Source organism: Carcharhinus amblyrhynchos, unplaced genomic scaffold, assembly GCF_965287045.1.
Source record: "Carcharhinus amblyrhynchos unplaced genomic scaffold, sCarAmb.v2.hapA scaffold_62, whole genome shotgun sequence".
NCBI classification, from domain to species: Eukaryota; Metazoa; Chordata; class Chondrichthyes; order Carcharhiniformes; family Carcharhinidae; genus Carcharhinus; species Carcharhinus amblyrhynchos.
In genome coordinates, this window is record NW_027649802.1 from 679,158 (window position 1) to 751,246 (window position 72,089).

The window sequence follows — 72,089 nt, forward strand, 5'->3', positions numbered from 1 at the left end:
AAGAATCAAACTCCTCCTCCTCCACTTTACCTTTCATGGTGAAGGGCACTGTCCAGTACTTGAAAAAGTGAGGAGGATAATCTGTGGATCAACAAACAACTTCACTATGGTGCCACGCAATGTACCCAGTTCACCTGAATATTTCTGACTGGAATCCTCTGTCACCTTTGTGTGCTTTATTTCATCCCAGTTCTACAGAACTTCACTGAGCAGCCGTGTCCTATAGATAAGGCTCCTTCCCTTTTACCACAAGGATATGTGTCCTCCCTTTGTGTACAATGCCCATTTCTAACACTGGAAGCAATGGTCTGGGCTTTCTGGTGTACATCTGAAGTTTGATCCCTGTCTGAGGAAGGGCTGGTGCCTGGTTAGAGTCCCAGGTTATCTTGCTGGTCCTTTCACTGATTACAGAGGCAGAGGCTCCCGTGTCCACCACCACCTTGGTTTGTTTTCCACCGACCTTCACTGTTTCATAGATAGGTTTCACACACCCTGACTCACATTAAACATGTTGTAAGAGTGCTCCTAGAGCAAAGAAAAGTACAACACAAGAACACACCCTTCAGCCCTCCAAACCCTCAAGTAACTGAAATAAAAAGCCCTTCTGCCCTTACTCGGCCTGTATCCCTCTATTCCTTCCTTTTCCATCTACCCATCCAGATGCCATCTAGGGGTAACACAGTGGTTAGCATTGCTGCTTCACAGCTCCAGGGACCTGGGTTTGATTCCCAGCTCGGGTCACTGTCTGTGTGGAGTTTGCACATTCTCCTCGTGTCTGCGTGGGTTTCCTCCGGGTGCTCCAGTTTCCTCCCACAGATGTGCAGTTTAGTTGATTGGCCATGCTAAAATTGCCCCTTAGTGTTCTGAGATGTGTAGGTTAGAGGGATTAGTGGGTAAATATGAAGGGTTGTGAGGATAGGGAATGGGTGGGATTGTGGTCGGTGCAGACTCAATGGGCCAAATGGCCTCATTCTGCACTATAGGGTTTCTATGATTCTATGATGGCCTTAAATGTTGCGAATGTGCCTGTGTCAACCACCTCCTCTGGCAGCATGTTCCAGGCTCCAACCATTCTCTGCGTGAAAAACATCCCCTGCACATCTGTCTCAAACTTGCCCCCTCTTTCACCTTGAACCCTTTTACTGACACTTACACCCTGGGGAAAAAGCTTCTGAATCTGCACCATGTCTGTGCATCTCATAAGTTTCTAAACCTCTATCAGGTCTCCACTCAGCCTCTGGCTGTTCAGTGAAAACAATCCTTGTTTATTCAACCTCTCACCATAGCCAACACCCTTCAGACCAGGCAACATCCTGGTGAATCTTATTTGTGTTCTGCAAAGCTTCCACACTCTTCTGGTAGTGTGGTGACCAGAACTGCATGCAATACTCCAAATGTGGCCGAACCAAGGTTATATATAGGTGCAGCATGATTTGCCAAAGCTTGTGCTCAATACCCTGGCCATATGTCGTCTTAATAACTATGGCCACCTATGTTGCCATGTTTAGGGAACTGTGGACCTGCACACCCAGATCCCTCTGCACCTTAATGTTCCAAAGCCTTCTGCCGTTTACTGTACAATTCACACATAAACTTGATCCTCCAAAATGCAGCACCTCACATTTATCCAGATTACATTTCATTTGTCATTTCTGTGCCCAAGTTTCCAATCTATCTATACCCTGTTGTAAACTGAACACTATTGCCCTCTCCACCAATCTTCGTGTCACCCGTAAACTTACTAATCAGCCCATCCAGTTTTCTCCAAATGAAATAGGTCCCAGCACTAATTCCTGCAGAACATTACTAACTATAGATCACCATTCTGAAAAAAAACCCTTGCCCTGCTGCTTTAAGAACATAAGAACATAGGAAATAGGAGCAGGAGTAGGCCATCTAGCCCTTCGAGCCTGCCCCGCCATTCAATAAGATCATGGCTGATCTGTCGTGGCTCAGTTCCACATTCCCGCCCTCTCCCCATAACCCTTAATCCCCTCTCTTATCAAAAACCCATCAACCCGCTTCTTAAAAATATTTAGCGAGGCAGCCTCCACCACTTCAATGGGCAGAGAATTCCAGAGATTCATCACCCTTTGAGTGAAGAAGTTCCTCCTCAACTCTGTTCTAAACCGCCCCCCCTTTTATCTTGAGGCTGTGCCCCCTAGTCCTACTGTCCTTTCTGAGCGGGAAGAACCTCTCCACCTCTATCCTATCCATCCCATTCATCATCTTATACGTCTCAATGAGATCTCCCCTCATTCTTCTAAACTCTAACGAGTACAAGCCTAGTTTATTCAGCCTCTCCTCATAGCTCAACCCCCTCAACTCCGGTATCAGCCTAGTAAACCTCCTCTGCACTCCCTCCAAGGCCAAAATATCTTTGCGCAGGTGCGGCGCCCAAAACTGCACACAGTACTCCAGCTGGGCGAATTTTCCTCTTCTGCCCACCATGGGAATCGGAAAGCAGAGGTAAGGTTTGTTGACCTCGGGTTGGCTTTTACGGTTTTGGGACGAGCACAGCCGTAACATCCTGCCCTCTGTCTTCTATCACCAAGCCAGTTCTGTTTCCGTCTAGCCAGCCCACCCAATTCCTTGTAATTTCAGTTGTTGTACAAGTCTGCCATGTGGCATCCTGTCAAACGCCTTAGTACAGTCCATATAAACTACACCCACAGCCCTTCCCTCATCAGATATCTTTATCACCTCTTCGAAAACCTCAATCAAGTTGGTGAGACATGATTTTCCCTTATAAAAACCACGCTGCCTGACACAAGCTAGTCAATGTCTTCCAAATGTGCACATATCCTCACCAGAAGCTTCTCCACCACAGACGTTAGGCTCAGTAACCCTTGATTTCCTGGATTATGCCTGCTTTCTTTCTGAAACAAGGGATCGCCAATGGCTATTCTCCAGTCATCTGGAATCTCGCCTGTGGTTAAAGAGGATGTGAAGATATCTTTTTTACTCCCCTATTTCTTTCCTCCCACAGTAAACTGGGGTCAATCCCATCTGGCCCCAAGGACTTGTCTACCTTAATTTAATTTAGACACCTCTCACTTTCTCCTTCGATGTATTGACATTCTCTCGAGTGTTCACACACCTATCCTTGGCCTCAACATCCTTCACACCCATCTCCTTGGCCTCAACATCCTTCACACCCATCTCCTTGATGAATACAGATACAAACAACTCATTAAGGATCTCACCACCTTCCTGTGACTCCACACGTAACTTCCCTCCATTGGCCATGAGTGGGCCTATTCTTTCTTGGGCTACCCTCTTGCTCAGTATACAGGCATAAAAGACCTGGGATTCTCCTTCGCCCTGTTTGCTGAAAACATTTCAGCCTTCACAATTTGACGATTAAATTCCTTCCTATTTTCTCCATACTCCTCAGGGGCTTTGTCAGTTTTTTAGTTGCCGAGACCTATTTTATGTTTCCTTTTTGACTAAGCTTACAATTTTCCTGGTCATCCATGGTTCCCGAATTCTGGTATTTCTATCCTTCATTTTTCCGGGTCAGGCATTTCCTGCATTTCAACCAATTGGCCTTTAAAAGCTTCCCACATGCCAGGCATGGATCTGTCCTCAAAGAGCCGCTCCCAATCCACATTCCCCTGTTCCTGTCTAATTTGGATGTATTTGGCCCTTGTCCAATTGAACCGCAAGTCACTCTTGTCCTTATCCATTACTATCCAAAGTCTTTTGGAATGATATGGATTCCTTTGCTCCTGTATCTGCTCTGAGCTTTCCAGATGATGTGTAGCTGACTGATACTTTTTCAGATTTGAATTCCCTTGCTCCACCATAGAATCGTGGAACTATAGAACATTACAGCACAGAAACAGGCCTTTTGGCCCTTCTTGGCTTTGCTGATCCATTGTTCGGCCTAGTCCCACTCACCTGCACTTGGACCATATCACTCCACTCCCATCTCATCTATGTACCTGAAGAAGGTTTTCTTAAATGTTGAAAGTGAGCCCCCTCTCACCACTTCATCTGGCAGCTCATTCCACACTCCCACCACTCAATATTTTCCTGAACTTCTTCACTCAAAGGGTGGCGAATCTCTGGAATTCTCTGCCCGTTGAAGTGGTGGAGGCTGCCTCGCTAAGTATTTTTAAGAAGCGGGTTGATGGGTTCTTGATAAGAGAGGGGATTAAGGGTTATGGGGAGAGGGCGGGAATGTGGAACTGAGACACGACAGATCAGCCATGATCTTATTGAATGGCGGGGCAGGCTCGAGGGGCTAGTTGGCCTACTCCTGCTCCTATTTCTTATGTTCTTATGGTAACCTCCTCGAAAAACTTTAACAGGTTGCTTAAACATGATGTACCACGCACATAGCCATGTTGACTCTCTCTAATAAGCCCCTGTCCATCCAAGTATTTGGAGATCCTATCCCTTAGTACTCCTTCCAGTAACTTACCTACTACTCTATTCCCTTTAAACTTTTCCCCCTTCAGAGTCGGATAGGATAGTATTTGTGATTTTTAACAGCAGTGACAGGGCACAAACTTGACTGTATGGAGCTTCTGCAAAAATGGTCCTGGATCTGGGAGGTAACAACATGTTCAGTGACTTTGGAGAGGGAAGTGGAAACTGGGAATGGGACAGAGGATCGCAAGGGTGAAGGGTGGATTTTTCAGGGGACCTGATGAGGGTGACTGGTATTTTGTGAAACAGCTGCCACTAATATCGCGGTAACATGTGTAATTGTAATATTCTGAAATATATCTTACATCACAGTGAAGATCTTAATGCTCTGCTTCTGATTTTCATATTTACATCTGACCCTGACCCTGATATTATCTTTATTACAGAGTCTCAGAATCAGGGAACGTCTGTCAATATCATGGCTGAAGGTTCAAACAGGGGAGAATGTTCAACATCTCCAAAAAGAATGAGATTGGACACAGGTAGGATCACAAAAAAATACAGATCTAATTTCTGTCTTGTCTGCTGCTCTCACAGGAAGAGGGAACAGGACAGGGACTGAGTAGAAATTGGGAGTGAGGCACCATCTAGAGCAGGTTTATCCAAAGTTCAGCCCAGGGGCCGGGTGTGATTTGTGAATCTCCTCTGTGTCCCCGGAGGCAGTTTTCAAATTGTTGTCAAACAGCTGAGTTCACATTCAAATTTGGGCATTGTAAGGTTAACAAAGGGTGACTCAAGCAGAGTGTTCCTGAGTAACAGTGAGAGACGTGGGCCACAGAAATAGGAGTGATAGTGGCTGGAGATTCTGTTGTCAGGGGAATAGACAGATTCTTCTACAGCCCTGGCACATCACACATGGTAAGTTACCCCCTCGTACCAGAGGAAAGAATATCCTGGAACTGGTGGGATCGTCTTTGAGAAGGAGGAAAGACCAAAAAGATCCATGTTTTGAAGTAGTGACACAGATGGAAAGATGTTCATAGAGGAGCTGTTAAAACTGAAGCACTGGAATGAAAAACAAAGCATGAGTTAGTGATATCGGGATCATTCTGTGCTGGGTCAGGTCAGGAGGGAAATAAGAGGCTGGGTCAATGTGAAACTGCAAGGCTGGAACAGGAGTGGGGTTTCTCATTCTCGGTTTCAGAAGGAAGGGCCCCAGCGTCTGGACCATGAACCCATCAAGGACAATGGAAAGATAAGTGGAAAAGGGAGAACAAACAATTCATACGAACATCTGAAATAGGAGCAGAAGGAGGCCATTCGGCCCCTTCATCACTTCTGCTGTTCAATGGGATCATCGCTGATCTGTTTGTGTTTCAAAATCAACAGCCTCTGAAAGAAAAAAACTCACCATCTCTGACCTAAAAAGACAACTTTGTTTTAAATAGTGTCCTGGACGTACCCACAAGGGGAAACATCCTTTCCATGTCCTCAGTGTCAATGCTGGATTTTAGAGGCTTCAATCAAGTCACTGCTCACTTTTCTGGACTCTGAAAGAAACAAGCCCAGTCTGTCTCGTGTTTCCTCATAAGATAACCCGCTTCTTCTGGGTATCAATCCAGTTAACTTCCTTTCAGTAGAATCTAATGCACGAATTGTTAAATAATGAGCTCGTTAACTAGACATAATATTCATAAAGTCATTTAGTCAGAGGTTTACAGCAGGGAAACAGGCCCTTCAGCCCAGCTTGTCCATGCCAGCCTTTTTTTAAACCAGTAAGCTGGTCCCAATTGCCTGCATTTGGTCCATATCCCAATACCCATCTTACCCATGTAACTTCTAAATGCTTTTTAAAAGAAAACATTGTATCTGACTCTATTAACACCTCTGGCAGCTTGTTCCAGACACTCACCACCCCCTGTGGAAAATACTGCCCCTCTGGTCTGTTTTGTGTACCCCCCCTCTCCCCTTAAACCTGTTCTGTCTAGTTTGAGACCCTTCTACATTTGGGAAAAGTTGTTGACTGTCTACCTTACTTATTCCCCTCATTAATTTACAGACCACTATAAGATGACCCCTAAACATCCGACGCTCTGGGGAAAAAAGTCCCAGTCTCACCTTTTCATTCAAACTATCAAGTCCCGGTAACATCCTTGTAAATATTTTCTGCACTCTTTCTAGTTTAATGATATCCATTATGTCACCCTATAATAATAGGGTGACCAGAACTGTACCCAGTATTCCAAGTATGGCCTCACAGATGTCTTGTACAACTCCTATTCAATGTTCTGACCAATGAAACCAAACAGGTGGTGAAAGAGGAGGAGTAGCATTGCTAATCAAGGATAGTTTAACGGCTGAAGAAAGGCAGTTCGAAGGGGATCTGCCTCCTGAGGTAATATGGGCTGAAGTTAGAAATAGGAAAGGAGTGGTCACGTTGTTAGGAGTTTTCTATAGGCCCCCAAATAGTAATAAAGATGTGGAGGAAGAAATTGCAAAGCAGATTATGGATAGGTGTGAAGGTCACAGGATAGTTGTCGTGGGTGACTTTAACTTTCTGAATATTGATCGGAATCTTTATAGGTCAAATAGTTCGGATGGGGCAGTGTTTGTACAGTGTGTTCAGGAGGGTTTCCTGACACAATATGTGGATCAGCTGACAAGAGGTGGGGCTACATCGAATTTGGTACTGGGTAATGAACTGGGCCAAGGGAGATCCTGAATGAATACTTTGCATCAGTATTCACAAAGGAGAGGCGTTTGGTGTCTTGTAATGTCTTGGAGGGAGCTGTAGATCATTTGAAAGAAATATCCATTACGAGGGAGGAAGTGTTAGGGTTTTTAGGTATCATAAAAACGGATAAAGCTCCAGGGCCTGATGGTATTTATCCCAGGCTGCTTAGGGAGGTGAAAGATGAAATTGCTGGGCCTCTGACGCAAATCTGTGTCTCTTCTTTAGACACAGGTGAAGTCCCAGAGGACTGGAGGGTAGCAAATGTGGTACCTCTGTTTAAAAAGGGCAGTAGGGATAACCCTGGTAATTATAGACCAGTGAGTTTGACATCGGTAGTAGGAAAATTGTTGGAAAAAACTCTTAGGATGTATACGCATTTGGAGCATTGCGATCTGATTAGGGATACGCAGCATGGCTTTGTTCGGGGGAGGTCTTGCCTTACGAATCTGGTAGAATTTTTTGAGGAGGTGACAAAAACGATTGACGATGGACGAGCCGTTGATGTCATCTATATGGATTTCAGTAAGGTGTTTGACAAAGTCCCTCATGGTAGGCTGGTAGAAAAAGTTAAGGCACATGGGATACAAGGACAGGTAGCTAGATGGATTGAAAACTGGCTAGGCAACAGGAGACAGAGAGTAGTAGTGGAAGAGTCCTTTTCTGGCTGGAGGTCTGTCACCAGTGGTGTGGCGCAGGGCTCAGTACTGGGACCTCTTCTATTCGTAATATACATAAATGACTTGGAAGAGGGCGTACGTGGTGTGATCAGCAAGTTTTCAGATGACACAAAGATGGCTGGATTGGCGGATAGTGAGGACTGTCAGGTGACACAGCAGGATATAGATAGGCTGGTATATTGGGCAGGTAGATGGCAGATGGAATTTAATCCTGATAAATGCGAGGTGATGCATTTTGGAAGGAATAATGTAGAGGGGAGTTACATGATAAAGGGTAGACCTATTAAGAGTATAGAAATGCAGAAGGACCTGGGAGTGCAAGTGCATAAGTCTCTGAAGGTGGCAACACAAGTGGAGAAGGTTGTGAAGAAAGCCTATGGTATGCTAGCCTTTATAGGAAGGGGTATAGAGTACAAGAGCTGGCGTCTATTGCTACAGTTGTACAGAACGTTGGTTAGACCGCATTTGGAGTACTGCGTCCAGTTCTGGTCACCTTTACTACCAGAAGGACGTGGAGACCCTGGACAGAGTGCAGAGGAGGTTTACCAGGATGCTGCCTGGTATGGAAGGACTGGGTTATGAAGAAAGATTGGGACAACTGGGGCTCTTCTCCTTAGAAAGACGGAGATTAAGGGGGGATCTGATAGAGGTGTATAAAATAAAGAAGGGAATAGATAAACAGTGGCAGGCTTTTCCCTAGATTGGAGACAACTATCACGAGAGGTCACGTCTAAGGGTGAGGGGGGAGAAGTATAATTTAGATACTAGAGGGAGGTTTTTCACACAGAGGGTCGTGAGGGTATGGAACGCACTGCCAAGTAAGGTGGTGGAGGCAGGCACGCTGGAGTTGTTTAAGGTTTACTTAGATAGGCACATGAGCGAAACAGGGATGGAGGCTTATAGAAGACGGTTTTAAAAAGGGTCAGAGCCTCGGGACGATACTGGAAATAGTACGTTAATCCATAGGTGTTGCTCCACCTTGTTGTCTACCGAGAGGCATGCACATGGTGGGTCATGCGTGGGCTGCTCTTGGATGTTTCGAGAATGGCCTAGTACTTCACGTCGTTTGTGTGTGCTTCAACCTGGACCAGCAGATGGGCACCACAACAGCTCAGTGACTATCACTGCTAGCTGTGCAGATACATGGATTTGGGCCGGTGTCTGTGGGAGTTTGTGCATTCTCCCTGTGGTTGCGTGGGTTTCCTCCGGGTGCTCCGGTTTCCTCCCACACCCCAAAGATGTGCTGTTAGGCTGATTGGTGTAACAAATTGTCCCTACACTATTCTCCCCTGAATCTGGCTACAAAGGGGTACCATTCACATACACACGGGGCAAGGTAGGTGTAGGAAAATGCTTTGTTAAAATGGCAGCGCGGGCTCGTTGGGTCGAAGGGCCTGTTTCCCGTGCTGGGTTGTTCTTTGTTCTTTTGTTAAGTGTTAGATTTGTTTGTGAGAGAGCACTTTGGAGATGGTGTCTTTCACTATTGTAATGGAGAGGGATAGGGTAACACGGCAGGGCAAGGTTTATAATTGGGGGAGAGGTAATTATGATGCAATTAGGCAAGAATTAGGGAGCATAAAATGGGAATAGAAACTGTCAGGGAAAGGCACAAATGAAAAGTGGAGCTTGTCCAAGGAACAAATTCTGCGTGTCCTTGATAGGTACGTCCCTGTCAGACAGGGAGTAATTGGCCAAGCGAGGGAACCATGGTTCACAAAGGAGGTTGAATGTTTTGTCAAGAGGAGAAAGGAAGCATAGGTAAGGATGAGATAACAAGGTTCAGATGGGTCGCTTGAGGGTTACAAGGCAGCAAGGAATGAACTAAAGAAAGGGCTTAGGGGAGCTTGGAGGGGGCATGAGAGGTCCTTGGTGGGTTGGATCAAGGAAAACCCCAAGGCTTTTTACTCTTATGTGAGAAATAAAAGAATGACCAGGGTTAGGTTAGGACCAGTCAAGGACAGTGTTGGGAACTTGTGCATGGAGTCAGAAGGGATAGGAGGGGTGATGAATGAATCTTTTCTTCAGTGTTCACCAAGGAGAGGGGCCATGTTTTTAAGGATGAGATTGTGATACAGGCTGATAGGCTGGAGGAGGTCAGTGTTCTGAGGGAAGATGTATGAGCAATTTTGGAAAACCTGCCCTCCAAACCAGGCAGCATCCTGGTAAATCTCCTTTGCACTCTTTCCAATGCTTCCACATCCTTCTTATAGTGAGGTGACCAGAACTGCACACAATGTTTCAAATTTCGTCTCACCAAGGTCCTGTACAGTTGCAGCATAACCCCATGGCTCTTAAATTCAAACCCCCGTTACTAAATGCCTTCTTCAGTCCCCTAGGCAGATGGGATATATCCTGGGATTCTTTGGGAGGCAAGGGAGGAGATTGCAGAGTCTTGGCTTTGATCTTTGGGTCCTCATTGTGGACGGGGATAGTGCCAGAAGACTGGAGAGTGGCGAATGTTGCTCCTCTGTTCAAGAAAGGAAATAGGAATGGCTGTGGTAATTATAGGCTGGTCAGTCTTACTTCAATGGTCGGTAAGTTAATGGAAAAAGTCCTTAGGAATAGAATTTATGACCATTTGGAAAGATGCAGCTTAATCTGAGATAGTCAACACGGATTCGTGAGGGATAAGTCTTGCCTCACAAATTTGATTGAATTCTTTGAGGTGGTAACTAAGTGTGTAGATGAAGGTAGAGCAGTTGATGTTGTATACATGGATTTTAGTAAGGTGTTTGATAAGGTTCCCCATGAAGAAAGTAAGGAGGTGTGGGATAGAGGAAAATTTGGCCAATTGAATAAGTAACAGACTATCTCATAGAAACAAAGGGTGGTGGTGAATGGAAAATTTTCAGACTGGAGACCAGTTACCAGCAGTGCACTACAGGGATCAGTGCTGGGTCCTCTGCTATTAGTGATTTTTATCATTGACTTGGAGGAGGGGGCTGAAGGGTGGGTTAGTAAACTTGCTGTTGACTGCAAGTTGGTGGAGTAGTGGATGAGGTGGAGGGCCTGTTGTAGGCTGCAAAGAGACATTGATAGGATGCAGAGCTGGGCTGAAAAATGGCAGATGGAGTTTAATCCCGATAAGAGCGAGGTGATTCATTTTGGTAGGACAAACTTGAATGCAGATTACAGGGTCAATGGCAGGGTTCTGAGGAATGTGGAGGAACGGAGAGATCTTGGGGTTCATATCCACAGATCTCTGAAGGCTGCCACTCAAGTGGATAGAGCCGTGAAGAAGGCTTATAGTGTGTTAACATTGATGAACAGGGGGTTTGAGTTTAAGAGCTGTGGGGTAATGCTGCAACTATACGGGACGTTGGTGAGACCACATTTGGAATATTGTGTTCAGTTCTGGTCACCTCACTATAAGAAGGATGTGGAAGCATTGGAGAGAGTGCAGAGGAGATTTACCAGGATGCTGCCTGGTTTGGAGGGTTGGTCTTATGAGGAAAGGTTGAGGGAGCTGGTGCTTTTCTCTTTAAAAGCGGAGGAGAATGAGAGGCGACTTAATAGAGGTTTATAAGATGATGAGGGGCATTGATAGAGTGGATGTTAAGAGACTATTTCCTTGGGTGGATGTAGTGGTTACTAGGGGGACATAAGTATAAGGTCAATGGTGGGAGATATAGGAGGGATGTCCGAGGTAGGTTCTTTACTCAGACTGGTTGGGGTGTGGAATGCACTGCCTGCTGTGATAGTGGAGTCGGACACTTTAGGAACTTTCAAGCAGTTATCAGATAGGCACATGGAGCACACCAGAATGATAGGGAGTGGGATGGCTTGATCTTGGTTTCGGACAAAGCTCAGCACAACATTGAGGGCCGAAGGGCCTGTTCTGTTCTATGTTGATGCTAAATGCCTTCTTCACCATTCTGTCTACCTGTGACTCCACTTTCAAGGAGCTATGAACCTATAACCCCAGATCTCTTTGTTCTGTAACTCTCTCCAACACCCTACCATTAACTGAATGAGTCCTGCCCTGGTTCAATCTACCAAAATGCATCACTTCGCATTTATCTAAATTAAACTCCATCTGTGTTCATCAGCCACTTGAGATGTAGAACATAGGACATTACAGCGCAGAACAGGCCTTTCGGCCCACGATGTTGCGCCGACCAGTTAAAAAACAATGACCCTCTAACCTAAACCAATCCCTTTTCATCCATAAAATGTGGTCTTCCCAATTCCCTGTAAAACTGAAGCATAATATCCTTTTATGTTCAAGTCCCCTCAAAATAAAGGACGATATTCCATTAACCTGTACCTGTAAATTATTATTTTCTGACTCATGCACTAGAACACCCAAATCCAAATGCATCAGGATTCTGCAGCCATTCTCCTGTTTTGTAATTCTGCTTATTTTATTCTCCCTGCCAAAGCAAACAGATTCACATTCTCCCACAGAATACTCCATCTGTCAGTTTTACTCACCCATGCACAACCTCTTTATATCCCCTTCACAAGAACCTTTTTTACCGATGTTTATATCAGCTGTAAATTTAACCTCTGCCATCGCTTCTCTCAACTATTTCATTCGTAAAAGTGGTATCAGGTTGATTCCGCAGCATAAATGCTCGCAGCATTCCGCTCGTCCCAGCCTGAAGATCAGATAAAGCACCAATTTGTAAATACTCTGTTTTCTACCAGTCAGCCAATCTTCTATCAGTACTATTATGTTACTCCCTATAATCATGATCTTTCATTTTCCAACAAATTTTAATGTGACATCCCATCAAATGGCCTCTGGAATCCAATTGCAGCATGTCTCCAGGCTCCTCTTTATCCACAGTGTCACTGATCCTTCGAACAGTAAGAAGTCTCACAAAACCAGGTTAAAGTCCAACAGATTTATTTGGTAGCAAAAGCCACTAACTTTCGGAGCACCGCTCCCTCATCAGGCAACTGGGATTTCAGTTCACAAACAGGGCATCTAAAGACACAAACTCAGTTTACAAAATAATGGCTGGAATGTGAGTCCCCACAGGCAATCAAGTCTCAAAGGTACAGACAGTGTGAGTGGAGAGAGGGTTAAGCACGGATTAAAGAGAAGTGTATTGTCTCCAGCCAGGACAGTTAGTGAGATTTTGCAAGCCCAGGCAAGTTGTGGGGGTTACAGATAGTGTGACATGAACCCAAGATCCAGGTTGAGACCGTCCTCATGTGTGCGGAACTTGGCTATCAGTCTCTGCTCAGCGACTCTGCGCTGTCGTGTGTTGTGAAGGCCGCCTTGGAGAATGCTTACCCGAAGATCAGAGGCCGAATGCCTGTGACCACTGAAGTGTTCGCCAACAGGAAGGGAACAGTCTTACCTGGTGATTGTCGAGCGGTGTTCATTCATCTGTTGTCTGCATGGTCTCCCCAGTGTACCATGCCTCGGGACATCCTTTCCTGCAGAGTATCAGGTAGACAATGTTGGCAGAGTTGCAGGTGTATGTACCGTGTACCGGGTGGATGGTGTTCTCACGTGAGATGATCCGGCTTGTCTTGCAGAGGTTGCTGTGGCAGGGTTGTGTGGTGTTGTAGTCACTGTTCTCCTGAAGGCTGGGTAGTTTGCTGAGGACAATGGTCTGCTTGAGGTTCTGCGGTTGTTTGAAGGCAAGGAAGTGGGGGTGTGGCTACCTTCAAAGAACACCATTAAATTAGTTAGGCACGATTTCCCTTTCCATGCTGACTCTTCCAGATTTCCTTGAATTTCTGAGTGTCCAGGTATGACCTTCTTAATAATTGATTTGAGTGCTAGATCTCTGACAGAAGTTAAAGTAACTGACCTAGTGTATCTTTTTTTAACCTCCATCCCTCATTGAATACATGGGTTAAATTTATCAGGTTTTCAGCCTGATGGAACCGTTTCACAAACTAGGGAATTTTAGAAAATTAACACCAATGTATCCAGTACCTCATTACCCATCTCTTTGTGATCCCAGGATGAATGCCATCTCGATCTGGAGATCTGTCGGCCTCAGCTCTAGCAGTTTGCTCAGTACCGATCCTCCTTCATCAAGTTCCTCTCCTAATCGCTGTCCTACAGCTATTACTGAATGTTTCTGTATCCTCTAGAGTGTAGATAGCAACAAATTGTGTTCACTTCATCTGCTAGTTCATTATTATCTGCTAGTCTCTCCCCATTGTCACTCTCCACAGGGCCAGCACCAACTGTACCGACTCTCTTCCTGTTTGAATACTTGTAAAAACTCCTACTATCAACTTTCACCATTTTTACCGGCTACCTGTTTATTTAAGTGGACAACACAAGTCTTAGACCCACTCTTCAGCCTCAACCTGGTTCTTGTCAGGCAACATTTTTTGCACTCTTGCTGTTTACTGCAGTGAACAGTGTCATTCCCCCTCACTAAATTCTGTTGGAACAAAGTGTCCGGCTATTTCTCTCTCTGCCTGATATTACACAGTGTCTTCAGTTCAGCTTCCAGATCAGTAATCCTGATACAAATTTCCTCCAGCTGCTTATACTTTTCCTGACAAATACATTAGCAAATCGCCTTCTAATCCAAAAGCTCCCACATTTCCACAGCTGCAATGTAGCACCAGTGGTGCCTTTGCTACTTACGTTATTTACTTAAATAGATTGCTCATTTAATTAACTTAGAATAATTCCTATGTATACCACACCTCTCTCCCATGCACTGAAGTCCCACTTGAAGCTAATTTGCTGCTCTCGGTCACCGTCTTACTCCATCATATTTATGTATCCCTTACACCCCTTTTACACAATACAAAATTAATATAGATACTGTTACCTGGAAAGAACAGCAACAAGTGAAACAAACATATTTTGAGAGCATGAAATGAAACTTGCAGTGATATTAAATCCACACAGTTATTTTTTTGGTTACATTTGGGAACAGACGGTGGTCAGTAATAATGTAGACCCTGTGAAAACTGATAATAGTGATATTGTCGGTGAAAATATGGAAATGGGGATATGTCAAATTTGCATGAGAATTTACAGTAAATTAGGGAACGACATGCCAGACATCTCCGGGAATCTAATGTTGAATCAGAGATAAGGTTCGTTCCAGCATTTTAAACAAAGTCGGTGAGGCATTTTTCTCAGATTCATTAGAGGTTTGTTGGTAAAACCAGTATTTATTACCCATCATATTTTCCCTTGAAAGGTGGTGATGAGCTGCTGCCGACTTGAACCTCTGCAGTCCATGTGGTGCAGTTACACTCAGTATATTAGGAAGGGAGTCCTGGGATTTTGATGAAAGAAGTGGGACATAATTCTAAGTCAGGATAGGGAGGAGGAGAACTTTGATGTGGTCCTGTTCCCATACATATGCTGCCCTGCTGGTGGATAGAGGTCATGGGCTTGGAAGGTGTTTTTGTGGTTGCCAATCGAACATGTTATTTTGTCATTGGTGTTGAGCTTATTGCATGTGAATGGAGCTGGTTTCTTCTGGGCACGAGATGAATATTCCATCACTTTACTGACTTGTGCGTTTTAAACAGTGAACGGGCTTTAGGGAATTGGGAAATGAGAAATATCTGCTGTAGAATTCCCAGCCTCTTACCTGCCCTTATAGCCACAGAATTTATATTGCTTGTCAAGTTCAGTTTTGTCTCAATGGTAACCCAGGGAATATGGTCAGTGGAAGATTCAGTGATGGTAATTTTGTTGAATGCCATGGGGAGATGATTAGATTCTCTGCTGTTGGCAATGCTCATTGTGTGGCAGTTGTCTGGTGTTAATGTTACCTGCTATTTATCTGCCCATGCCTGGATACAGTCTGGTTCATGTTGTATAGGAACATGGACTGCTTCAGTATTTAAACAGTCATGAATGGAACTGAACATCGTGCAATCATCAGCCCAAATCCTCCCTTCTGACCTTATGATGGAAAGGAGATCATTGATGAAGCAAATGAAGATGATTGGGCCTAGCCCCTATCTACAGAACTCTGGCAAAGACTTGGAGTAAAGATGATTCCCCTCCAACCTTCACAACAACCTTCCTATTTGTTCGGTTTGACTCCAGCCAATGGAAAGATTTCACCAGTGCAATGATTCTCATTAGTTTGAATTCTATCAGGACATCCGAATGCCACAAGCAGTCAAATATTCCCTTGATGTCAAAGGCAACTACCCTGTCCCCTCCCTTACAGCTCTCATCATTTACAGATGAGAGTCCTTGTGTACAAAGCTTTCTTCTGATTTCACTCCTGAAAGGTGGAATTCTGAATTTTTAATTAAGCCACCTCATCCTAGAGGTGATGCAGTGGCCCACAGTCCCCCACTCAGGCTGAAAATTTACGTGTCTAATTTCACGTGACAAGGAATGTTCTGAACAAAATAAGGGCCATAGGCACATTCCACAAGGAGGTGTGCAACCGCCTCATCAGCCCCACAGCCGCTTCGAGGGCAGCGTGTTGTGATGCTGAGACTTCGAGCGTGCACAAAGGATCTGATGGGGAATGCCCTTCTCACCACCAGCCAAGCCAGATCTTGAGTTCTGGTGATGAGGCGTTCTGCCAGATGATACTGACGGTCTGCTGAGGGAACCATCCGACAGGATCCGCCATCTCCTTTTCTCTCAGGGCCCCAAGGACGTTACGTGCTGACCACTGCTTAATCGCCATGTGGTCAAAGGTGTGTTTGCGGAGAAATTCCTCCACGAAGGACAGGTGCTGCGGGACGGTCCAACTACTCGGAGCGTTCCGCGGCAGTGTGGCCAGACCCATCCTTCGCAACACTGGGGACAGGTAGAACCTCAAAAAGTAGTGGCACTTGCTGTTGGTGTACCGAGGATCTACGCACAGCTTGATGCAGCCGCACACAAAGGTGGCCATCAGGATGAGGGCGGTGTTGGGAATGTCTTTCCCTCCGTTCTCTGGAGATTTGTACATCGCTTCCCTCCGGACGCGATCCATCTTTGATCTCCAGATAAACTTGAAGATGGCCCGTGTCACTGCTGCAGCGCAGGATTTGGGGATGGGCCACACCTGCGCCACGTACAATAACCCGGACAGCATCTCGCACCGGATCACCAGGTTTTTCCCTATCATGGAGAGTGAGCGTTGCTCCCACAAGCCCAGTTTCTGCCTGGCTTTGGTGATGCGCTCCTCCCAGTTTTTGATGCAAGCCCCTGCCACTCCGAACCATATCCCCAGCACCTTCAGGTAATCTGCTTGTGGAATGTGCCTTTGCAAAGAAGGTCTGGAGTGAGATGCAGTGGTATTTGTCGAGGTTCGTCCCGAGCAGCTCGGTGACACAGGGTTAGAACAAAGAACAACACAGCACGGGAAACAGGCCCTTCGGCCCAACGAGCCCGCGCTGCCATCCCATTGTCTCAGTGACCTATTCATGATTTTAGTCTACGCCTAATGTGCAAGGATCAGGGAGGTCCAATTTAGGGACAATTTATTACCCAATCAATCAGCCTAAAAGCACATCTTTGGGGATGTTTGAGGAAACCGGAGCACCCGGAGGAAACCCACGCAACCACGGGGAGAACGTGCAAACTCCCACAGACACAGGCCCAAATCCATGTGTCCGCACAGCAACAGAGATAGTCTCTGAGCTGTCATGTTGCCCTCGAGATGGTCCAGTTTAAGCACACTAACGACATGAAGCAATAGGCAACTCCCGAAGCAACGTCCAAGAGCAGCCCACTACAACCTGCCGCATGCATGCCCCTTGCTGGACTTAAATGCCTGTGGAGACAAAAAAATTCATTATTAAACAGGCAAAGACTAACATCCCTGAGGCAAAACGTATTCCCAAGCCTGCAATGTTTAGTAAGGCCTACTATATCCCCCTATATGTAGCCCGCTCATGTGGCTGTCTAAGTGACTCTTAAACAACCCTAGCGTGCCTGCTTCCACCACCTTACTCGGCAGTGCATTCCACACCCCCACTACCCTTTGCGTGAAAAACTGCCCTCTAATATTTGTCTTATACCTAGCCCCCCTCACCCTAAGCCCGTGACCCCTCATTCTATCCATTTCTAATAGCGGAAAAAGCTTACCACCATTTACTCTATCTATCCCCTTCATAATCTTATAAACCTCTATTAGATCCCCCCTCAGCCGACGTTCTGTGCTCTACGGGCTGTTTCCGGGGACGCACACCGAGACAAATATCAACTGCTGCTGGAGGGTCATCAACTCGGTGAAGGACGCACTTTGGTCCGCCCGAAACTTGCTGATCTTCCAGCTGAAAGAACTGTCCTCGACCGAGTGTTGCAGACTGGCACATTCCAAGGTCCAGGACTAAGTGCTGAGGGACGGGCTGAAGCTTGGGGCAGCCGCCGCAAAGGCACAGTGGGGAAAGGCCAGACTGTAAGGCCTTTTAACGGAGGCAGACCGAGGGCCCGGGAACTGCAGAACACCCTCGACCTGCGGAGCTGTGTGCCAATCTGAGCAATAACGGCAGTAATTTATTGAGGCATGTATATAGTCTTAAGTTTTGAAATGCCTATAACTTTGTGTAAATAAGACTGTATAGGTCTGTAAAAATGACTTTTTTTTGCACTGTTTGTAATTTTTAGATGTTGGTTTGCAATGTTTTGAGGTTTTTTTATGAATAAAGTATATTTTTGGAAAAAAAACAAGGGCCATAGGACAGAACAGCAAGACTTAAACTGCCATCAGGAAGGATCTCCTGCCTCTGCCAGGCCAGCTGACCAAATGGCAAGGAATGATGATCTCAAAGAATGAGGCTCTGGCTTGTCTCCTGCTGGGACGCATGTTGTCCTGCAATTTTGTGTTTCAAATTTTGCATATGCCCTGTGTGTATTATCTGGAAGCGACCCCCTCCCCACACTCTCTCCCAGCCCTCTACCCCTGTCCCAGCACTTAGAGGATTGGCAGCCCCTCCCCAACCCATTCTGATACCAAATGTATGTCATTGCCTTACCTCATAGATAGTAACAGTGACTTTAACCAGAAACAGACCTCGATCAGCCATATACACACAGCAGCAACAACAACAGGTCAGATATGGGGCATTCTGTGGAGAGTAAGTCACCACCTGTCTCCCCAAAGCCCATAATCTGCAAGGCACAACTGGAAAATTTGCAACTTACTCCATGAACACTCGAAGCTCTGTACTACCCAGGAGAAGACTGAAGGGGCCAGACAGGGTAGAGGTAGAGAGATTCTTTCCGCTTAGAAAGGAAAACAGAACTAGAGGGCACAGCCTCAAAATAAGGTAGGGGGGGTGCAGTTTAGAACGGAGTTGAGGAGGAACTTCTTCACTCAGGAGTGGTGAATCTCTGGAATTCTCTGCCCATTGGAGGCTACCTCGTTCAATATATTTAAGTCACAGGTAGATAAGTTTCTGATAGACAAGGGAATTAAGGGTTATGGGGAGAGGGCGGGAAAGTGGAACTGATCCACTTCAGATCAGCCATGATCTTATTGAATGGCGGGGCAGGCTCGAAGGGCTAGATGGCCGACTCCTGCTCCTATTTCTTATGTTCTTAAGACAACCCAGTTGAACAGCACCTCACTCCCTTAGCCACCAATGCACAGTGATAGTAATATGCATCATTTACAGGAACTGCAGCAACCCACCAAAGCTCCTTCAACGTTTCTCAATCCACAACCTCTTGCCCTTGAGGGACAAGGGCAGCAGATATATGGGAAGACCACTATCTGCAAGTTTCCTTCCAACGGTAAATTAAGAAAAGAAAACAAATTCAGGCCTCACCAGCAACCCCCACATCTAGAGAACAATTAAAAAAATGTTGGTTTCATATTTGAAATTCGTAGCCTCTTTTAACAATGGATGTTCATGGATTTGGGACTAAGTTCATTACAGGGGTACGGTCAAATATGCTTTCACCGAACGTTTCTCTGTTAAACACAGTAAGAAGTCTCAACATCAGGTTAGAGTTTGACTTTAACCTGGTGTTGTAAGACTTCTTACTGTGTTTTCCCCCAGTCCAACACTGGCATCTCCACATGTTTCTGTGTTCCCAGAAGGTGTTTGATAATACGGTTCACAGGGGGCTTCAGTTTCTTCTTGTAAAGCGTAACGACATGGATAGAAACTCATTGAAGTGTTTATTTTTCTCCATTTGTGTTCACAGATCCAAACTCCACAATCCCTGAGTTCCTGACAAACTGTGATGATTACCAACTGTTCAAATTGACAAAATTCTACCGGGACAGACTCGTGCAGGCGATGGAAGGAGGAGTGGATGGAATCAGCTCATTGTTAAAAGACAAGGGGATTTTCACTGAACAAGAACATCGGGTAACTGAGAGGAACACAGTGAATTATTTCAATCAGTGCAAATCTTTCAGGATATATTGACAAATGATGGTAAAAGAACAGGTTCTGTTCAAATGATCTTCTGGCATACACGGAATCACAAGCTGCACTGATAATGGAATTATTGACTAATAATATTCCTGTTTGTAAGTCTACACCAGACCCAGGTATGAGGAGAGGGAAACCTCTGAGATTGGGAATTCTGGGATCTGGAGATCCTTTTGGATTTTGAACAGAGGGGAGTACGGTAGGATGAGAGAAGAATTGGCGAATGTGGACTGGGGGAGTGCGTTGGAAGGTAGGTCTGCTGAGGAGCAGTGGAGGATCTTTAAGGAGATCTTTCTTGGTGCTCAGCAGAAATTTATTCCGATGGTCAAAAAGGACCGTAGGAGGAGAGGTAATAAGCCGTGGATAACAAAGGAGGTGAAGGAAAGTGTTAAATTAAAAGCGGAGGCGTTTAGAGTAGCTAAGAGTAGTGGGCGAGAAGAGGATTGGGAGAGGTTTAAATGTCAACAAAGATTGACGAAGAAGTTGATAAAGGAGGGTAGGAGAAACTATGAAGCTGGGCTAGCGCTTAATATAAAAAAGGATAGCAAGAGTTTTTATAAATATATAAAAAGGAAGAGGCTGGCTAGGGTGAATGTTGGACCCTTAGAGGATGAGAAGGGGGACTCAGTGGTAGGGGATGGGGATATGGCTGAGGTCTTGAATAACTTTTTTGTTTCGGTCTTCACGGAGGAGGACGTGAATAATTTGCCGGGTGTTAGCGATGGAAAGGTGGTAGGACTGGAGGGTCTCAATGACATTACTGTTACTAGAGAGGCGGTGCTCGACAGACTGGAGGGACTGATTGTGGACAAGTCCCCAGGACCGGATGGAATGCATCCGAGGGTTCTGAAAGAAATGGCGGAGGTGATAGTGGATGCCTTGCTGATTATTTTCCAGACGTCGCTGGATTCCAGGGAAGTGCCAGAAGATTGGAAAACGGCTAATGTTACGCCGTTGTTTAAGAAGGGTGCCAGGCAAAAGGCGGGGAATTATAGGCCGGTTAGTTTAACGTCTGTTGTAGGTAAAATGTTAGAATCCGTCATCAAGGAGGAAATAGTGAGGCAACTTGAGGGGAATTGCTTGATAGAGCAGACGCAGCACGGTTTCATTAAAGGGAAGTCGTGTCTGACAAATTTACTGGAGTTCTATGAGGATGTGTCTAGGGCAGTGGATAGAGGAGAGCCGGTGGATGTGGTCTTTCTGGATTTTCAGAAGGCGTTTGACAAGGTACCTCACAAGAGGTTATTGCAGAAGGTCAGGGGACATGGAGTTGGGGGTAGGGTGTTAGCGTGGATAGAAGATTGGCTGTCAAATAGGAGGCAGAGAGTGGGGGTCAATGGGTGCTATTCGGATTGGCGGTTGGTGACTAGTGGAGTGCCCCAGGGGTCGGTGCTGGGGCCTCAGCTATTTACCATTTATATAGATGATCTGGAGGAGGGAACCGAGTGTAGGGTGTCGAAATTTGCTGATGACACCAAGATTGGGGGAACGGCGAATTGCACGGAGGGTGTGGAGAGTCTGCAGAAGGCTCTAGATAGGCTGGGTGAATGGGATGCTGGCCTTCATAGCGAGGGGGATTGAATATAAAAGTAGGGAGGTCTTGCTGCTGCTGTATAGGGCATTGGTGAGGCCGCAGCTGGAGTACTGTGTGCAGTTTTGGGCGCCGTACTTACGCAAGGATATTTTGGCCTTGGAGGGAGTGCAGAGGAGGTTTACTAGGCTGATACCGGAGTTGAGGGGGTTGAGCTGTGAGGAGAGGCTGAATAAACTAGGCTTGTACTCGTTAGAGTTTAGAAGAATGAGGGGAGATCTCATTGAGACGTATAAGATGATGAATGGGATGGATAGCATAGAGGTGGAGAGACTCTTCCCGCTCAGAAAGGACAGTAGGACTAGAGGGCACAGCCTCAAGATAAAGGGGGGGCGGTTTAGAACGGAGTTGAGGAGGAACTTCTTCACTCAAAGGGTGGTGAATCTCTGGAATTCTCTGCCCGTTGAAGTGGTGGAGGCTGCCTCGCTAAATATTTTTAAGACGCGGGTTGATGGGTTTTTGATAAGAGAGGGGATTAAGGGTTATGGGGAGAGGGCGGGAAAGTGGAACTGAGCCACGACAGATCAGCCATGATCTTATTGAATGGCGTGGCAGGCTCGAAGGGCTAGATGGCCTACTCCTGCTCCTATTTCTTATGTTCTTATACTCAGCGGCTCGGCTGCACTCGCCACCACCCCCCCCCCCCCGGGGACAGGAGCTCGGCTGGACTCGCCCCCCCCGGGGACAGGGGCTCGGCTGCACTCGCCCCGGGGACAGGAGCTCAGCTGGACTCGCCCCCCCCGGGGACAGGAGCTCGGCTGGACTCGCCCCGCCCGGGGACAGGAGCTCGGCTGCACTCGCCCCCCCCGGGGACAGGAGCTCGGCTGGACTCGCCCCGCCCGGGGACAGGAGCTCGGCTGCACTCGCCCCCCCCGGGGACAGGAGCTCGGCTGGACTCACCCCCCCCGGGGACAGGAGCTCGGCTGGACTCGCCCCGCCCGGGGACAGGAGCTCGGCTGCACTCGCCCCCCCCGGGGACAGGAGCTCGGCTGGACTCACCCCCCCCGGGGACAGGAGCTCGGCTGGACTCACCCCCCCCGGGGACAGGAGCTCGGCTGCACTCGCCCCCCGCCCGGGGACAGGAGCTCGGCTGCACTCGCCCCCCCCGGGGACAGGAGCTCGGCTGCACTCGCCCCGCCCGGGGACAGGAGCTCGGCTGCACTCGCCCCGCCCGGGGACAGGAGCTCGGCTGCACTCGCCCCCCCCGGGGACAGGAGCTCGGCTGCACTCACCCCCCCCGGGGACAGGAGCTCGGCTGCACTCGCCCCCCGCCCGGGGACAGGAGCTCGGCTGCACTCGCCCCCCCCGGGGACAGGAGCTCGGCTGCACTCGCCCCCCCCCGGGGACAGGAGCTCGGCTGCACTCGCCCCCCCCGGGGACAGGAGCTCGGCTGCACTCACCCCCCCCCGGGGACAGGAGCTCGGCTGCACTCACCCCCCCCCGGGGACAGGAGCTCGGCTGCACTCGCCCTGCAGCTTATTGGGATATTACTGGATACACAAACTGGAGATCTGGTCTCAAAATCCAGAAATCCACTCAGGTGCTTGTGTAAACCAGTGTTAAAGGAGCCCTTATGAGATCGGAGCTTTAAAACACCATGGAACATGCTTTGATCTCACTGTGGCAGTGTGTGCATTAATGTGCAATTTTCGTCAAAACTGACTAGTTTTGCGAAGGCCCTTTCTAAAGTCATAGAGATTTTCAGCACGTAAACAGTCCCTTCGGCCCAGCTTATCCATGCTGCCCCACTTTTAACCCCAAAGCTAGTTCCAATTGCCCCTGTTTGTCCCATATCCCTCCATACCCATCTCGTGTAACTCCCAATGACTTTTAAAATACAAAGTTGTACCCACCTCTACTACTGCCTCTGGCAGCTTGTTCCAGACACTCACCATCCTCTGGACCCCTTTGTATCTCCCCTCTCACCTTAAACTGTGCGCTCTAGTTTAATCTCCTCTACCTTTTGGAAATGATGTTGACTATCTCACTGATCTGTGCCCCTCATTATTTTATAGACCTCTATAAGATCACCTCTCAGCCTTCTATGCTCCAGAGGAAAAAACTCCCAGTCTATCCAGCCGCTCCTTACAACTCGATCCATCAAGTCCAAGTAGCGTTCTAGTAAATATTTTCTGCACTCTTTCTAGTTTAATAATATACTTCCTATAATAGGGTGACTAGAACTGGATACGTTATCCCAAGTGTGGCCTTATCAATGTCTTGTACAACTTGAAGACATCCCAACTCCTGTATTCAATGTTCTGACTAATGAAACCAAGCATGCCGAATGCCTTCTTCACCACTCTGTCCACTTTCAAGGAGCTATGAACTTGTGCCTCTAGATCTCTTTGTTCTGTAACTCTCCCCGATGCCCTATCATTAACTGAGTAAGTCCTGTCCTGGTTCAATCTACCAAAATGCATCACCTTACATTTATCTAAATTAAACTCCATCTGCCATTTGTCAGCCCACTGGCTGTTACAATGCTAGATAACTGTCTTCACTGTCTGCCATGCCACCAATCTTGATGCCATCTGCAAACTTACTAACCATGCTGACTAAATTCTCATCCAAATCATTAAGATGAATGACACACAACAGTGGACCCAGCACTGATCCCTGAGGCACATCACAAGTCACAGGCTTCCAGTTTGAAAAACAACCCAATACAACCACCCTCTGTCATCAAGCCAATTTTGGATCCATTTAGATACCTCACCGTGGATCCCGTTAGATTTAACCTTATGCAGCAACCTACCATGCAGGACCTTGTCAAAGACCTTACTAAAGTCCATGTAGACAACATCAACTGCACTTCCCTCATCTACCTTCTTGGTTACCCCTTCAAAAAACTCAATCAAATTTGAGAGACGTGATTTTCCATTCACAAAACCATGCTGCCTGTCCCCTATCAGTCATTGCGTCTCTAAATGTCTGTAGAATCTGTCTTTCAAAATATCTTCAAACAACTTCCCGATGACAGATGTGAGGTTCACCGGCCTCTAGTTTCCAGACTTTTCTCTTCGGCCCTTAAACAAAGGCACAGCATTTGCCACCCTTCAATCTTCAGGCATCTTACCTGTGATTTTAGCTGAGGAAACCTGCTGTCCTGACTCAAGCTGGCCTGTTTGTGGATCCACAAATGTGTTTGACTACTCACTGCCCTCTGAAACGGTCTAGAAAAAGAGGCAAAACAGCTTAATTTCTCCAATCAAGGGTGTCTTGGCAGCACGATTACTGACTGAACTATCCAGGCTGAACTTGTGGCGGATTCACTTGTTTATGACAGTGTTGGTAAGACTCAGTGTACTGTCTGTGTTGGAGATGAAGAACCTTCTTCAAACTGAGGAGTGGGTGTGGTGTTGTGCGATGCTATGTCCCTGTGAAATGTGCTAGATTATCAGGTGCAGCATTGCTTATCATCTCAATCTATTCGATAATAACATCACACATCCATCACTCCACCATTATAATCAAACCAGAGGCCTAACCCTGGCTCAATGAGTTGTGTAGATGAGTGTTATGATGGCCAGAAAGGACATGGGAGATGGTCATTAAATCTCCTGCTGGCTTTTTAAAGTACAAACTTCCTGTTTGAGCGGAGGCTTTAGCCGGACTGCTGGTTCTGGGATACAGACTTGCTGTAAGTTGTGATTGCTGTTCTTCCTTTTGATTTTCAATAAATGGTTTCTGGTGATGGGGAAGTGGATTTGGAGGCTTTCTGCATTGGTGATGAGGACTCGCCTCTGCGGACGACTACATTCATCAAGTAGCTTCAGTAATGAAAAGGAAATATGTTTGTTTTTGGGAAACCTGAGCCCTATGATAAGAGTGTACAGAGAGCATGCATTACTAATTTCATGTCAGCAACATTGAAGGAGATGAAAAACAAATGTAATATTGTTGAGAGCATGCGAGGCCCTGACATTCAGTATGATTTAAAAAGTTTGACCTTGCTGCATGTTCCTGACTTAAACTATTGATGAACTAGTAGACCGAGGGAAAAACCTCCATGACCCGAATCCCTCTGTTATACTCCAGAGATATCACTTCACGTGGCTGAGAAACCTGTCGGGAACCTGTCACCCAATTCCTGTCTGGATGATGAAAATTAGCAGAACATTTGTGAAATCTTGCAGCCTCGAGATGAATAGTGGTGATATAGATTGGTCTGAAGCATCAATAATCTAACTAGACAAAAAGAAGCTGTTGGTGTAACTCAGTCTGGATTCACAACAAATAATTCCAATAACCTAATGTGAGAATAAAGCAGACGAGGTGCTCAGGAACTACAAGGGGCATCAGGCAGCAAAGTCATCCAACTGGGGAGAGTGTCATTGTGTAAACAAACTTTAATAGAGAGGGCTTGTGTAAACCAGGTGTTAAAGGACCCTTTGTGTGATCGGAACTTTAAAAGACCACCAACAAAAGGCAGTGATGACCCTAAGAGTGTTGGGGAACATATGCCAGAGAGTTGCGGATGCCAGACAATAAATTATTACAAGTACAGCCAAAGGGCACAGCCAAGGTGAAATTACAGGAATCGGTAAAACGTGTGCTGCCTAGTGAAGAAACCATGGCCAATACCTGACCGTACCATGCTGCTATTCCTTCTTCCAGAGTCAGAGATATACAAGGGAATCACATCACCACAACAAAGGCTGCCCTCATCATTATAGAATTACTGGGAAATGGCTAACCTCGAAGAACAAAAACAGGAACAGGCCTTTCGACCCTCCAAGCCTGCACCGACCATGCTGCCTGACTTAACTAAATCCATCTATGGTTCCAGGGAACCATGTCCCTCCGTTCCCATCCTATTCATGTATTTGTCAAGATGTCCCTTAAAGTCACTATCGTATCTGCTTCCACTACCTTCCCCAGCAGTGAGTTCCAGGTACCCACCACCCTCTGTTAAAAAACTTGCCTTGTACATCTCCTTTAAACCTTGCCCCTCGCACCGTAAACCTGTGTCCCCTAGTAACTGACTCTTCACCCTGGGGAAAAAAGCTTCTGATGATCCACTCTGTTCATGCTCCTCATAATCTTGTAAACTTCTATCAGATCATCACTCCAGTGAGAAGATAGTTTCTCCAACCTTTCCTCATAGCTAATGTCCTTCACACCAGGCAACACCCTGGTAAATCTTTTCTGAACCCTCTCCAAAACCTCCATATCCTTCTGGTAGTGTGGCGACCAGAATTTAACACAATATTCCAGCTAAGGTTCTATAACATGACTTGCCAATTTTTAAACTCAGTGCCCCAGGCGATGAAGGCCAGCGTGCTGTATGCTGCCTTGATTACCTTCTCCATCTGCATTGCCACTTTCAGTGACCTGTGTAACTGTGCACTCAGATCCCTTTGCCTATCAATACTCCGAAGGGTTCTGCCATTTACTGTGTATTTCCTTTCTGTATTAGACATCAAAAATGCATTACCTCACACTTGTCTAAATTAAATTCCATCTGCCACCTCTCTGCCCAAGTCTCCAACTGATCTATATCCTGCTATATTCTCTGATGTTCCTCATCACTATCCACAAATCCATCAACCTTTGTCTCGTCAGCAAACTTACTAATCAAACCAGTTACATTTTCCCCCAAATCATTTTTATATATATATATATGGCAAAGTTCCCAGCACTGATCTCTGACTACCGCCAGTTGTCACAGCCCTCCTTTCAGAAAGGTACCCTTCCACTGCTAATCCTCTGTCTTTGACCGAGCCAGTTTAATATCCACCTTGCCAGCTCACCTCTGGTCCCATGCATCTTCACCTTCTGCACCAGTCTGCCATGAGGGACCTTGTCAAAGGCCTTACTGAAGCCCATAGAGACAACATCCACTGCCCTATCCTCATCAATCATCTTCGTCACTTCCTCAAAAAACTCCATCTAGTTAGTGAGACACGGCCTCCCCTTCACAAGTACGTCCACTTATTTCCAAGTGGGAATAAATCCTGTTTTGAAGATTCCTGTCCAGTAATTTCCCTACCACTGCTGGACATCATAATGGATAGCCATAATGGGCATTTGATACATCCTTAGCTGGTCTCCGTTACAGGAGAACAGATGCACAAACAAGCTAACCTGCACATCTTTGGACTGTGGGAGGAATCCGGAGCATCTGGAGGAAACCCACACAGACATTAGGAGAATGTGCAAACTCCACACAGACAGTGACCTAAGCCAGGAATCGAATACAGGTCCCTGGAGCTGTGAAACAGCAGTGCTAACCACTGTGTCAATGTGCCGTCCCATCGCGTTGGACGCTGAAGGACAGACAACTAATCACATGATTTCTAGTTCAGTTGATTCACATTTGTTTATTGTTAATGATTGGAATGAGATTTTAAGAGAATTTTCAGCCCATGTTTATTATGGATCAGGACCTGTCCCAGTGACTGATTTCTGAGCTGAAAACAACTGGGAAATCCCATCACTGAGCAGATCCTTTCCTTCTCATTCTCAGTGTTTATCTTTCACTCTGTGTCTCATTATTCTTCATTATTATTCTTCATAGAAAGTCACTGAGCTCGTGGATAAGGGAAACCGGGCGGACAGTTCCAAACTTCTCCTCAGTCTGGTGATGGGAAAAGGATCTCGGGCTCGAAGGGTGATGTGGGAATCCTTTGTGAGAATGCGTCACGGAGTCCCAAAGCTGGATAAAATACTGAAAGAAATACAGGAGCTTGGTACGGTAAAATCACAGTGAATTCAATTTCCCATTTAAACACTGCTGATATCACTGTAATATTACACAGAGCTGTTTTCATGGAAGATCATTTATTTAAACAGGTGCTGATTCGTTTGATTATATGGACATCGCACATGGTTTATCTGAATTATCCAGTAACCTGAAAGGTAAGAGAGGAAATGGAGATAATAAACCATTTCACTTCTGAGAATCTGAATGATTGGAGCCTTTTTTAAGAGATTGTGAAAATCTGGGATAGTGAAAATTAAAGACTGTGGAAATTGGGTAGAGCATGATTCGGTTTTATCATTAATACTCAACCATACATAGTTTCAAATTACAATTCATATCATCTCTCCTTTTTTTCCCAAAATTATGTGATTAATGCATCTTTTCACTTAATCCAGCTGTTAATTGCTATTAATTCTGAAGTCTTGTACACACCCAGTCGAAACCCGGTACTGTGTGAATCTCAGTACAGAGTTCCTGTGTGTCTGGGTGTTCTAACTAACAGAAAGAAAAGATTGGGGGTAAATGGGTGTTTTTTTTCTGGTTGGCGATCAATGACTAGTGTGCCTCAGGGTTGAGACTGCAATTGTTTATGATTTACAGTGATGATTTTGAGTTGTATGTCAAAATTGGCAGATGACACTAGGGTGAGTAGCAGAGAAAAGTGTGCAGAGGCTGATGAAAGTCTACAATGTAATATAGATAGTGTAAGTGAGTGGGCGAGGCTCTGGCAAATGGAGTACAATATTGATAAATGTGAGGTCACCCATTTTGGTAGGAATAACAGTAAAATGGATTATTATTTAAATGGTAAACAATTGCAGCATGCTGCTGTGCAGAGGGACCTGGGTGTCACTGTGCAAGAACTCAAATGTAATTTTGTCCTTCATTGATAGATGGATGGAGTTTAAAAACAGGGAGGCTATGTTGCAGCTGCACCAGGTGCTGGTAGGTTCACACCTGGAGTACTGTGTATAGATTTGGTTTCCTTCCTAGATAAAGGTATACTGACACGAGAGGGGGCACCGTCAGCTCTGTGCCAGAGATCAGTGCGGAGCTGTATAAATTATTACAATGTGCATTTGAATCTGCTTAAAAGTCACTAGCAAGCCCAGCACTGAAATTTCCAGGCCCGTTAGCCTCTCGCCCTGTCACCACCTCACGTCAGGAGTTGTTCACTCCAACAGGATTTTGTAGGGAGCTGCCGAACAGACCCTGCTGGAGTGAAGGGGATGACATCGAAGCCCCTAGGAGGGTGGAGGTGGCTGGGGTACCCTGGGCATTGCCAGCCTGGGCCCCTGGCACTGCCAAAGGGGCAGAGTCCTAATGTCCAGGACACCTTGGCACTGTCTACTGGGTATTGAGCAGTGCCAAGGGTTCAGAGCCTAATGGGGATCTGGCCTGTGGGAGTGAGGGTGGGGAGTCCCGCTTCCACTCTGCATTCTGTCTGAGTGACAGAGGGAGGGAGGGACAGTGATTGGGGCTGGCCATCAGGGTGGGGAGAGGGGACCAGCCTGCTGGGGGGTGTGAAACCTATGTCGGGGTGGGGGGATGGGCCGGGACTGTGTGGGGGTGGAGGGTAATGATGGCCTGGGTGTGTTCATGGGCCTAACGACCAGGGCGCCGGCAGTGTGGGGTCACTATGCAAGCGCCGATCTTTGTGCTGACACATCGCACACACAGTGGCCACTCAGTGCGATGCTGCCGGTCTCTCCAACCGGAATAGGCTCCATTCACTGATCTTCCACCTGATTCACGCTCGTCCACTCTGCTGTGCACAGATTGTGGGAGATTCATTCTGAAACTCCCGCTGAAAAGTCCAGCATGATTTACTCCAGTTTTTACACACATTCGACATTTAGATTCCTGTTTGGGAGAATCACCCCCAACACGTTATAGAAATATTGGAATTAAATGACGATCTGAAACTTTGTGGAAATTAATCATTGTCAAATGAGGTTTCCAATAACTCAATTTTATATCCTAATCAAACCTTGACTGACTGTAAAATAAATCCCTCAAATCAGCAAAGACAGTGTCTTAATGTAACTAACATTTTCTCTCTGTTCTAATTGAAGATCTCCAACAGAAACACAAGGAGACACTCCGGGTACAAACTGAAACTCTGAGAGTGAACACTATCCTCATAAAGGAGAAGGTTAAGATTTTCCAGCTGGTTGATCGATACGCTGAGCTAACGGTTATTTCCGATGTTCGAGATCGGACACTTGTCGAACATGAACTGCTGGCAAGAGGCCGAGATCATGAAGAATGGAGAGAGAAACATCTCCGGAGAGAACTGGAAAAAATACGAACTGATCAATTGTTCCAGAGCAGCTTTTCCCAGAGAAAATCCGAATCTGGGAATTCAGCAGCAGTGAGCGGAGTCCCGGGAATCGGAAAAACAACAATGGTACAAAAGATTGTTTATGACTGGGCCACTGGGAAAATATACCCACACTTTCAATTTGTCTTCAGTTTTAAATTCCGGGATTTGAACGCTATTAACTGTAGAATAAACCTGAGGAATCTGATACTGTTCTTCTATCCTTACCTTGGGAATATTCTGGGAGAGCTCTGGAAGAACCCAGAGGGATTGCTGTTTATATTCGATGGTTTGGATGAATTCAAGGACACGATTGATTTTGCCGACAATCGGAGAAATACAGAACCTCAGTCCATGTGCACAGATCCTGAATTCCGGTGTAAAGTGTCTGACATTGTGTACAGTTTAATACAGCACAAGCTGCTCCCAGGATGTTCAGTGCTAGTGACCAGCCGCCCCACTGCATTACATTTATTAGAAAAGGCTGAGATCAGTGTCTGGGCTGAAATCCTGGGATTTGTTGGTGATGAACGGAAGGAATATTTCAACAAGTTTTTTGAAGATCAGACGGTGGCAGCAGCTGTTTTCAAACACGTGAAGGAGAACGAGATCCTGTACACCATGTGTTACAACCCTTCCTACTGCTGGATCCTCGCTCTGTCACTGGGTCCCTTCTTTACACAAAGAGGCAGGAAACAGCAGCAAGTTCCCAAGACCATCACCCAACTATATTCCTACTATATTTACAACATTCTGAAAAACCATAGCCGAGAGATTGAAAACCCCCGTGGTGTGTTACTGAAGCTTGGTGAGATGGCCTACACAGGAGTCTCCCAGAAGAAGATTGTGTTTGGAAATGAAGATTTGATTGAGTACAATCTACAACCTTCCCAGTTCCTGTCTGGGTTCCTGATGGAACTTTTAGAGAGAGATGATTCTGCCCAGAGTGTGGTTTACACATTCCCACATCTCACCATCCAAGAGTTTGTATCTGCACTCACACAATTCCTGACTCCAGATCCCGGGGAGATCGGGAAACTCCTCAGTGAAGCCCACAGTGAGGAAGATGGGCGATTTGAGATATTTCTCCGTTTTGTTGCTGGTCTCTCCTCCCCACAGTCAGCTCGACCCCTGGAGAAGTTTCTGGGTCCATTTCCTCATCAAACAACCTGCCGAGTGATTGACTGGGTGAAGGAGAAGGTTGAAGGGCAGATTGGAGACACACAGACTGAAACTGGGAAAAGGAACCTCCTGAACACATTCCACTACCTGTTTGAGTCTCAGAATAAAGCACTGGCTCAGAACACGGTGGGATCTGTGAAAACACTTTCATTTAGGGGATTGCGACTGACCCCGATTGACTGTGCAGTCCTGTCTCATGTCATTGGACTCTGTGATACAATAAAACACCTGGATCTACAGCGATGCTTCATTCGGTGTGAAGGGATCCAGCGGCTGGGACCCGTTCTGCACAAGTGTCAGGGGTTGAGGTAACTGTTTGTTTGGTCTCATAGCGAATATTTTCATTGTTGAAAAACCATTTCCTTTGTTCTAATAAAACAGAGACACGTTCAGTTGAGGAAGTCGAGAGAGAAACAATGTCCAATGGTCACAGAGAAAGTGTGGGAGAATGGTGTAAAGTAATAATGTTCATTTCAGAGCAGCTGCAGATATGATGGGCCGATTGGCCTCATTCTGAACCTGTAATAAATCTGTGATTCTCTGATAAAACTACATCATTTCAAGAAGGCAGATTCTCGTGGATAAATAGCCATGGGCAGTAAATGTTGGCAAAACCAGCGATGATCACATTCCTTGAGTGAATGAAAGCATTATTGGGATACATTTTAAATAATTAGAGGTGTAAAGGCCTCCCTACAAAATTTAAAAATAAATATTTCACTCTCCCAACAAAAACCATCTGATTCTGTATGATGCTAGAAAATAATTGTTTCTGTGTTCAGTACAGCTTACAGTTTGTAGCTAATTATTATCAGGATTATTTTCCTATACGCTGCCTCTCATGTATTATAGTTGGTGTGTGTTATATCGGACAGTGTCCCTTTATAATTCATGTGATCACCGGTGACATCAGTCAGGGTTGAAGTGGAAGTTCAGTCTTGTATTAAACTTTACAGTGGGCAGTTATGTAAAAACCTCCCTGTTCGGTTACAGCAGCCACCAGTTTTCTCTCTCACTGCAGCCTCATAAAACCTGAACCACTCACTGTGTTTAAAAATAGTTCTTTTCACACTGTATTTGCAACTTTTGCAAATCAATTTAAATCGTGTTGTTGATCCTTGTCCAAACAGCAAATGTTGATTTGCTACCTGCTCTGTCCAGCACCATCACTATTTTGAACATTTCAAATCTCCTCTTAGCATTCTTCCTTCCAAGGAGAACAACCTCTCCAATCAATCCTCGTGACTTAAGTTTCACATCCTTGTAGCCAATCTTGTAAACATCTTCAGCACTCTCTCCAATGTGTTCTAAGCCTTCCTAAAGTATGACACTGTGCAGTGAGATCTTTTTTCAGATTTGGCACAGCCTCCTTGCTCTTGTACTCGATGCCCCTATTGACAATGTTATGATCCCAGCTGATGTCTGGACAGTCAGGTCTAAGAGCAGAACACCGGCTTAGTAAATCGTGACTTTTATTTATTATTTAGAAATGTAGATGAACAGAATAACAAGGCAGTTGATTAACTTTTAACAAAAGACTAAAACCTTTGTAAAGAAAAAACTACAGTGCCCCACTACTTCACCCATCTAACTTCACAGATGTCTGCAGATCTGTAGGGATGACACGATTTATAGAATAGATCTTATGCTTTAATGTTCTCAGTAAGTACACAGTCAGTGTAAACCAACAAGCCACCTGTGGTCAGATACACCATCTCTGAAACCAAGTGACAGACGCCGCCCAAAGTAACTGCAGTGGATTCTTCTTCAAATCCCCCCCAAATGTTTGTAACAATGTGAGAAAACTCATCTCACTGGGACTCTTCCTTCTGCTCTAGAAACTCCACTCCAGGGGAAAAACAGCCTTTGGAATCCTTCCCCAATCAACACTTCCTCTCAGATGCCTTCACCAAGGATCCCCCTCCAATATTTCAATGTTTCCTTTCAGTATTCCTCCATACTCAGCCAGGCCAACAGTACACAGCTCCCCTTGGCTGTATGAAGGTGTCACCAACTTTAGGATTATATCAGATGTCTGGATACTCGTGAGCAAACTTTACCATGTCCACATTTAGCAGCTCTGTCTGTAACTGGGAGCCTGTCTCTGCTCCTCTCTTTAACTTTGGGAGCAGTAGCTTGTTCAGATTCAGGTTTTATTGTCACTTTGACTTCTATCTTCCTGACACTCCTCTTTCCCTTCTTGGTTTCTGATGGTGATTTAAATTTTGGGTTCTGCTTTCTGAATCCCTGCGTTGTCCTGCCTCTCCTGGCAGCCTCTGTAAACACCGTCTTGTTTCTTGGGTTAACTGGTTACAACTGAAACTCAGTGTTTCTATCATTCACTGTGGGTCTCTGAATATAAACAACCATTTTCTTAACCTCGATAACTCTTACAGTATTGTAACCCTTAAATTAAAATGCAGGGACAGTTTAAAGTGAAACCAGGCAGGCAGCTTTGTTTAACATGAAGTGAAATTAAAGTTTTGGTCCTTTCTGAGCTCACAAGCACAGAAACACAAATTAAACTTAAACTCAGGGATTATTATCTGATACCCACAAACATAAACTATTTCATAACAGTGAAGCCCAAGATGCTGTATTCTTTATTAACTGCTACCTACACTTACCCTGCTAACAGCAATGATCGATGTACATATACGTCCAGTCCCTCTGATCCTGCAATCCGTTAACAATTCTACCGATTATTTTATATTGCTTCCTCATGTACGTGTTTCCTGAAAGTATCACCTCACACGTTTCTGCATTGAACTTAATCTGCCACCTATCTGTACACTCCACCATGGTCTGTTTTTCAGTCCCAAGCTCCCCTCCTCACAGTTTCCGATGCCTCAAAGATTTCTGTGACTAACAAACTTTGAAATTTTCCTCAAGACTGTAAACACTGAGATGATTCATATATATCAGGGAAAAGCAGGAATCCCAATACTGACCGCTAGGATTCTCCACTACAGACATCCTCCAGCCTGGAAAATATCCATTACTCTTTATTCATCCAATTTTGTATCCACATTAATACTTTCCCATTTATTTAATGAGCTTATGTCACAAGTCTGTTGTGTCACTGCATCAGATGATTTTTGAATATCCGTGTACACCACATCAACAGCAGAACCATCATTGACCCTTTCTGTTGCTTCCTCCAATTCACAGCAATATAAAGCCAGTGGCAAACAGCATTTTTTGTTTACCAACCAATGGATTTAGTTTTCCTCTGTCTCACTATTAGATTCACCATTTCCCTTTTGAACTCAGTGTGGGCCGCCTCAGAGTAGTTAAATGATTAACTGACCCTCCGACAATCAGCTAAGTTTAACAGCACTGCTCTAGGCTGGAGCCACAGACTTGACTAAATTAGATAGACCCACTCTTTTCGGTTGTGGTTACTGGCTCCTGGCCCTCCCTTCATCCACTCCAACAAACTGAGATAGATGATACAATGTCAGTAGTTAAGAGGCGCTAAGAGAGATCCACTCTCACAGCTTTACCATTTAACTCTCCGTAAAATCTACAATTCTCATAAAATCCTGGATTTCTGTAACAGCAGAAATGATTTGAATTTCCAGAAATGTAGCAGGGTCAGTGAGATTCAGGAGGGTAATTCCGATGATCAGGAAATGAGACCAGAATGTGGGACATGTTTAAAATTACTTTCTTGTTCACAGGATATGGGCAGCTCCTCCTCTAGGGGCCATTAGCAGTGGGAAATAAATGCTGGTCTAGCCATCGACACCCATATCCCATGGACAATTAAACAAAATATATATTTTGAGAGATGTAGAAGTGGATTCCCCCAGTAGGCAAACCAGTGAGAGTGAATTGTTCATCATTCTTCAATGCTGACTATTGCCTTTTCCATTCAACAGAAAGGGTTTGATATTATTTGATTTATTATTGTCACATTTATTAGTGCCCAAGCATACCGTACATAGAGAAGGAAAGGAAAGAGTCCAGAATGTAGTGTTACAGTCACAGCTAGGGTGTAGAGAAAGATCAACTTGGGTGAGATATCGTAACTTAAATCAGTTCACCATTGGTGCTAAGTTTCTGACACAAAAATAGATCCAGCTATTTCTCCTGCTGAACATTAATCTGAATTTAATGTGTTTCTCACTTTCTCCATTTAGTCTGGGTGGCAATAAAGTGGGAGATTCAGGAGTGAAACTATTGTCTGCGGCTCTGAAGAATCCAGAATGTAAAATACAGAAACTGGAGTAAGTATCAGACTGTGTGAGATTGTGTTAATAATCAGTGAATGTATAACACTGTAAATTATTATCAGTGTCAGTAATAGTGTCATTAATAACCATTCCACATCATTCCTGTCAGTATTCGTGTTAAACATCACGGATTCACTCTGATTCCTGAAATCTTTCTCTCTCTGATCTCCAGTTTGGAGAGTAACAGCCTCAGATATTCTCACCTCTGCTCTCAGTACAAACCAGTCAGTGATGTGTCTGAACCTGAGTTACAATAAACTGAGAGATTCAGGAGTGAAAGATTTAACTAATCATTTATAATTATTCTCAAAACCATTCATGAGAATAAAAAAGATGGACAAAAAAATTAAATGTTTATAGAATTACCAGATATGGCTGGTCATATGTTTAGTTTAGTTTAATTTGTCATTCAGATTATAGATGTTTCTGTGTGCCAGCTTCTCAGTTTAATTAAACATAGAAAACTGCTGTATATTGGTAAGGCAGATTACAAACTACATGGAATTCTGATGAGTTTTATCCCGAGGGATCCACTCTCAAATTTATATTAAACGGAGCTTAAGAAGCATCTTAAAAGAGAATGCAGAGATGGGGGTGGGGAGGGTTATGAAGAGAATTCCAGAGCTTACAGCCCAGCAGTTCAAGGCACAGCTCAGCTGGCAATAATCCCAGTGCAGAATAGTCTGAATCATGTCCCTATTAATAATGGACATTGTTTTTAATAACATAAATAGCGATACTAAATATACCATTGCTATCAGTATTCCTGTTATTAAAAACACTGTCCACTATTAGTAAACACATAATAAGCTTAGGAGCAAAGTTGGAGACCCTGAAATAAAAGAGACAAAGGCAGCCTGGATATGAAGTTATCTGAGTGACAGGAAACAGGCAGGAGAGGTGAACTGTACCTTTTCATTGATAGGAAGCTGACAGTGACTTTCCCCAGTAACCAGTACTGTGTTACTACGACTAATTTTCTTTACATATATCAACAAATGAGACTTGGGTTTATCTAAAAATGAGATGTGAACCTGGTGAAGCTCCAGCACACAGCCACCAGACCACAGAGTGGATACAGCATATAGAACATTCCAGCGCAGTACAGACCCTTCGGTCCTCGATGTTGTGCTGACCAGTGGAACCAATCTAATGACCCTCTAACCCAAACTATTCCAATGTTATCCATATGCCTATCCACTGACCGTTTGAACACCCTTAAAGTTGGCGAGTCCACAACTGCTGCAGGCAGGGCATTCCACACCCTTACTACCCTCTGGGTAAAGAACCTACCTCTGAATTCCGTCCTATAATTACCACCCCTTAATTTAAAGCTATGTCCCCTCGTGTTAGCCATCACCATCCGAGGTAAAAGGCTCTCACTGTCCACCCTATCTAACCCTCTGATCATCTTGTATTCCTCAATCAGGTCACCTCGTAACATCCTTCTCTCGAATGAAAATAACCTCAAGTCCCTCAGCCTTTCCTCATAAGACAAAAGAACAAAGTCAGCCCAGAAACAGGCCCTTCGGCCCAACGAGCCCACGCTGCTATCTCAACACCACCAGTCCCCCCTCCACCCATGACCCCTGTCCAATGTTTTATGGCCATCCAGATTGAGGGAAACTAATTTAGGGACAATTTATTCCCGCCAATCAGCCTAACAGCACATCTTTGGGGTGTGGGAGGAAACCGGAGCACCCGGAGAAAACCCACGCAAGCACGGGGAGAATGCGCAAACTCCCACAGACACCGACCCAAATCCATGTGTCTGCACAGCAATCAGTGATAGTCACTGAGCTGTCGTCTTGCCCAGTATCTTGTCCAGTTTAGGCACACACTAACGACATGAAGCACTAGGCCAATCTCGAACAACCAAGAGCAACCCCAGTACGACCCATCGTGTGTATGCCCCTCGTTGGACACGAGGCGGACCGACTTAAAACCTGTGAATGAAAAGGAAAAAAAAACATTATTATTGTACCATATCCATTTCCCTTACCAGGGACGTCCCAATGCTAATGAACCTTATTTAAAACAATCTCCTATATCCTCCCATCTCCAACCCACCCATGTGCCTGTCTAAGTTACTCTTAAACAACTCTAGTGTGTTTGCCTCCACCACCTTATTTGGCAGAGCATTCCATACCCCCACTACCCTCTGTGTGAAAAACCTCCCTCTAATATCTGTGTTGTACCTCTCCCCCCCTCACCTTAAGCCCGAGGCCCCTTGTCCCCTTTATCTTGAGGGCACAGCCTCAAGATAAAGGGGGGCGGTTTAGAACGGAGTTGAGGAGGAACTTCTTCACTCAAAAGGTGTTGAATCTCTGGAATTCTCTGCCCGTTGAAGTGGTGGAGGCTGCCTCGCTAAATATTTTTAAGACGCGGGTTGATAGGTTTTTGATAAGCGAGGGGATTAAGGGTTATGGGGAGAGGGCGGGAAAGTGGAACTGAGGCACGACAGATCAGCCATGATCTTATTGAATGGCGGGGCAGGCTCGAAGGGCTAGATGGCCTACTCCTGCTCCTATTTCTTATGTTCTTATGTTCCTATTTCTTATGTGTCTCTAACATAGGAAATAGCTTACCTCTGTTTATCTATACCCTTCATAATCTTATATACCTCTATTAGATCCCCCCTCAGTCGTCGTCTTTCAAGGGAAAAGAGCCCCAGTTTCTTCAATCTTTCCTTATAATCCAGTCCTTCCATACCAGGCAACATCCTGGTAAACCTCCTCTGCACTCTCTCCAGAGTCTCCACGTCCTTCCGGTAGTAAGGCGACCAGAACTGGACGCAGTACTCTAAATGCAGCCTAACCAACGTTCTGTACAACTGCAACATTAGACTCCAGCTCTTATATTCTATACCCCTTCCTATAAAGGCTAACATACCATAGGCTTTCTTCACCACACTCTCCACTTGCACTGCCACCTTCAAAGACTTGTGCACTTGCACCCCCATGTCTCGCTGTGTTTCTATACTCCTTACGGGCTTACCCTTTATCATATAACTCCCCACTACATTATTCCGGTCAAAATGCATCACCTCACATTTATCTGGATTAAACTCCATTTGCCACGTATCTGCCCAATATACCAGCCTATCAATATCCCGCTGTATTGCCAGACACTGCTCCTCACTGCCCGCCAATCCAGCCATCTTGGTGTCATCAGCAAATTTGCTGATCACACCACCTACTCCCTCTTCCAAATCATTTATATACACTACAAAGAGAAGAGGTCCCAGTACTGAGTCCTGCGGCACACCACTAGTGACAGACCTCCAGCTAGAAAAGGACCCCTCCACTACTACTCTCTGACTCCTCTTTGCAAGCCAGTTCTCCACCCATCTAGATACCTGACCACATATCCCATGAGCTTTAATCTTCTGTACCAACCTACCATGAGGGACTTTGTCAAACGCCTTACTGAAACCCATATAGACGACATCAACGGCTCGTCCTTCGTCAACCGTTTTTGTCACCTCCTCAAAGAATTCCACCAGATTCGTAAGGCAAGACCTCCCCTTTACAAAGCCATGCTGCGTATCCTTAATCAGATCGCAACGCTCCAAGTGCTCATACATCCTATCCCTAAGAATCCTCTCCATCAACTTACCTACCACTGACGTTAAACTCACCGGCCTATAGTTACCCGGGTTATCCCTCCTACCCTTTTTAAACAACGGTACCACGTTCGCTATCCTCCAGTCCTCTGGGACCTGACCTGTGTCCAAAGAAGAGACAAAGATTTGCGTCAGAGGCCCAGCAATCTCATCCCTCGCCTCTCTAAGCAGCCTGGGATAAATGCAATCGGGCCCTGGAGATTTATCAGTTTTAATGCCAGCTAAAAGCCCTAACACTTCTTCCCTTGTAATCGATAGATCTTTTAATTGGTCTACCACTCCCTCAATGACCGTACCAGACATCAAGCCCCTCTCCTTCGTGAATACCGATGCAAAGTATTCATTCAGGATCTCCCCCATTCCCTCTGCCTCTAAGCACAATTCCCCACGTCTGTCCCTGAGGGGACTGATTTTACCCCTAGCCACCCTTTTGTTCTTAAGATAGGAGCAAAACGCCTTTGGATTCTCCTTAACCCTACCCGCCAAAGCCATCTCATGCCCACTCTTTGCTCTCCTAACTCCCTGTTTGAGATCCCTCCTACTCTCTCTGTATTCCTCCAACACTCTCTCCATTCCCAGCTGCTTAGACCTGACATAGAACATAGAACATTACAGCGCAGAACAGGCCCTTCGGCCCACGATGTTGCACCGACCAGTTACAAAAACAATGACCCACTAGCCTATACCAATCCCTTTTCGTCCATAAACCTATCCATAGATTTCTTAAACGCCCCCAAACTAGACGCATTTACAACTGCAGCAGGCAGGGCATTCCAATCCCTCACCACCCGCTGGATAAAGAACCTACCCCTGACATCCGTCCTGTAGCTACCCCCCCTTAATTTAAAGCCATGCCCCCTCGTGCTAGCTTTCTCCATCCGAGGAAAAAGGCTATCACTATCCACCCTATCTAAACCTCTAATCATGTTATATGTTTCAATAAGATCCCCTCTTAGCCGCCTTCTTTCCAACGAAAACAACCCTAAATCCCTCAGTCTCTCCTCATAGGACCTCCCCTCCATACCAGGCAACATCCTGGTAAACCTCCTCTGCACCCTCTCCAACGCCTCCACATGCTTCTTGTAATGTGGGGACCAGAACTGCACACAGTACTCCAAGTGCGGCCGCACCAGAGTTGTGTACAGTTGCAACATGACGCTGCGACTCCTAAATTCAATCCCCCTACCAATAAACGCCAAGACACCGTATGCCTTCTTAACAACCTTATCTACTTGATTCCCAACTTTCAGGGATCTATGTACACATACACCTAGATCCCTCTGTTCATCCACACTATTCAAAGTCCTCCCGTTAGCCCTATACTCAACACATCTGTTGCTCCTACCAAAGTGAATTACCTCACACTTCTCCACATTAAATTCCATCCGCCACCTCTCGGCCCAGCTCTGCAACCTATCTAAGTCTCCCAGCAGACTATGACACCCTTCCTCACTATCTACCACACCTCCAACTTTGGTGTCATCAGCAAATTTACTAATCCACCCAACTATACCCTCATCCAGATCATTAATAAAAATTACAAACAACAGTGGCCCCAAAACAGATCCCTGAGGCACACCACTCGTAACCGAACTCCATGATGAATATTTACCATCAACCACCACCCTCTGTCTCCTATCTGATAGCCAATTCCTGATCCAACTTCCTAGATTACCCACTATATATAAACTATATAAACAAGATATGCCTCTTGTTTCTTCCTAACCAGGTCTTCTACATCTCTGGTAATCCACGGCTCTCTAATCCTACCTTTCCCATCCTTTCTCCTAACTGGCACATGCCTTTCCTGCACCTATTGCAGTTTTCCCTTAAACCTTCCCACCATACCAGGCAACATCCTGGTAAACCTCCTCTGCACCCTTTCCAATGCCTCCGCATCTTTCTTATAATGAGGCGACCAGAACTGTACGCAATACTCCAAGTGCGGCTGCACCAGAGTTTTGTACAGTTGTAACATGATCTCACGGCTCCGAAATTCAATCCCTCTACCAATAAAAGCTAACACACCGTACGCCTTCTTAACAACCTTATCAACCTGGGTGCCAACTTTCAGGGATCTATGCACATGTACCCCGAGATCTCTCTGCTTGTCAACACTACTAAGAGACCTTCCATTAGCCCTATATTCTGTACTCCTGTTATTCTTACCAAAGTGAATCACTTCACACTTTTCCGTATTAAACTCCATCTGCCACCTCTCAGCCCAGCTCTGCAGCTTATCAATGTCCCTCTGCAAACTGTAACATCCATCCTCACTGTCTACAACTCCTCCGACTTTGGTGTCATCAGCAAACTTATTAACCCATCCTTCTACACCCTCATCTAGGTCATTTATAAAAATGACAAACAGCAGTGGCCCCAAAACAGATCCTTGAGGTACACCACTTGTAACTGAACTCCAGGTTGAATATTTCCCAGCAACCACCACCCTCTGTCTTCTATCAGCTAGCCAATTCCTGATCCAAACTGCTAAATCACTCTCAATCCCATGCATCTGCATTTTCTGCAATAGCCTACCATGGGGAACCTTATCAAACGCTTTGCTAAAATCCATATATACCACGTCAACTGCCTTACCCTTATCCACCTCTTTGGTCACCTTTTCAAGAAACTCAATAAGGTTTGTGAGGCACGGCCTACCCTTCACAAAACCGTGTTGACTATCCCTAATCAATTTATTTCCCTCTAGATGATTATAAATCCTATCTCTTATAATCCTTTCCAAAACTTTGCCCACAACAGAAGTAAGGCTCACGTGTCTATAATTCCCAGCATGGTCCCTACTCCCCTTCTTGATCAAGGGGACAACATTTGCTATCCTCCAGTCTTCTGGCACTATACCTGAAGCCAATGACGACATGAAGATCAAAGCCAAAGGCTCTGCAATCTCCTCCCTAGCCTCCCAGAGAATCCTAGGGTAAATCAAGGGGCATGCATGCGGCAGGTTGTAGTGGGCTGCTCTTGGATGTTGCTTCGGGAGTTGCCTATTGCTTCATGTCGTTAGTGTGCTTAAACTGGACCATCTCGAGGGCAACATGACAGCTCAGAGACTATCTCTGTTGCTGTGCGGACACATGGATTTGGGCCTGTGTCTGTGGGAGTTTGCACGTTCTCCCCGTGGTTGCGTGGGTTTCCTCCGGGTGCTCCGGTTTCCTCAAACATCCCCAAAGATGTGCTTTTAGGCTGATTGATTGGGTACTAAATTGTCCCTATATTGGACCTCCCTGATCCTCGCACATTAGGCGTAGACTAAAATCATGAATAGGTCACTGAGACAGTGGGACGGTGGCGCGGGCTCGATGGGCCGAAGGGCCTGTTTCCCGTGCTGTGTTGTTCTTTGTATCCCATCCGGCCCAGGGGACTTATCTATTTTCACACTCTCGAGAATTGCCAACACCTCCTCCTTATGTACCTCAATTCCGTCTAGTCTACTACCTGGTATCGCAGTATTCTCCTCGACAACACTGACTTTTTCCTGCGTGAAAACTGACGAAAAATACTCATTCAGTGACTCTCCTATCTCTTCAGGCTCCATGCACTGCTGTGCAGAATTTATGAAGGTGGCTCACCACCTCCTTCTCAAGGGCAATTGGGGATGGGCTGTAAGTGTTTACATTGCCCGTGATACCATCATCCCCTGAAATCATTAATAAAGACCAGCGCTACCCACTGAAGGGATGGGTAATTGTGCCTGTGTGTAACCCAAACACCGTCACAGAGGAGAGAGAAAACAGCTGCTACAGGACAAATTGTGTGACCATTGCACAGGCCAGAGGAATTCTAAAGATAGATCTGGTGGAACTATTCAATATACCCAGCGAGGGTCTCACTGTCCTGGTGTTGTGCTGTGCTCTCTACAACCTGGAGTTAGAGTGGAGAAGCTTTGAACAAAGTGTGATGCAATACAATGTTGACCAGATGCTTCATGATGAGGAACCCCATGGACCACAGGCCAGGGACATGGGATATGTGTCAGGGAGGATGGAGATTCAGTAATACAGACATGTTCTCCATGGACCTTAACTCACACAGCCATTCAGTGTAATAAATCTTCCACCATCTCCAGCACTGTTACTGTTTCTGCGAATGTTTTATAATTTCCCTGGAGCCGTCACTACATGAAACAAAGGCATTGGAATTGTATTGAGCTCATTCAGTGCTGTATTTCCCATCTCACATTCCCAGTGAACTGTTAAAGACCCAGTAATATGGTGAAGGATTTATTTAGTGGTGTTCCATCTCTGAATTTACTGAAAATACAAACTTAACAAAGTGACCGGTAACAACAAAGTATAACCCTGTGAAACCCAAGGCAGCAACCCCACCATGACAACCACCCCCATCCCTGCACTTTCCCCTGAGCTACAGGCAGGATCTTTATCTCTCTCCTCTGGGAATTTTGATGACCGTGGCCTTTGTCCTCGGATTTCCTGAGTCCTGGAAGGATCCAGCCGACTGTGAATCCTCTGCACAGATACTGGAGTTGTCTCCGTGATCACAGCTTCATGAGGTGTTTGTGTTACAGTCGGAGCAGAAGAGGACCCACTGCCCACACCAGGGTCATCCTGAGAGGAGCTCCCAGATGCTGCAGGCAGCCGCTCCTCTATCCATTCAGGACAAACTGGACCCTCCCTGTTCAGCTGGGAAGTCCTGACAGTGACTCCAGGATCATTTTCCCATCCCTCCCACAGCCCGTGTCCCACAGAGCTCCTGGAGGTGGTGAGAACATGCAGCTCATGTGTATTTCCTGTGGGTGAGAGGCTGGATGTGACTCTCCATGAAGGTCACCAATCTCTCTGTGGAGGATGTTATTTGTGTTCATACCTGAGACATGGTAACACTGCTGGTCTGGATTGACTCCTCCATCCTTTGTGTCTGGATACACACAGCCTTTGGAAACTCCACCGGATGTTAAAATACCTTACACTGCAGCTCCAGTATCTGCTGCATTGTTAAAGATTCCAGTCACATTTCACCTTCCACAAGCTGGCTCTGCCCTCTCCCCTCAAGAGTGTGAGTGAACTCAGCTATTGCTGCCCCCATCAGCTGCTCGGGTTTGTGTGTGCTGTCCTGTGCTGCCAGATTGTAACCCCTTTGCTACTCGTGTGAGACAGTATCTGCTCTGGTGGATGTTATGGGGAATAATATGACAATCCATCCTCTGACAATCCCTCCTCATCTTCAGAGCTGCACACCCGTCTCCCGCTCACCACAGCTGTTGATCTGTGTGAGAGTGAAGATTGTTAGAGGGTAATGCACATTCCAACATGTCCTGGAGACTGTTCCTAACCCAGAGCTCCATCTGACCAATGGTGAACACACAAACACCAGGTTTTGGACTCAGCAGCAGAGCCTCTCCTGTGCCCATCACTCACTCACTCACTCTCTCTGGATCCACAACCCATCTCACCATCAGTGATTCCCCACCCAGCCTCCAGGTCTCCCAGCTCCAGCACTTCATCTTCCATTGGCATAAGGATGACACAATCCAGACACTCTCACTCTTGGCTCCTTCTCTGACGCTCTGTGCCCTCTTCTACAAGCACATAAATTTCCATTGTTACTCACCCATCAAAGACACACACAAGCCTATGGTGCTGCCAGACTGCCCATCATGGGCCCACCAGGATGGTCACTCAGTGTGGGCAGTGCAGCAGTCATCTCTGACTGACCAGAACCCTTCACAGAGAGGCTGACATGTTCCTGAAGATTGATGCTGCTGTTTGGACATTGCCAGTGTCTGGGTGGAGATGTTCTTTCCACAATTTCTCTTCCATCCTTATTCACATATCAGCCTGTAAGTTTAACGCTCACCTTGTCAGAACATATCAGGTTATTGATCCTTTTGCCTCACTGCAGCCACGTGCTGCCTGCTCTGGCCCTCGGCAGTTTCTATCCAGACTTGCTTGTGTTGATGTGACAGGTCTCCTCCTCCAGTCCTGAGGGAACAGAACCTCCCTCCAAACCGATATAGCCTTGAGAATTTCCAGGGAAGTGTCAGTGAATTGGGTTTAATCTGCCTTCTGCCATTTCAGCCCTTTGTTCATTAACCAGGGCTCCCTCACTGCTCCCTTCAGAGCCTTTAAAAGTGCCGCTGGCTGCCTTTAAATCTGGTGCCAGCTTTGCCTGAATGGGATCTTCCCCTGCAGCCAGTGGTTAAGCTCTGGAATACACAGGGTTTTGGGGGAAGGTGGGGGAATGACACTTAGTGAGTTGCTCATTCGGAGAGTCAGTACAGACACAATGGGCCGAATGGCCTCCTTCTGCTCTGTAACAATTCTGTGATTCTGCCTGTGTTGCCTGAGTGGACGGATTCCCCTAACCTGTCAGATATTAATGTGTCCGTTCTGGTTCTGTGTGGGGTTGGTTAGTTCAGTTGGTTTGGTGTCTGGAGTGTGATGTGGAATGATGCTAATGTTGAGGGTTTGGTCCTCGTACCGGCTGTGGGGTTCATGGAGTGCCACCTCCTCCCATTGCCCCACGTTTACTAAGTTTTATCCCTGAAGCTCCATGTAACAAATTGTCTCTCTCTCTATTGGAGAGAAATATTAATATTTCATTGAGGACTGTGGCTACGAACACTGTCCACTCAGGTTCGTTCTTACTCACATCTGAACATCACACCCCAGGCATCTTTCTCCACACCCATTTCAACATCCTGATCTTCGCGTGGGGGGGGGCTACTCCTCTTACCGGTCTAAGGCTGGGTCTGTAAAGACAAATGCCTCCTTGTCCGTATATGTTCAGTTCAGACCTCTTACACACTCTCACACTCTTTCATCACAGATGAACATCTACTGCACCTACTGTACTTTGACCCATTCTTTTAAGTTTGGTGATCTATTCCGGGGCTCTGGTCATTCCAGAGTTTAACCACTGGCTGCAGGGGAAGATCCCATTCAGGCAAAGCTGGCACCAGATTTAAAGGCAGCCAGCAGCACTTTTAAAGGCTCTGAAGGGAGCAGTGAGGGAGCCCTGGTTAATGAACAAAGGCAGAAGGCAGATTAAACCCAATTCACTGACACTACCCTGGAAATTCTCAAGGCTATATCGGTTTGGAGGGAGGTTCTGTTCCCTCAGGACTGGAGGAGGAGACCTGTCACCCTGAAGCTCCATGTAACAAATTGTCTGTCTCTATTGGAGAGAAATATTAATATTTCATTGGGGACTGTGGTTACTAACACTGTCCACACGGCAACATCACCAACTCACAGCTGAAATATCGATACATTTCCAACCATTATCTTCACAGAATTGTTACGGTTCACAATGAGGCCATTTGGCCCATCGTGTCTGTACTAGCTCACCAAATTAGCATTAGGAATGTGTGTCATTCTCCAGCCTTTTTCTCGTATCCTCGCTCATTGTTTCTATTCAAATAATCATCTAATTCCTTTCTGACTGTTTCAATACAGCCTCCCTCCACCACACTTCCCGGCTGTAATTCCAGACCCGAACCACTGGCAGTGTGAAAAAGGTTTCTCTCTCATCATCTTCAACCCCACCACACACTCCATTCCTGAGCCACTGACCATCCCATGTCCCTCCCTGTGACTCAGGGTAAGGACATGGGAATCCTGAGCTCTTCCCTTTCACCATCATCCTTTTTATCATTTAATCACTCCGACACTTCCATTTTATTCTTTCCTTGTCACCCGCCCATCCCCAGCTCCCTGTCACTTCAAACAATTTAATTCACTGCTACTTCCAAGTTCTAATTGTAACTAATTAAACTGAAACTGAATCTGTTTCTCTCTTCACAGATATTGCCTGACCTGATGAGAGTTTCCAACATATTTATTCATATTTCAGATTTACAGCATTAATATAATTTTGCCTTCTGTATGAACTGAAGTTGTGTTTCTTGAATGTCCCGCACTGTACATTATTATTGTTAATGATCTTATTCTTAAAAACACTGTGGATTTACCCTGATTCCTGTTATTTTTCTCTCTCTGATCTCCAGTCTCTGGGGTAATGATCTCACCGATTCTTGTGCCGAGGACCTGGTCTCTGCTCTCAGTACAAACCGCTCACTGATAGATCTGAATCTGGGTTACAATAAACTGGGAGATTCAGGAGTGAAACGGCTGTCTGTGGCTCTGAGGAATCCGGACTGTAAAATACAGAAACTGGGGTAAGTAGCAGACTGTGTGAGATTGTGTTTATAATAACTGAATATTCAACAATATAATTTCACCACTGGTATTTGTATAAAAAACACTGCCCATTACTATTGGTGTCAGTTATGAATAAGGAAAATTGTTTTTCCTCTGATTCCTGTTGCTTCTCTCTCTGATCCCTGAGCAATGGGATGTCAGTCCCACAGATCCTTATGTTGACGGAGTGGGGGAATAATGTTATGGTTCACCCTCTGAGGTTCTCTCCTCCTCCTCAGATGTGTACAGCTCTCCCCGGACACAGGCCCTTCGGCCCATCAAGCCTGTGGCAGCGACTCATTCTTATTCAGACCCAGTACTTGTTGCTCATTCACAGTTTCTATTCCTCTGTTCGTCTCCCGTTCATGTTTCTATCGAGATAAACCTTGAACATTGGAAACGTGCCTGCTTCTGTCAACTTCACTGGCTGTGCGTTCGAGGCACCCACCACCCTCTGTGAAAACTTTCCCCACACATCTCCTCTAAACTTTCCCCCTCTTGCCTTCAAACTGTCCCGTCCTGTCGGTGACCTTTCCACCCTGGGGAAAAGACTCCAACTATCAACCATATATCTGCCTCTATCAGGTCACCCCTCAGCCTCTGTCTTTCCAGTGAAAACAATCCGAGTTTATTCAACTTCTCTTCATACCTTAACCAGACCAGGCAACATCCTTGTAAACCTTCTTTGCTTCTGAATATTGTTTGGGGCCTAAAAATGATTCCCACAAGTGATCTTTTAACTTTGTTAATTCTTATCTGTACCCAAGCTGATTCTGCATCTTGATCATTGGAACTAAGTTCAACTCTCTCTACTTACATCATCTGTTACTAACAGCGAGACTCCACCACCATGTCCTGTCCTCCATTTACTGTCATCTATTCACTCTCCCCTTCTCCAAACCATCCACATCCTTCTGGTTATCTGGCGATCAGCACTGCACTCAATATCCCATATTGGGCCTAACTAAAGTTTAATACAGCTGGAACATAACTTGCCAACTTTTATACTCGATGTCCCGGCCAGTGAAGCGAGCATGCTGCATTCCTTGTTGACCAAGTTATCCACCTGTGTTACCACTTTCAGGGATCAGTGGACAAGTACGCACAGATCCCTCTGTATGTCAATGCTCCTGGTGTTTTACTCAGATAGAGAAAGCTGGGGGACAACCATGTGGAGTTCTATCAAATTATAAAACGAAGGAGAAAGGTTTCTTTCTCAGGGTCAATAACCAGTTGTATTGATTTAAGGCATTGAACAGAAGTTCCAGAGGAGAATTGAAGATGACTCAGTGGTTAGCATTGCTGCCTCTCAACATCAGGGACCTTTGTTTAATTCCAGCCTCTGGTGACTGCCTGTGGAGTTTGCACGATCTCCCCGTGTGTGCGGGTTTCTGTCAGGTACTCTGGTTTCTCCCACAGTCCAAACTAGTGTAGGTTAGGTGGATCGAACATGCTAAATTATCCCTTAGTGTCCTAAGATGTGTAGTTTTGGTGGATTTGCCATGGTAAATATCCAGTGATAAGCAGTTGTGTGGGCCTGGTTAAGATGCATCTTCGGAGAGTCAGTGTAGAGTGGATGGGGCGATTGGGAGCCTTCTGCACAGTGGGGATTCTCTGGTTCTGTGGAAATGTTTTTTCACCCAGAGGGTAGTGGGAATCTGGATCTCACTGTCTGAAAGGGTGGTGGAGTCAGGAACACTCACAACATTTAAGAAGCATTCAGACAAGCAGTTGAAATGCCGCAGGGTACAAGGCTATGGAGCATGTGCTGGTAATGGATTAGAATAGATTGGTGCTTGATGGCTGACACAGACACGGTGGGCCGAAGGGCCTCTTTCTGTGCTGAAAACCTCTATAAAGGCCCAGGGATTGGAAGTTATGAACCAGAACCTGAATCTTCACTAATCCCTGTTATTTCTCTCTCTCTGATCCCAATGTAATGGAATGTCAATCACATTGATTTTTGTGCCCTGGGTGTGGGGGAATAATGTAACGGTGACCCCATGAGGAACCGTTCACATGTTTACAGGGGGACAGGTGTCACCCAGTCTCACAATCCTTGGTTTATGAGGAAGGGGAAAGAGTGAATGGAGGCAATTGTTAAAACACAGGCCAGAAAATCCAAGGTGTTTTGTGAAGTTAGCCTGGACCTTTGGTTTTATATTTGATTTTGGTATTGATGAGCATGAGGTGTTTCACTCCAGGTATGAATCAAGTGACCCACTAGGATGCTTTTATCAAACACAGTTTATTTAAGAATGCAGTTAGAATATAACAACAAGAATTAGCATAACCTTTACCAATTGCAAGGCTTAAACATGACCCAGTATAACTCTTAACAGCTAGCTATCTCTGTTGTTCCAATATAAAGCAATACCCACAGACACACACCCTTCTCCAACATTAGTTAGCAGAAAAACAAGTATGCTCACATGTTACCGATTTCCAGCTTTTTAACACTTCCAGACAGCCAACCGACAATTGGTTTCAGAGAAGGATTTAGCCTCTGAACAGCCCAATCACAGAGAGGTAACCCCAGTCTCTGACAGCTTCCAACACAGCAACACTTCAACAGCAAAAACTCCAACTTCAGAGAGGGAAACAGCACTGCTGTTTGTCTTAACTTCAAGCAGCTTCTGAAAGCAGAATAAAAACTAGAATGTTCTGTGAAAAATAGCTGTCCCTCGGTCACATGACATAACCTGTCAATCACCCACAATCAAGCTCTACTCTGCCATCCCAGGGGAACACTGAAACAATACAACACTGCATTAGTTCAGATTAAAATCAACGTGATGTCAATTATACTGCTTCAGTAACAATAAAGGAAACCGGTTACAGATAGCACGGTGCGGACAGTATAACCTGCATAGAAACATGATTAAAATAGAAACTAGAAGCAGGAGTCGGCCATTTGGCCCTTCGAGCCTGCTCCTCCATTCATTTTGTTCATGGTTGGTCATTAAATTCAATATCCTTCAGTCCTCAATATATATCTTCAAGGAATAGTTATAATTCAGTGTACATTCCAACAAGTCCTTCAGCTGGTTCCATGTGACTGGTGATAGAACATAGAACATTCCAGCGCAGTACAGACCCTTCGGCCCTCGATGTTGCTCCAACCAGTGGAACCAATCTAATGACCCTCTAACCTAAACTATTCCAATGTTATCCATACGCCTATCCACTGACCATTTGAACACCCTTAAAGTTGGCGAGTCCCCTGGGATGGCAGAGTAGAGCTTGATTGTGGGTGATTGACAGGTTATGTCAACTGCTGCAGGCAGGGCATTCCACGCCCTTACTAACTTCTGGGTAAAGAACCTACCTCTGACATCCGTCCTATAATTACCACCCCTTAATTTAAAGCTATGTCCCCTTGTGTTAGCCATCACCATCCGAGGAAAAAGGCTCTCACTGTCCACCCTATCCAATCCTTTGATCATCTTGTCTGCCTCAATTAGGTCACCTCGTAGCCTCCTTCTCTCCAACAAAAATAACCTTAAGTCCCTCAGCCTTTCCTCATAAGACCTTCCCACCATACCAGGCAACATCCTGGTAAACCTCCTCTGCACCCTTTCCAATGCCTCCACATCTTCCTTATAATGCGGCGACCAGAACTGTACGCAATACTCCAAGTGCGGCCGCACCAGAGTTTTGTACAGTTGTAACATGACCTCACGGCTCTGAAATTCAATCCCTCTACCAATAAAAGCTAACGCACCGTACGCCTTCTTAACAACCTTATCAACCTGGGTGCCAACTTTCAGGGAGCTATGCACATGTACCCTGAGATCTCTCTGCTCGTCAACGCTAAGAGTCCTTCCATTAGCCCTATATTCTGTACTCCTGTTACTCTTACCAAAGTGAATCACCTCACACTTTTCTGTATTAAACTCCATCTGCCACCTCTCGGCCCAGCTCTGCAGCTTATCTATGTCCCTCTGCAAACTGTAACATCCACCCTCACTGTCTACAACTCCTCCGACTTTGGTGTCATCAGCAAATTTACTAACCCATCCTTCTACACCCTCATCTAGGTCATTTATAAAAATGACAAACAGCAGTGGCCCTAAAACAGATGGGCTCACACGCTCTGTGTTGCGGGTACAAGAGAATCTCCTGCACCCAACATTCAACCACTTCCGTCAGCTCCACAACAAATATCCTAAACAGTGATTTCCCACCCTGTCAGCTGTTCCCCCAGCTCCAGCACTTCGAATTCTAGGTGTAAGGATTACAAGATCTGGACGCTGTCACCATTTTCAGCTCATTTTTCTGGTGTTTTGTACTCTCTTCTACAGACACATAAAGTTCCATTGTTACTCTTCCATCAAAGACACAAGCCTCTGCTGGCGACAACCTGACTGACCATCGTGTCTACACAGGGAAATGTCTCCTGCATGTGGCCATCCCATTCTCACAGTGCGAGTGTTATCTAACCAGAGCTCTGAAGAAAGATAGTGATTTGTCTTTGACAGTTGATGCTGCTGTCCAGACATTGCCTGGTCTTTCTACAGTTTCACTCTCATTCTCATTTGACCTCATATCCCTCTGCTTACATGTTATAGGATGCTTCACCACCTTGTCAGAACATAGCAGGTTCTTCATCCTTTTGCCTCACTGCAACCATATAACCCACACCTGCTCAGGTCTCCGGCAATCTCCATCCCGTTATACTTGGATTGATGTGGCAGACACTCTCCAGCCCTGAGAGAACAGAAATTTACTCCAAACTCACGTAGCCTTGGGGAACACGACCAAGTGTTGCCAAGTGCATCATTGAATTGAGTTTAACCTTCCTCCTCCTATTTCAGCCCTGTGTTCAGTAACCAGGCCTTCCTCACTGCTCTCTCCAGAGCTGCTGCTTATGAAATTACTGCTGGTGCCAGCATTGCCTGAACCGGGACATCCCCTGCAGCGAGTGGTTAACGGCTGGAATTCACTGTCCGAGAGTGTGGTGGAGACACGTTCAGTTGAAAATTTCCGCGCGGAATTGGATTATTATCTGAAACGGAAGAATGTGCAGGGTTACGGGGAGAATTTGGGGGAATGACACTTAGTAAATTGCTGATTCAGAGAGCCAGTACAGGCAGTGTGGGCCGAATGGTCTCCTTCTGCTCTGTAACAATTCTGTGATTCTACCTGAGAGAGATACCAATGGTCCTTAGTGGACACTGGTTAAATTATCTAACCCTGTTAACACGGCAACATCACCAGCTTCCAGTTAAAATATCGATACATTTCCAACCATTATCTTCACAGAATTATTGCCGAGCACCACGAGGTGAAATGTGTCTGCCCCGGCTCACCAAACTAGTATTAGGAATTTGTCTCATTCTCCTGCCTTCTCCTCGTATCTTTACACATTGTTTCATTCGAATGTTCATCGACTGCCCTCTGTGATGCCTCGAATCAGCCTCCCTCCACCACACTTCCCGGCTGTAATTCCAGACCCGAACCACTGGCAGTGTGAAAAAGGTTTCTCTCTCATCATCTTCAACCCCACCACACACTCCATTCCTGAGCCACTGACCATCCCATGTCCCTCCCTGTGACTCAGGGTAAGGACATGGGAATCCTGAGCTCTTCCCTTTCACCATCATCCTTTTTATCATTTAATCACTCCGACACTTCCATTTTGTTCTTTCCTTGTCACCCGCCCATCCCCAGCTCCCTGTCACTTCAAACAATTTAATTCACTGCTACTTCCAAGTTCGAATTTTAGTTAATTGAACTGAAACTAAATCTGTTTCTCTCTTCACAGATATTGCCTGACCTGATGAGAGTTTCCAACATATTTATTCATATTTCAGATTTACAGCATTAATATAATTTTGCCTTCTGTATGAACTGAAGTTGTGTTTCTTGAATGTCCCGCGCTGTACATTATTATTGTTAATGATCTTATTCTTAAAAACACTGTGGATTTACCCTGATTCCTGTTATTTCTCTCTCTCTGATCTCCAGTCTCTGGGGTAATGCTCTCACCGATTCTTGTACCGAGGACCTGGCCTCTGCTCTCAGTACAAACCGCTCACTGATAGATCTGAATCTGGGTAACAATAAACTGGGAGATTCAGGAGTGAAACGGCTGTCTGTGGCTCTGAGGAATCCGGACTGTAAAATACAGAAACTGCAGTAAGTAGCAGACTGTGTGAGATTGTGTTTATAATAACTGAATATTCAGCAATATAATTTCACCACTGGTATTTGTATAAAAAACACTGCCCATTACTATTGGTGTCAGTTATGAATGAGGAAAATTGCTTTTCCTCTGACTCCTGTTGCTTCTCTCTCTGATCCCTGAGCAATGGGATGTCAGTCCCACAGATCCTTATGTTGAGGGTGTGGGGGAATAATGTTATGGTTCACCCTCTGAGGTTCTCTCCTCCTCCTCAGATGTGTACAGCTGTCCCCGGACACAGCATCCATTGATTTGTGAAAGGTGGGAGAGTGAATAGATGACAGTAAATGGAGGACAGGACGTGGTGGTGGAGTCTCGCTGTTAGTAACAGATGACAGTACAGCAGCGAGAGGTGAACTTAGTTCCAATGATCAAGATGCAGAATCAGTTTGGGTAGAGATAAGAATTAACAAAGTTAAAAGATCACTTGTGGGAATCATTTATAGACCCCGAACAATATTCAGAATCTCTGACACAGGAAAAATAATGGGGTCTTGTAAAAACAAACTGCAATAATCACGGGTGATTTTTATCATATACAAAGAAGAACAAAGAGCCACACAACACAGTAACAGGCCCTTCGGCCCACCAGGCCTGCGGTGACTCTTAATCCTTATGTAAACCCAGTACTTACTGCCCAATTTATATTCCTCTGTTTATCTCCTGTTCCTGTATCTATAAAGATGTATGTTGGACATTGGTAACATGCCTGCTTCCATCACCTCCATTGACAGTGCATTCAAGGCACCCACCACCCTCTGTGTGAAAAGTTTTCCATAATTGTGTTCACCTCCATCAGGTCATCCCTCAGCCTCCCTTTTTGTAATGAAAACAATCCGTGTTTATCCAATCTCTCCTCAAAACTTAACCCCCCCTTGACCAGGCAACATTCTGGTGAACCTTCTTTACATCTTCTCCAAAGCATCCCCATCCTTCTGGTATTGTGGCAAACAGAACTGTAAACAATATTCACATGTGGCCAACTAAAGTTTCATACAACTGTAACATAACTTGCTAACTTTTATACTCGATGCCCCAGTCAATGCTGTCTGCCTTCTTCACCACCTCGTCCACCTGTGTTACCATTTTAGGGATCTGTAGACTTGTACACACAGATCCCTCTGTAGGTCAATGTTCCTATGGGTTCTTCCATTTACTGTATAAATCGCTCAGATTGTCAAAAGTTGAAAAGATTAGTTCACAGAATGAATTCAAGTAATTTCTTGGAGAAGCACGTTCCAGTGCCAATCACAAAACAAGCTGTTTTAGACATGGTGATGTGTAAATGTGTGGCGTTTCCAACAAAAATAGATTCCTTTCATTTGAAAAATCAGCAGCAGAAGTGTTCCAACTGTTACTAATTCAAGGATTGTATTAGATTAAGTGAAGATGTGGCACTGGGATTGGCACTGCTGCCTCACAGCGTCAGGGACCCGGATTCATTCCAGTCTGTGGAGTTTTCACATTCTCCCCGTGTCTGTGTGGGTTCCACCGGCTGCTCCCACAGTCCAAAAAATGTGTAGGTTTGGTGGATTGGCCATGATAAATTGCCTGTTAGTGTCCAAGATGTGTAGGTGGGGGGATTAGCAGCGTAAATATGTGGGGTTACAGGAAACCGGGCAACTGCAGGTCTATTAGTCTGACAGTGAGAGTATGGAAGATCCTATAATAATCTATAATAAAGGAAGTGAAAACAGAACACTTCAAAATTAATGGCAGGATTAGACAGAACCAACATGGATTTATGAAAGACTGGCACGGTGACACAGTGGTTAACATTATTGTATCACAGCCACGGGCCCGGGTTCAATTCCAGCCTTGGGTGACTGTGTGGAGTTTCTACATTCTCCCCGTGTCTGTGTGTGTTTCCTCTGGGTGCTCCGGTTTCCTCCCACACTCCAAAGATATGCATGGTAGATGGATTCACCATGATAAAATTGCCCTTACTGTCCCAAGATGTGTAGGTTAGGTGGATTAGCCCCAGTAAATTGTGATGTTGTGGGGAGTGGATCTTTGTAAAATACTCCATCCGAGTGTATCCTACACTCGGGATTCTACAGTTGGATGATTCACACATAAGAGGTTATTAAAGAAAATTAGAGCACATGGGATTGGGTGAAATATCCCAGCATGGATTGAGAGCTGGTTAGTGGACAGAAACAAGGAGTTGGAATAAATGGGTTATTTTTGGATTGACAGCCTCTAACTAGTGGAGTACGGCAGGGATCAGTGTTTGGGTCTCAGCTATTCAGAATCTATATCAATGATATGGATGTGGGGATCAAATATAATATTTCCAAATTTGTGAATAATAGAAAACCATGTGGAAATCTGAATTGTGAGGAGGATGCAGTGATGTTTGAAGGGGATGTGGAGAGGCTCAGGGAGTGGACAAATGTTTACCAGCTGGATGACAAGGTGGAAATATGTGAGGTTATCGAATTTTGTTAGAAAATAAAACTGACATTGAGACAACTCCAAAGATATACATGGTAGATGGATTCACCATGATAAAGATATTTTGATTTCTTTGTCCATGAGGCACTGAAAGTGAAGATGAGAGCAGTTAAGATAACAAATGGTATGTTAGCCATTATTCTAAGAGGATTTGAGTTGAGGAAAAAGATGTCTTCCTGTAATTATATGCAGCCTTGCTGAGACCAACCTGGAGAATTGTGGACAGTTTTGGTCTCCTGATCGAAGCAAAGATGTACTTGGCATGTAAAGAAGGTTCATTAAAATAGGACCTCCCTCCGAGCCTGAGCAGCCGGGAGGAGCCCCTCCAGGGAGGAATTAGTGATTGGGGGGTAACCCTTGCTCTGCTTTCTGACATTTCAGCCCCTCATTCAGTAAGCAGAGCTCCCTCGCTGCTCCCTCCAGAGCTGCTGTGTTTGAAAGTCCTGCTGGCTGCCTTTGGAGATGGTGCCAGCATTGCCTGAACCGGGACTGCCCCCTGCCCAGGCTGCCTCAGTGGGCAGCTCCCCCTGCCTGCCAGCCGTTAATTGTCCGCCTCTGACAATATCACCTTCATAACTCTGCCTATCCTGCCCACACAGACCACCCATTTCCAATCCCCATGTTGGGAATTCACAGCTTCTGGGAAAATCACAGCCATTATCTTCACCCTCACCACAAACTGCATTCCCAAACGACTGACCATCCCATGTCCCTCCCGAGCCACTCCGATTAAGGACACGGGGATCCTGTGATTATGGTCCTGTCCCATCATCACTTTTACCATTTAATCACTCCTGTAATTCCAGTTTGTCCTTTCTTTGTTTCATCCCCAGCCACCCACCGCTGTCCCTTCAAACCTGTCAATTCACTGCCCGTTCCCAGTTCCAATGGAAGCTCAAACTTTACCCCTGTTTCTCTCTTCACAAATATTTCCCTAACCTGCTGAACATTTCCAGTTTATTTATATTTCATTTTCAGCATTGAGTATTTCCTCATTCTACAGAAATGCAAGTTGTGTTTTTGGAATGTCTCCTACAATACATTATTATTGTTATTAACAGTATTATATAAAACACTGGGGATTGAGCCTGATTCCTGTTATTTCTCTCTCTGATCTCCAGTCTGTATAAGAACGCTCTCACAGATTCTTGTGCTGAGGATCTCGTCTCCGCTCTCTGTACAAAACAGTCACTGAGGGTTCTGAACCTGGGATTAAACTCCTTCACAGATCAATCTGTCCCGGCTCTCCGCCGCCTCATACTGACCTGCAGGAGTCTGGAGAGGATAGTGTGAGTGTTTGTGTTAATGTTTAGTGTAACAATTAAAATATAAATGGATTTAAAATATAAATGGGCCTGAATCTTCCAAGCAGCAGCAATGGTAAGCAGATTGCCGGAATGTGTGAAAATTCCCCCAACCTGAAACTGCTGCATATTTCTCCCAGAATCTTCAGCACAGTGACCCCGGGGGAGCTCCATCAGAGCAGAGTCGGGGAAGAGAGAGCACACACCCTATTTACAGCACAGTGACCCCGGGAGCTCCATCAGAGCAGAGTCGGGGAAGAGAGAGCACACACCCTATTTACAGCACAGTGACCCCGGGGAGCTCCATCAGAGCAGAGTCGGGGAAGAGAGAGCACACACCCTATTTACAGCACAGTGACCCCGGGGAGCTCCATCAGAGCAGAGTCGGGGAAGAGAGAGCACACACCCTATTTACAGCACAGTGACCCCGGGGAGCTCCATCAGAGCAGAGTCGGGGAAGAGAGAGCACACACCCTATTTACAGCACAGTGACCCCGGGGAGCTCCGTCAGAGCAGAGTCGGGGAAGAGAGAGCACACACCCTATTTACAGCACAGTGACCCCGGGGAGATCCATCAGAGCAGAGTCGGGGAAGAGAGAGCACACACCCTATTTACAGCACAGTGACCCCGGGGAGCTCCGTCAGAGCAGAGTCAGGGAAGAGAGAGCACACACCCTATTTACAGCACAGTGACCCCGGGGAGCTCCGTCAGAGCAGAGTCGGGGAAGAGAGAGCACACACCCTATTTACAGCACAGTGACCCCGGGGAGCTCCATCAGAGCAGAGTCGGGGAAGAGAGAGCACACACCCTATTTACAGCACAGTGACCCCGGGGAGCTCCGTCAGAGCAGAGTCGGGGAAGAGAGAGCACACACCCTATTTACAGCACAGTGACCCCGGGGAGATCCATCAGAGCAGAGTCGGGGAAGAGAGAGCACACACCCTATTTACAGCACAGTGACCCCGGGGAGCTCCATCAGAGCAGAGTCGGGGAAGAGAGAGCACACACCCTATTTACAGCACAGTGACCCCGGGGAGCTCCATCAGAGCAGAGTCGGGGAAGAGAGAGCACACACCCTATTTACAGCACAGTGACCCCAGGGAGCTCCGTCAGAGCAGAGTCGGGGAAGAGAGAGCACACACCCTATTTACAGCACAGTGACCCCGGGGAGCTCCGTCAGAGCAGAGTCGGGGAAGAGAGAGCACACACCCTATTTACAGCACAGTGACCCCGGGGAGATCCATCAGAGCAGAGTCGGGGAAGAGAGAGCACACACCCTATTTACAGCACAGTGACCCCGGGGAGCTCCATCAGAGCAGAGTCGGGGAAGAGAGAGCACACACCCTATTTACAGCACAGTGACCCCGGGGAGCTCCATCAGAGCAGAGTCGGGGAAGAGAGAGCACACACCCTATTTACAGCACAGTGACCCCAGGGAGCTCCGTCAGAGCAGAGTCGGGGAAGAGAGAGCACACACCCTATTTACAGCACAGTGACCCCGGGGAGCTCCGTGTTAGTTGATTGGGGGAGTGAATGGGTTGGTGTGTAGATGGATGAATGGTTAGTCAGGGAGCTGGGGAGAGGTTGGAGGATTAGTTCTGGGTGTCGGGGGAGTGGATGAGTTGTATTGTGTTGGGTTGGAGGGTTAATCGGGAGTTTGGATGGTGGCTGGGAGTTGGTCATGTTGTTGGGGTCTAAACAGATGTGGTTGTGTGGTGGGGGGGTTGGGATTGGTTAATAGCTTTGAAGAGGGTAGTGGGGTGGGGTTGGTTCTGGGGAAATGAGTTTAAATCAGAGGTTTAGTCAAGAATGTATTGAAGAGGCAGCTGGATAGAGCACTTGGAGTGAACGGGATCAAAGGTTATGGGGAGAAAGCAGGATGAGGCTATTGAGTTGGACGATCAGACATGATGGTGATGGATGGTGGAGCAGGTTCGAAGGGCCAAATGGCCTCCTCCTGCTCCGATCTTCTATGTTTCTATGTCAGGTGAGGAGAGGTTGGCTCAGGATGAGGCCAAGTTGGGAGGGTTAGTCCGATTAGTTTAAGGGCTCATGGGAGGTGGCCAGGCTGGAGGGGAGGTAGGGATGAGTGGGTCTAGTCAGATTGTGGGAGGTGTAGTATGGGGGATCAGTGGGAAGTGATTGGGGGACTCGGTTGTGCTATTCAGGTATTAGCCCAGGTGGTGAGCTGTCTAACATTACCTGAGTAACTATCCAGGTCAATTTTGTGGATCTGTCCCAAGTCTCTGACTCTAACTGCAGCAGGGGACTTCCCCAATAGTAGTTACTACCTCTGGGACAATTCCCAGGTAGATCAGTGTGTCAGGACATCCACAGGGTCCCGATGCTCATCTTCAGTTGTGTGTCTGGGTCTCTGGTGATCCAGAAACCAGAAGATTTGTCCCATTAACTCCAGTCTCCTGTTATTTACCCTGTTGTTCAATCTGTTTATTTCCTGTTTCATCTTTAATCTGTTTCAGGCTGGAGGGAAATCAGTTCAGTCCAAATGGAAAGAGACAGCTGGAGTCACTGTGGGAATCCAGATCGGGACTGAGAGTGACAGTGTGAACATTTCAATCTGTGAACATTGCTGCTCCACCAGTTACAGTGAAATCCTGAATTGTGAAGATCTTCGACAGCTCCTTCCAAACCCTTCATTCCTGCCCCTCTCCCTCCCTATTCCATCAGCCCCTCCAGCCTGGCAGTGATTTCCCTGCTTACCTGGTTTCCCAGCTGGAAAACTGTTGTAGTTTTAGTCTCCACATTGAAGGAAAGATTGCTGCAAACCATTGTTTAAGCAGCAATGTGTTGTCAGTGTTCTCAGCAACAGAGTCTTCACCCTCCTTTCAAAATGGAGCAGCAGAGATCATTCTCCAGACAGAGGGAACAGTGTGTGTGATTCTGACAGTACCCAGCAGAGGACAGATTGGTCAATCTTGTCAGAGTTTCCTCTCTGTCTCTGTGAATGAATTAAAGGCTCCACCAGCCTCTCCTCAAAACCTCTTTCACTATCTGGGGATTAAAGTCACACAATGCCACCATCTGCTGGTGGCTCACACCTACTGCAGGCGCTGCTCTTTGTGAGCCTCAGACAAGTTCAGTCAGTCCCATGTCTGCATCTGGGAACCGGTTACTGCAGTGTGAATATTGAACAATATTGACAGGGATTGGAGTTTACAGCAAGAACCTCGGCTGGTGAATTAACCCTTTTATCACCAGACACTGTACATGAACTCTGTTCCCTCATTGGGAACCATTGGAATGCTGAAACTAATACGTACACAAGCTAATGAAGAGCAGGGGACGAGTGTAAATACTGTAGATAACAGTGAGAGTGAAACTAAAACATTATAAGATACAGGAGCAGAATTTAAAGAATTCTGCTCTTTCTGCACACAGTAAATTTTTAGGCAAGTATATAGTTTTGAAATTTAATGACTAATTTGTATACTACTGTAAAAATGTTTTTATTCTGCACTGTTTGCAATTTTTAGACATTTGGGTTTGCAATAGTTTGAGATTTTTATGAATAAAGTATGTTATTAAAATAAAAAAGATCTGCTCATTGAGTCCACTCCACCGTTTAATCATGGCTGATAAGTTTCCAAACCCATTCTCCCATTGTTTCTCTATAATATTTGATCCTCTAACCAATCAGGAACCTATCTATCTCTGTCTTAAATACACTCAATGAACTGGCCATGCACAGCCTTCTATGGCAATGAATTCCACAGATTCACCACCCTCTGGCTGAAGAAAATCCTCCTCATCTTGGTGCAAAACGGTCGTCCTTTTATTCTGAGGCTGTGCCCTCGGATCATAGTCTCTCCTACAAATGGAAGCATCTTCCTCAATTCCATTCTATCCAGGTCTTTCAGTATTCTGTAAGTTTCAATGAGGACCCTCTCATCTTTCTAAACTCCGAGTACAGACCCAGAGTCCTCAAACTTTTCATTCTCGGGATCATTCTTGTGAATCTCTTCTGGATCTTCTCCAGGGAGAGTACATTCTTTGTTTGATACAGACCCAAATTTGTTCACAATACTCCAAAGGTAGTCTGACCAGAGCCTTATAAAGTTTCAGCAGTACATCCCTGGTTTTGGTGGCACAAATTATTTTAATTTGTAAATGTGGCAAAAACCTTGAGGTTAACAAATAAAACCCAGCTGATAAAGTCATTTATTACATGTCAATGTCCCAGACTGGTCTGTCATGGTTAACCTAACAACAGGAGATTCAGATGCAGCTTCCAGTCACTTTCTCATCTGCTGGGATTTTAATTGTTTTATCTTTTGATTCGATTTATTATTGTCACATATATTAACATTCATTGTAAAGTATTGTTTCTTACGCACTAGACAAGCAGAGCGTGACATTCATAGAGAAGGAAAGGAGAGAGTACACAATGCAGTGTTACAGTCACAGCTCAGGTGTAGTAATGCACTATGGTGAACTAATGCAAGTTAGGTTCGTTTAAAAGTCTGATGGCAGCTGGGAAGAAGCTGTTCTTGAGTCAGTTGGAATGGACCTCAGACGGAGAGCAGGATCCAGACCAAAATGTGAGACAACCAGAAAGAGTGCTTTCTATGGTGCATTTGTCAAAGTCACTGAGAGTGGTAGTGGGTGTGTCAAATTTCCTTAGTCTGTGATTGCCTTGGACAAATATGAAATTGGAGAGATGATAATGTTAGAATTGTAATATCTGATGGTGTAAAGTATCTGGGAGCAGAGTGGATTTGATAAAGGCTGGAATACAGACTGGGGGAATGAGCGGGAAGATGTTGTGCTGAATGAATGGTTCTTGTTAGAGGACAGGGATAGATGGAGAGAGGGAAGGACGGTGAGGGGGACAGAGGGAGGGTGAGGGGGACAGAGGGAGGGTGAGGGGGACAGAGGGAGGGTGAGGTGGACGCGGGGAAAATTTGAGATGCAGTTTCCATTTGAAGAGGGTCCCAGACCCTCTGAGCAGCTGAACTGGGGAAGCCTTTGGGCAGAGACGGTGCTGCTGCTGTTTCCCCTCCCGGCCACCAGGAACCACTGTAACCCTCCCGGCTGGCGCTGCTCCTCCCAGTGTCGCCTCCTGCTGCCTCTGGCCCAGATGCTTGTCTTTGGCGGAACATCCAGGGCCTGTGGAGGGGGCGGGGCCTCCGCCATGTTGCCGTGACGTCACGGTGAGGCCCCTCCCCCTCCGTTTGTTTTTAAATAAAAAGGAAGAAGTGAGTGTTGAGCAATGGGGAAAGTGAGAGAAATTCCGAGCCGGAAAACCCACCAGGAACCCAATCAAAATTAAATCAAATCCAAGGTTTTGGAAAGAATTATTCGGGATAGGATTTATAGTTATTTGGAGAGTAATGAATTGATTAGAAATAGTCAGCATGGTTTTGTAGCAGGTAGGTTGTGCCTTACTAACCTTATTGAGTTCTTTGAGAAGGTGACCAAAGAGGTGGATGGGGGTAAGGCAGTTGACGTGGTATACATGGATTTTAGTAAGGCGTTCGATAAGGTTCACCATGGTAGGCTTCTGCAGAAAATGCAGATGTATGGGATTGGTGGTAATCTAGGAAGTTGGATCAGGAATTGGCTATCAGATAGGAGACAGAGGGTGGTGGTTGATGGTAAATATTCATCATGGAGTTCGGTTACGAGTGGTGTGCCTCAGGGATCTGTTTTGGGGCCACTGCTGTTTGTAATTTTTATTAATGATCTGGATGAGGGTATAGTTGGGTGGATTAGTAAATTTGCTGATGACACCAAAGTCAGAGGTGTGGTAGATTGTGAGGAAGGGTGTCGAAGTTTGCAGGGTGACTTAGACAGGTTGCAGAGCTGGGCCGAGAGGTGGCGGATGGAGTTTAATGTGGAGAAGTGTGAGGTAATTCACTTTGGTAGGAATAACAGATGTGTTGAGTATAGGGCTAACGGGAGGACTTTGAATAGAGTGGAGGAGCAGAGGGATCTAGGTGTATGTGTACATAGATCCCTGAAAGTTGGGAATCAAGTAGATAAGGTTGTTAAGAAGGCATACGGTGTCTTGGCGTTTATTGGTAGGGGGATTGAATTTAGGAGTCGTAGCGTTATGTTGCAACTGTACACAACTCTAGTGCGGCCGCACTTGGAGTACTGTGTGCAGTTCTGGTCCCCACATTACAGGAAGGATGTGGAGGCTTTGGAGAGGGTGCAGAGGAGGTTTACCAGGATGTTGCCTGGTATGGAGGGGAGGTCCTATGAGGAGAGACTGAGGGATTTGGGGTTGTTTTCATTAGAAAGAAGGCGGCTAAGAGGGGACCTTATTGAAACATATAAGATGATTAGAGGTTTAGATAGGGTGGATAGTGATAGCCTTTTTCCTCTGATGGAGAAATCTAGCACGAGGGGGCATGGCTTTAAATTAAGTGGGGGTAGTTATAGGACAGATGTCAGGGGTAGGTTCTTTACCCAGAGGGTGGTGAGGGATTGGAATGCCCTGCCTGCTGCAGTTGTAAATGCGCCTAGTTTGGGGGCGTTTAAGAGATCTGTGGACAGGTTTATGGACGAAATGGGATTGGTTTACGTTAGTGGGTCATTGTTGTTTTTTTGTAACTGGTCGGCGCAACATCGTGGGCCGAAGGGCCTGTTCTGCGCTGTAATGTTCAATGTTCTATGTTCTATATTTATATCCAGAGGCCGGGGCGGGACTGCGCCTGCGCGCTGTGTTCTCCCAGACTGCACCGTGCGGATCAGGATTAAAAAAAAATTAAAAAACAAGAAGCGACCTTCCCAAATCGAGCAGGAACAGAAATTCTGCCGGGAGCGGATTAGGAATAAAAACCATCAACATTTTAAAAAAAAACCTCTACCTGCCGGTGCGCATGTGGGGGAGGGGGATTCTCCCAGAGGGCCGCGCGTGGGCTGCTGCCGCATTGTAACCCCTGGCAACGGCAAGATGGTGGCAGGCCGTCTCCCCTGGCAACGGCAAGATGGCAGAGGGCCGTCTCCCCCAGGCGGCGATGCTGGCGTTGGACTGGGGTGAAACAGAAAGAAATCCCACAACGTCCGCTTAAAGTCCAAACAAATTTGTCGCAAAAGCCGCAAGCTTTCGGGACAGCCTTTCCCTTCATCAGGCGGCTGGGAATCCTGTTCACAAACAGGGCACAAAGACACAAACTCCATTGAGATGAATAATGATTGGAATGTGAGTCTTTCCAGTGAATCAACAGTGAGAGTGGAGAGAGGGTTAAGCACAGGTTACAGAGATGGGTATCGTCTCCAGACAGTACAGTGAGTGAGAGTTTACAAACCCAGGCAAGTCACGGGGGTTACAGATAGTGCAACATGAACCCAGGATCCCTGTTGAGACGTCCTCGTGTGTGCGGAACTTGGCTATCAGTCTCTGTTCAGCGACTCTGCGCTGTCGTGTGTGGTGAAGGCTGCCTTGGAGAATGCTTACCCAAAGGTCAGAGGAAAGTAAAGACACTTTTAACAGATTTATATTTGCACTGAAATACTGTGTTTTGAGTAGTATTATTAATGTAATGCTTTTGTGTCTGGAGAAGAAAAAAATATGCAGTTCTAGTGAAGTTGGACAATGTTTTTTGTTTCAGTTTTGGGCTAGACCAAATTCTACTGTGCTCCCGTTGTGCTTAGAGAGGGTTGCAGCTTTAGGAAGACTGATAGACGGGTAGTTTCGCAACTGAAGGTCCTGGAAAGAATAAAAGAGCTTTTGAGTTTTAGCTTTAGAAGGATATATTGTAGTTGGAAATCGGACACACTATAGTGAACATCTCTAAATACTGTCAGGAGAAGCTGGATAGGCCACGTGAGGCCAACAAAGTGTACGTTTTCTAAAGAACATATTACATTCAAAGTAACTGGGGAGCAACAACAGAAAGAAGCTTTTAAATGACTCAAGTTAACCGAAAAAGCCTAAAAGTATGGTTCAGAATAATTCAACGAGAAGTTAGCAATGTTTTATGGAAGAAGGGGATACTTATAGTCACCAGATTCAAACTGAAACGACAAACCTCAGAGATAACTCAAAAGTGTGATGCTATTTTAATATATTCCAAATGGAGAGTTAATAAAATTGTGATCAGTTTGTGAAGAATCAATAAAAAATAAATCATAACAGTTTGGTTGTAAATCCTGGATTGAACTGATTGTTAAAAGTGGAGCCTTTGCTTTTTTTTAAGTGTCTTTTGGCCTTTTTACTGCAAAAGGGTAATTGGAAAGCATTAAAGCTGGGGAAGATAACCGTGATCTTGGGGGTGGATTTTGGAAAAGCTCAGATGACCATCACTGGGTGGGATGGGGGGGGGTGGGGGGGCTGTGGACAGGATGGGGAGGGGGGTTGATTCTGAGGAGAAGTGCACATAGGTCTGGAGAGTAATACATATACTTAACCAGAATCATCAGATTACAATATATAAAACATAAGATGGTGGAACATTGCCACACTCATTAAGATGTGCCTTTATAATTCACGTCAATCTCAAACTCTGACTGTAACTGTGATGCTTGGGGGAGTAAATTTCTGCTTCATTTTAATCTCAAAATTACAATCCCTTTTCCATGTTTAATATTTGTTTTTAATCTTGCCGTTCTTCCACTTAAAAACAAGTGTAAATGTTCTGGTCAGTTGGTTCAGAGCTCTGTTCTGGGAACATTCAGTTCAGTGAAGATGAACTGTGATGAAACCACAGTCAGTAACCCGAGGAATATCATTGATTGTCACATGTGTCAGTCAGCAGGCGGAGCTCATTTATATTTTGAGCCATGTCTTATTGAACAGGCGGAGAAATCTAACTTGTTAAGGCCACTTTCAGTCAGCAGGTGAGGGTTCCTTATTAGCTGTGCATGGCAGTATTTGAGATCAAGGGTTGTGCCCCAGGACTAAATGATTCATCACTGGAAGCTCAGTGATCCAGATCAAAACTTGCGAGCTGTTTGGTTTCTTCATTAATTTAGTCATCATTGTTAGCAGATGTATCACTGCATTCTTGAGTTGCTCTCTAAATTTGGTTTGAGTCACCCCATAAATAATTGTGTTTGTGCGGCAACTTAAATTACGCAGCATCACTCCCACTTGCTGGAATACATATTCAGAATAGATAACGTAAACTAGTGCTCTTGCATCAATATAGAAGATTTGAAGAACATTCAACAACCACAGCACTATGAAGCTGCCGGATATTGTGAATAGTAAAACCATATCTTTCTTTCTGCTCTCCATCTCTGTGTCATCCTGATTCTCCAACTTACTCTGAGCCCTCAGTCCCTTATGGACACGACTGGTCACCAATATATGTCTGACTGTGAGAGCATTTATCAACAGTATGGAATCAAATGGTAGCAATGGGTTTACAAACTTATCAAACCACGAGTATCCAAGCCATCTGGGATCACGTAAAGCGTCTAGTTTGGTATCACAGTACCATGGAACAATATTGATTATTTCTCCAGGTTCAGAAATAAAGGACCATGGGTTGTTTTTTAAACAGAGCAGAATGCCCGTTGTAGTTAGAACTACAACTGCAGTTTTCTTGATGCAATATTTTCCTTTCAGTTTTTGACATCGAACAACAACAAATCCATCAAGGTGAAGGTGACTGTGAACCAGACAGAACAGTCTGTGGCTAAAATCATCAGATTTAACAGTACACACAGGAGTGATGTCCAAGAAACTTTCTGGGAAGTAATAACCACTCACATAGCTCAGTAAGACATCAGTGATAATGACTAGTAAATCCGCAGTTGCCATTGCCACGAGGTAGCACGTGGTGCAGTTTGATAGTCCGCGATTTCCTTGAGAGAGGATTACAATCGTCAGGATGTTAACTGTAAGAGAGATAAGGTAATAGATACTGGAAATTACTTGTCAACTTTGCTCCCTGTCTCAGATAGTCAGTAGGGACAGCATTTCAAGCTACAATTACTTGGGAGGGATTTGGGGCAGAGTTTACATTTTGGGAACCTCAACCTGTCACCAACACAAATTAACTTGCCCACTTCCAGGTTTAGTGGAGTTGGGGCAATTATTTGGAACAGATCCACTCTAAGGAGTTATACTTGTTATTGAAGCATTTTATACAAACAGAAAATATTGGATGTAATACGTTTTGTAGGAATAATTCTGACTTAACGAATTACAAATCAATCCCAATTCTGCACAAACGGATACCCTGAACTGACAATCTCCATGTGGATGGAATTCTCTTCTACATGATTGGAATCCCTGTGGATAAGCACTGCCCAGCCCCACCCTCCACCACCCCCCTCCCCCCATCCAGGAAATGGTCAATATGCCAAGGAGAGAACAAACACATATTGGGCCACTCTAAGCAACACACTCTTTCCAGGTCAGGAAATGGAAATAGTTAAAAACTTTGTAGTTGTAGAGAAGTTAATAGCAATTATGAAAAGCTAGAGTGTTCCTGAGCAAAAAGTGGCCCAACGCAAACACACAGATAATGGAAAAGGTTTTATTTTGTAATCTGATGGTCATTCGATGAGGAGAATGTTGAAGTTTAATTTTTCTTCCAGCTGGACATACTGGGAGGTTAATGAAAAAGAAATGCCAAAGGAATTTGGCATGTTGTTTCGGAACAGTCAATCTTGAGTGAGTTGTAGACCTCAAGGGAGATGACACATTTGCAAGACTATTTGGAGAGGGAACTGGCGGGAAAAGGTACTGATTGAACATGTAAAGGTCCAACACAGTTCTATATACTAAATCAACAATCTGAAACATGTCCTACACTATTAAATCAAAGTAAGGGGCAGAGGGAAAGGGTCAACATTAAAGAGAGAAAGATGTAGGTAGTGAACTAGAATGGAAATATATTTGTGAGAAGCCAAATAACAGAGGCATAAAACCCATGGGCGGCACTGTGACACAGTGGTTGGCTCTGCTGTGTTACAGCACCAGGAAACTACATTCGATTCCTGGCTTGGTAACTCTCTGTGTGGAGCTGCACGTTCCCCCCGTAACTGTGTGGGTTTTTCCAGGCGCTCCAGTTTCCTCCCACAGTCTGAAAGATGGGCTGGTTAGATGCATTAAATGGAACATACACCGGAGTGTGGTGACTAGGGAAATTTCACAGTAACTTCAGTGCAATGTAACATAAGCCTTACTTGTGAATAAAAAATGAACTTTACTTTTTATTTTACCATCTCTAACCCGTTGCTATGGGCCCTTTAGCAAGTGATTTTCTATCTCTAAAGTTGCATCAGAAAGTATGTGGAAAGTGAAATATGAATGTGAGTGGTTGATGCAGGGGAGAGGAACATTGGAAGGTGAGATCAAAACTGCTGAGTTGATTTTTTGTGGAGGACATCCATGTGGAATAGTCCATGATGTTTATCTTCAAGAGTGAAGAATCGACACACCGTGTTCTCCTGAAGAATACATTTCAAGTCAGACACTCTCCACGATCGGGAACCCTTGAGAATCAGACTTTGCTGGTGGCAAACCTGCTCTCAAGATTCACACGTCCCACCCTCGGATGGAGACACATTAAGATCAGACATCCTCATTATTTGAGAACTCAACAGGATCAGAACACCATCCTTCAGACCAGAGCCCCTTCAAATCAGGAATCCCTCACATCCGAACCCACAAACACATTTCAACCCCAAGGAGATTAGGCCAACCTGCGATCGCATCCCACGATCAGGATTATTCAGCATGCATCCCGTCTGAGTGAAGTTCACGAGAGTCCCATCAGATCTGCTTAGGGTGGAGTGCGGTACTTCGATTAAAATTAATTCAGCATTTGCAACGATTATTCCCCATGGGTTTTATACTGGCTGTGGACATTAGAACACATAGATTTTGTCACATCATCTGTATGAACCTGGAAATATATCTTTTAATTTGTTACTTTCCGGTGAAGGATTAGTGTTTCAACTTCAACTCTTCTACATTTCAACTCTTCTTGGTTAATATATGTCTTATTATATTGTGCAATCACCATCATTATGCTCTGAGATTCTGCTTTGTACTCTGCTCTCAGCTTCTAAACAAATAAAAACAAATATTTAAGATCTATTAGGTCTTTTTCCAGTCTTTTTAGCAGCAATGCCAACTGGGATTGTCATTCTTTAGCAAATAAACATTTCCCGGTGTGGATCTCTCCATGGATGGATGAACGGGATCCTTCCTGCAAAACACCTTGCCGTTGGGCAAGGCAAACTTCAGCTTTGGTGTTCCCCAGAATTAAACCATTCTGATGATTAGAACTGAACAAGAATGGAACTCAGTCAGGTTTCTGCATTCTGCATGATTGGAAACAATGATTGGATTAGTTTTGAGGTGGACATGCCAGCGTTGGACTGGGGTGGGCACAGTGAGAAGTCTCAAAACACCAGATTAAAGTCCAACAGGTTTATTTGTAATTCCGAGCTTTCAGAGCGTTGCTCCTTTATCAGGCGAAGATGGTGTTGTGAGACATCATACTGAGTCTGTTTTGCCAACCTGATTAGAATTGGTGCAGTATTAACATCAACATCACCTCTATTACTCCTCAAACCACCTTCCGGGATCAGGAAACATTTCGAATCAGATTATCCTGATGAACAGGACGGCTCCTGCACATCCTGGCAATTGACACGTCTTGAGATAAGATCTCCTCAGAGTTTGATAAGTCAACAGAATAACTGCGCCCTCCCTCAGATCAGAGAAGTTCAGACATAGCTCACATCCAATCTCACAATCGCATTTGGACCCAAAGAATATTTAGACCACATCTGATCCTGATGAGTTTAAACCTCTCATTATTGACACTGGAAATGTAGCTCCGGTATTCATCCCTCATCATCTCGATAGACTTCTCCCGGATGGTAGGATAATTTAATTCTCAATTCATCAGCACTCAAAATCTGTGAATCTCGTTCTTGGGAAGCAGGCATACCTGCTCAGCCTATTTGAGTGTTGGTTACCACTGACACCAAACCTACACAAGGTTTAAACTGATTCGGAGGGGGGGGTGGGATCCTGAGTAGAGGGGGTGAAAGTGAGGGGTGCATGGATGGGGACTGCAATGCACGGCATCACAGGGGTGGGGTGGAGCAGGGTTTGAAATGCGTATACTTTAATGCAAGGAGTATTCACAATAAAGTGGGTGAACTTGCAGCGTGGATCAGTACCTGGGACTTTGATGTTGTGGCCATTTCAGAGACATGGATAGAGCAGGGTCAGGAATGGATGCTGCAGGTCCCGGGGTTTAAATGTTTTAGTCGGAGTAGAGAAGGAGGTAGAAGGGGGGGAGGGGTAGCATTATTGGTCAGGGATTGTATCACAGTGTCAGAGAGGAAGTTTGATGAGGACTTGTCTGTTGAGGTAGTATGGGCAGAGATTAGAAATAGGAGAGGAGAGGTCACCCTGTTGGGAGTCTTTTGTAGACCTCCTAAAAGTTCTAGAGAGGTTGAGGAAAGGATTGCGGAAACGATCCTGGTTAGGAGTGAAAGTAATAGGGTAATTGTTATGGGGGATTTTAACTTTACTAATATTGATTGGAATTGTTATAGCTCTAGCTCGTTAGAGGGGTCAGTTTTTGTGCAAAGTGTGCAGGAAGGTTTTTTCAGTCAGTATGTAGATAGGCCAACTAGAGGTGAGGCTATATTGGATTTGGTGCGGGGAAATGAGCCAGACCAGGTGCTAGACTTGGAAGTTGGTGTGCATTTTGGTGATAGTGACCACAATTCGGTTACGTTCACCTTAGTGATGGAAAGGGATAGGCATGAACCTCGGGTCAGTAGTTTTAGCTGGGGGAAGGGTAATTATGAGGCTATTAGGAGAGAATTAGGAAGCATAGGTTGGACTAGGAGATTACAGGGACTGGGAACGTCCGAAATGTGGAATTTTTTCAAGGAGCAGCTACTGCGAGTCTGTGATAGGTATGTCCCTGTCAGGCAAGGAGGATTTGGTAGGGCTAGGGAACCGTGGTGCACCAAAAAAGTTGATTTGTTGGTTAAAAAGAAAAAGGAGGCTTATGTTCGGATGAGACGTGAGCACTCGGATAGTGCACTAGAAAGCTTTAGATTGGCTAGGAGGGAGTTGAAGAGCGAGCTAAGAAGGGCTAAAAGAGGACATGAGAAGACTTTGGCTGATAGGGTTAAGGAGAATCCTAAGGCGTTCTATAGGTATGTCAAGAACAGAAGGTTGGTTAGGGCAAGGTTAGGGCCAGTTATAGACGGCAGAGGGAAGTTATGTGTGGAACCGGAGGAGATTGGTGAAGCATTGA

The 72,089-nt window shown here is 45.5% G+C and overlaps 1 protein-coding gene across 1 annotated transcript; it reads left to right on the forward strand.

The window, feature by feature from the left end:
- Positions 1-4,821: 4,821 nt before the first annotated feature.
- Positions 4,822-57,872, forward strand: LOC145337699 (NACHT, LRR and PYD domains-containing protein 3-like). Its single transcript, XM_080182531.1, has 9 exons — positions 4,822-4,919; positions 19,844-20,010; positions 28,191-28,362; positions 28,466-28,531; positions 30,452-32,189; positions 36,027-36,113; positions 47,732-47,902; positions 53,895-54,065; positions 57,690-57,872. The coding sequence occupies exons 1-9, from the start codon at positions 4,856-4,858 to the stop codon at positions 57,859-57,861; spliced, it is 2,808 nt and encodes a 935-aa protein (XP_080038657.1). The 5' UTR covers positions 4,822-4,855; the 3' UTR covers positions 57,862-57,872.
- Positions 57,873-72,089: the final 14,217 nt, after the last annotated feature.

Excerpts from the sequence above, each read along its gene's own strand:
- LOC145337699 (XM_080182531.1), top strand. The coding sequence starts at position 4,856 with ATGGCTGAAGGTTCAAACAGGGGAGAATGTTCAACATCTCCAAAAAGA. Across the intron at positions 28,532-30,451 it reads ATTATCCAGTAACCTGAAAG|ATCTCCAACAGAAACACAAG; the intron begins GTAAGAGAGGAA and ends TTCTAATTGAAG. Across the intron at positions 47,903-53,894 it reads TGTAAAATACAGAAACTGGG|TCTCTGGGGTAATGCTCTCA; the intron begins GTAAGTAGCAGA and ends TCTGATCTCCAG.